The sequence below is a fragment of the Pistacia vera genome, unplaced genomic scaffold, assembly GCF_008641045.1.
Source record: "Pistacia vera cultivar Batoury unplaced genomic scaffold, PisVer_v2 Contig520, whole genome shotgun sequence".
Classification (NCBI taxonomy): Eukaryota; Viridiplantae; Streptophyta; class Magnoliopsida; order Sapindales; family Anacardiaceae; genus Pistacia; species Pistacia vera.
In genome coordinates, this window is record NW_022196358.1 from 1,567 (window position 1) to 73,655 (window position 72,089).

At 35.4% G+C, this 72,089-nt stretch overlaps 3 protein-coding genes, 2 long non-coding RNA genes and 1 pseudogene across 10 annotated transcripts; 2 read left to right on the plus strand and 4 right to left on the minus strand.

The window, feature by feature from the left end:
- Positions 1-6,504: 6,504 nt before the first annotated feature.
- Positions 6,505-13,089, minus strand: LOC116106701 (potassium transporter 6-like). The gene is made up of 9 exons (XM_031393036.1): positions 13,074-13,089; positions 12,845-12,986; positions 12,107-12,596; positions 11,940-11,993; positions 10,222-10,482; positions 10,083-10,135; positions 8,782-8,905; positions 8,439-8,693; positions 6,505-7,787 (listed from the first exon to the last, which is right to left on the minus strand). Exons 2-9 carry the CDS (start codon positions 12,884-12,886, stop codon positions 6,721-6,723), a joined length of 2,346 nt encoding a protein of 781 aa, XP_031248896.1. The 5' UTR covers positions 12,887-12,986; positions 13,074-13,089; the 3' UTR covers positions 6,505-6,720.
- Positions 13,090-17,511: 4,422 nt separating this feature from the next.
- LOC116106702 (putative potassium transporter 12) lies at positions 17,512-23,772 on the minus strand. The gene is made up of 9 exons (XM_031393038.1): positions 23,386-23,772; positions 22,231-22,459; positions 21,885-22,133; positions 20,780-20,830; positions 20,219-20,479; positions 19,778-19,830; positions 19,576-19,690; positions 19,214-19,468; positions 17,512-18,643 (listed from the first exon to the last, which is right to left on the minus strand). Exons 1-9 carry the CDS (start codon positions 23,635-23,637, stop codon positions 17,595-17,597), a joined length of 2,514 nt encoding a protein of 837 aa, XP_031248898.1. The 5' UTR covers positions 23,638-23,772; the 3' UTR covers positions 17,512-17,594.
- A 1,822-nt stretch (positions 23,773-25,594) lies between these two features.
- Positions 25,595-27,900, plus strand: LOC116106690. The gene is made up of 2 exons (XR_004124337.1): positions 25,595-27,013; positions 27,533-27,900. It is a non-coding gene; the product is annotated as an uncharacterized LOC116106690 (long non-coding RNA).
- Positions 27,901-29,506: 1,606 nt separating this feature from the next.
- LOC116106712 lies at positions 29,507-31,818 on the minus strand (annotated as a pseudogene).
- Positions 31,819-32,701: 883 nt separating this feature from the next.
- Positions 32,702-35,497, plus strand: LOC116106706. Of its 5 annotated transcripts, none has more exons than XR_004124340.1 (4): positions 32,702-32,980; positions 33,910-34,046; positions 34,114-34,265; positions 35,004-35,497. XR_004124340.1 is itself a non-coding variant. In XM_031393044.1 (4 exons), exons 2-4 carry the CDS (start codon positions 33,993-33,995, stop codon positions 35,171-35,173), a joined length of 351 nt encoding a protein of 116 aa, XP_031248904.1. In that variant the 5' UTR covers positions 32,702-32,980; positions 33,910-33,992; the 3' UTR covers positions 35,174-35,497. The 5 variants fall into 5 exon arrangements, 2 of the variants coding, with proteins under 2 accessions (XP_031248904.1, XP_031248905.1); XR_004124339.1 differs by having other exon boundaries at positions 33,910-33,995; positions 34,100-34,265; XM_031393044.1 differs by having other exon boundaries at positions 34,139-34,265.
- Positions 35,498-35,724: 227 nt separating this feature from the next.
- On the minus strand, positions 35,725-38,255 carry LOC116106708. 2 transcript variants are annotated; one of them, XR_004124343.1, is made up of 7 exons: positions 38,020-38,255; positions 37,216-37,859; positions 36,905-37,003; positions 36,751-36,810; positions 36,301-36,374; positions 36,116-36,187; positions 35,725-35,971 (listed from the first exon to the last, which is right to left on the minus strand). It is a non-coding gene; the product is annotated as an uncharacterized LOC116106708 (long non-coding RNA). The 2 variants fall into 2 exon arrangements; XR_004124342.1 differs by having other exon boundaries at positions 37,216-38,255.
- Positions 38,256-72,089: the final 33,834 nt, after the last annotated feature.

Genomic DNA, 72,089 nt, shown 5'->3' on the forward strand with positions numbered 1-72,089 from the left:
ACTAGTAGTGTTGTGATGGGAGTTTACTTTTGTTTCTCATCTTCCATTTTCCTCGTCCCGTTCCCCGCGTATGGACAATGATGACAACCCACGTGTAAACAATCAGTTGTCCCCACAACAACCAACGTGGAAAACACTGACCACCAATAAATAAGTCCACCTAAGGTTATCCAATTACAACATACACGTGGTTACCACGTGAGTGGAAGCGAGGTGGGTTTGAAGAAAATGAAGAAGATTTAACGTGGGTGAAGTGGGGCCCGGTTTATCTGGTCGCCGCTGTTCCCGCGATGGCGTGTCGAGATGTATTGGGTGCTTCGTCCCTATCCAAAACTCTTCTCCTGGGACCCACCTGCCTCATGGAATGTTCCAAACGCACCTTTTTCCATTTCTTTTTATTTTTTATAATTATACTTTTAAACCTATTTTCGGAGGGGAACAGATTGTAATATATTATGCTAGCAAAGTGCTCCACCGTGGTGTAGCATTACTCTAAAAATTAATAATACTACACTAATAATCCTCTCTCATAAACTTTCTCTCACAATTTTGACGTTTAACTCACAATTAATCAGTTTACAATAGGTCCCACATGGGTCTTACTAACTAGTTATAAACTGACCAATTACGAGCTACCACGTTAGGGTTGTGAGAGAAAGTTTATAAAAAATGGTTGTTAGTGTAGTATTACTCTTCTAAAGGTGGAAAGATAACTTGCCCGACCAGTGGCGGGTTAAACCAAATTGCGGACCAGGCCTAACCCGACCCAGCAACCTCTTTGGCCAGAAGGGTTGGCCGAGCCTGGCCTCCCAACCCTAGCCCAACGGGTTTTTGTGTGGACTAGCCAGAAATTTTTTAAATTTTTTTTTCTTTTGTGTAATTTCTTTTTAGCTAACTTTTCAAATATCAATATTTCAATTAAAATTTTTTTTTAACATTTCAAATATTAATTCAATTTTAATACAATTAAATTGTAATATAAGAAAAATTAGATTTATCTATTTATAAAAAAATAAAATAAGAAATTACAATAATTATTACTTTGCTAAAAGTCTTACCAAGAAAAAACCAATTGGGGCAAAAACTTGGTAAGGAAAAAAGAGTGCAATAATTGACAACTAATTTACAAATTATAAAATTACAATATACAAAACAACTAATTTGAGGGTTGACTAGGACCTCTCTCATATGTATCATCTAAATTACAAAATCAAAATGATTCTATTAAAGTATCGTCGACGACCTCGTATTGATCCTCATGGCGCAACCGTTCCCAATCTCGAAGATATGTGAGGACTTCAATCAACTTTGGTAAAAGTTTAGTCCTCCTGTCGTTTAAAATTCTTCCACTTGCACTAAATGTTTGTTCGGATGAGACAGTTGAGACAGGAACAGAGAAAATATTCAGAGCAAGTCTTGATAATACTAGAAAAATACATTTTCTAGTTTTTCAATATTCTAAGACATCAAAGTTGGCTCTTTGTTGTGGATTTGCTGGTAGCACGTCGAGCGTTCCCAAATATTGGTGAAGCTCATTACTCTGTACTTGCATGGAGGACAATAGATTTGTTGTTGATGCTTCTTGAGAGGAGGCTATGCTTCAGGTTCGGGTCTTCTTCGGCCTATTAAGTGCACTCTAGGAGTCGAAGTCTTCATTTGTGTCTTCTGATGCTACTTCCTCCGGTATTTCACCTCTTTGCTGGTTCTCATACCTGTTTTCATATTACAAATATACCTCTGCAAGACACAATTTTATCTCTCCTAATTGATTGACATATGCTTCATCTCGTAAATTTTCACTTAACGTGTCTAAACCCATTAATTTAATTATAGGATCAAATATGGCAGCTAAACAAAAAAGAAAAGAAATGGTTTTCCATATTTTTTAAATTTTAATTCCATTGCCTTTATTGGTCCCGCTAAAATTTCATTGTTTCTGTTTTTTCTAAATAAATCTGAATTTTTTATAATTAGATGTATTACTAATAGACTAATAGGATAATACATACCAAAAAGTTTTAAAGTGGATTAATAAAAAAATTTAAGAAAAGAATGAAATTTTTTAGCTATATGTCAATCACTGTCTACAAAATAATGAGAACCCCTATTATTTGCTACAAAATAACTAATTAGATTTACATAAAATAAATATGAATAAAGCATTAAATAAGTATTATTTCATCTAACAGACATGTCTAATGCAAAAGTTGTAAGAGACATATTTGATTTTATACAAGCATCTTGAAATTCAGCATTTCTTCTGTTATTACTAGTAATCTACGCTAAAGAATATCTAATTCTATTAATATTATTTCTAATTTTTTTCATACCAATTTTCATAATTAAATTAATAATGTGACATACACAACGTTGGTAAAAAAACTTCAAATTGTCATAAAAAAAAAAATACTTTTAAAAAATTATATAGCTCTACTATTAACACTTGCATTATCTAATGTTAAACTTATCACTTTATGAACAATATCATAATTTTCTAAAATTTCAACAATTTTATTATAAATTTTTTAACTACTATGATCCACATCCATTAATCTAAATCCCAATAAAGATTTATTTAATTTACATTCGTTATCAAAATAATGACTAGTCACACAAATATAATCTTGTTTAGCTCTACCACTCTAAATATCGACGGCATTAACATGACAACTATGTATTTTATTTCTTAATTCTAATTTCATTTTCTAAAACAATTTTATTAAATCATTTCTAGTTGCAATTTTAGAATAATTTTTAAATCCTGGAAAAAATGAATTTTTAATAAATCTTTCAAAATATTTATCTTCAGCCATATTAATAGATTGATCAGTTGCAGCAATATATAAAACTAATTGTTCCCTATATACATCAGAATTATAATATCAAGTAGTACCCATATTAGTTATTTGAGTTTGATTGGTTTCTCTATTTCCATGTTGACTCATATGTTTACTGTCATACCCTTTTAAAGTATTAGTACTATTACCAACATCAGCTTCATAAATATTTCCACAATACTTGCATCTTGCTTTCTTCACTTGAACCCCATTTTCTGTCTCGTAAAACTTTTTGAAATGCACCCAAACGTCTGATGTGTGTTTGTCGTCGATTCTGACTGCAATTGATGAACCCGCATCTGCTTGAGATGGAGTTGGACGAGGACGACTTTTAGAACCACCAGGAGTTGTAGCAGCATGGGGAGGAGGGGGGGGGGATATTATGAGGTGTATCGGATTCTAAGAATGAGAAAGCGAGACTGTTTGAATTTATAACATTTACGTTAGTAAATTCAGGGGGACTAGGATAATTTTTTTATCATCGAAATTGATGGGATGGAAATATCTATCAATTCTAGTTTTTTTTTTTAAAAAAAAAAAAGGATATAAAAGAAATAAAGAATTGGAATTTGGAAATATGAATTGAAAATTGCAAAAACTAATAAAAATTAAAATGAGAGCAAATTGACAACAAAGAGATTGAAAGATTTCAATAGAGAAAATGACAGAATTTAGGATGTGAGGAAATATGAGAGTTTATACCCTATTTATAGAAAAAAATAGGAAAAAAAAATTACCAAAAAGACTCCTCCAACTACTATAAAACGGCAATATTTCAAGGGTAAAATTGGTTTTTGTAAAAAAAAACATTTAATTAAATTTTTTTTTTTGTCCAACTCGCGGGTCAACCCGACGGGTTGGACGGTTTTTTTTTTTTTTTTTTTTAAATAACCAACTGGGTCATCGGGTTGGCCTATGAAGGCCTAACCCGCTCGATGAGGTATACTCGGCCTGGGTTGAGGCTGGCTAGGTTAGGGATGACCCCCTAACCCGACCCATTTGTTCCACCTCTACATTACTCCTTAGGGTAATACTACACTTACAGCTCAAGCTCACAAATTTTCTCTTACAACCTCAAAGTGGCAGCTCGCAATTGGTTAGCTTGCAATGGGTTCCGCCAACCCACTTGCGATCTAACCAATTGCAAATTGCCAAGTTGAGGTTGTAAGAGAAAGTTTGTAAGATTGGGTTGTGAGCCAATCTTTATTGAATATCTTATCCATCAACTAGCTCTGGGTGATTGAGTAGTTCGATAAGGACTAATTTATTACTGAAGAGGTTTTTAAGTTCATGTATCTTTTCGATTGCTAATTGGGTTTTAAGGTTCTAAAGGATTAGTTAAAGTGCGTATAAGTTAGCTCGAGCACCTCATATATATATATATAAATTTATCAACTACTTTATCTTTTATTCTATACTGTAATAATTGTTGATGCGTGATTTTGACACTAATGAAACGCACATGTGAAATATTGAGTTGGCCCAAAAGACACACCTGAATGGAAAGGAAAATGACAGTAAATGCAATGAAAAATGAGTTTTAAAGTGGTTCGGATGCTAAGGAAGCAAGTCCTACGTCCACTGATGTTTTTATTAATGATAAGGGCCATGTCGTTTTAGACGACTGACTTTACACTGGTAATACAAGGTATCAAATGCTATCTATTCTAGAGAGAGAGAGAGAGAGAGGTTGGTCAACAGTAAATGTGCGAATCCCCTTAATGAGAGAGGAGCTCTCAACTTATAGTGGGATGCATTGAGGTAATGATCACTGAATCTATAAGTTGGTAGGATGATCCGTGCAAATCCTTCTTTATGTCACATTATCCATCTTCTAGAGTAATTAACGTGATTTGCTGCAGGGATTAGACACGCGGGATCATCACAGCTCTTGGCTAGCTTGACGTGCACTCACTATTCTGACGGAAGTAAGCTGTGGGTGTAACCATGATCACACGACACGGCTACGCCAGAGTGCTAGTAAACTCTTCCCGAGGTTTGACCTTTCGCACTTAACTGGATGCCACGTCAGTCCTATTTTCCCAGACATAACAATAATAAAGATGGATTCAAATGTATTTAAAATTCGCTTTTTTGTTATATAAATATGTATAACTTAGAATGTAAGAGCAAAATGCGAAAAAGGAGAAAAAAAACAATATATCAAAAAGTGTGAGAGCAAAATTTTTGTATATCTATAACTCTTATCTTATCTTACCCAGTAAATGAGATAAAAACAGAAGTGGAATATGTCAAATCAAATATCGGTAAGGTTTTGTTCTCTTTTATTTCTTTATTTTACTAAAAAGTCTGAAGGATTTAATATTTTAATTTAAATCTCAATTCCAGTTCCAACCAAATTAGGTTAAAAACTAAAATGAGCCTATAATACAAAGTTGAAATGGCTTGATTGATTCAAAAAAAAGGTAAATCTTTGTCGCGTTGACCTACGTTTTTTTCATGTAGTAATAATAATGGTCGGTGGGTGGAATTGGAAATTAGGGTTTGGATAAGGTAAGCGTGGGAGGTGAATTGTCAAAATATCATTGATACCCACACCCTTTATTTCATTACATCCATACACTTACCTTTCTTTTTACTGTTTCTCAATTTGTTAATGTAATCTAAATTTCAAAAGGATAATTGGATAAGGCTGGCAAAACTGGTGGGGGGGCCGAGTCTTCATGGGTACGGGATCCACGGGTCCGACTCATATACGGGTCTAAAATATTGGACCTGTACCCTATCCTATGTAGGTACGGGTGGACCCGTGGGTACCCGTTTTTTCTCTCTCCAGATTTTAAATTTTACTTTTATCCCTAATAGTTTTAAATTTTACAGTTTCATCCCTAATTATTTTCAATTATGACAGTTACACCCCAAAATTCCTGTAGTTTTAATTTTTTATATTTACACCCCCAAAATCAACTACTCTAAATTCAATTCAATTTAGAATATAAACCAAAATAAACAAATAACACATAAACAAACACAATAAGTCAATAACATATAATACAAAACTATAAATACCAACTAAAATAAACAAATACATAATCACTAATAAGAATACAAATAAACAAACACATAAATCAAGTTAATAACATATAATACAAAACTACAAATACCAGTCAAAATAAACAAATACATAATCATAAATACACATAAACAAACACAATAAGTCAATAACGTAAAATACAAAACTACAAATACCAATTAAAATAAACAATTATTTTTTTTTCTTTTTTTTTCAAATCCTTTTTTCCTTTTTTTTAATGGGTACTCACGGGTTGACCCGTATAACCCGTTGAATATACCGGCCAACTGGGTACGGGTCCAATACATTGGACCTGTACCTTATATTTTTTACCCGAGTATGGTCGACCTGCGAGTCTAGCCCGTTTTGCCATGTCTAGATAAGGCTAAACAATTGAGTAGATTGCATCAAAAATTTTATTAACTTTACAGGAAAGATTTGTGGGAAGTTTTTGATTTTTTTTTTTTTTTAGGGTTTATAAGGAATAAAAAATTACACCTATGCGGAAAAAAAACCCCTAACTCATACAACTCTCATGCCAAAGCACAGAAAACGAGGATTTGTAATCCTTTACAAACAGCTCAAACCCAAAGCAAAACATAAAGCAAGGGGAGCCAAAAAGCAAAGAAAAACCTCGTTGGATTATTTCATCTTCATCTTCATCATACGTGGGTTACGTAGTTATTACATAATTTCAGATGATCACAACTCTACCTTCTTCATATTCTTCAACATTCTAAATATTAATTACCTCTTCATTTTATTAAAATATTGCTAATAATTGATACCCCTGGATTAAGATTATATCATGTACATTATAATTCTGTATAATTTTCTATATACCAAAATTCATACATCATAAATCATCCCCACTTCAAGTGTAGATGCATGTGGTACACTTAGTGCATTTGTTGCTGCCCTGCTATTTCTTCTCAAGAACTCATACCCAATGTTTATTACAAGTTTCTTTATCATGCTGGATCCTTTCTTTGCTCTCACATATGAGTGACCTAATATGTAGGCAATCCCCGCTTCCCTCGCTTCCATAAGTTCCTGAAGCTCTTTCATTGCATCCCTATCGATTTTCGGACTTTCTGGAACGATAAATCTCACTCTTTTCTTTGGTTTCGTAACCGGGGGAGATTGTATCTCCCGTAACTCTGATGTGCCTGCTGATTCTGGGTTGTTCACATCATCCTCGCTCATTTGAATCCCTTCGGTATGGGTTGAACATGTGCCAACGACTGTCATTTTGTCTTCATCCTTCGGCAAGTCGTCCTTTGCACTACTGCCATTGGCTTCAGCAGTTCCTGAACGTATAAACTCTGCTATACTACACACAAGATCCTTCTCGAATTCGATGTCGTCCTTGTGTACATCACGATATCCATATCTTACAATGCACCGATACATTCTATACTCTCTTGGACCAATACGACCGACTAAAAATCGCTCCTCAGGTCTAACATGAGGAACTGGGACAGATTTTATGCAGAGGAAAACCAAAACCTGGTGAAATGCTGGAAGGTTAGTAACAAAGTGGGAGAAGATTGCAGGGATTCCGGATACGAGTTCGGTGTGTATAAGGCCAATGCCACGGACCCGTACAATGCCTAGACTGGGACCTAAGCTAAGTAGCCAGTTGATGGAGACCTTATTTTGCACATCGAACTCGTACTTTTTCAGCGTGCCATAGTGCCACACACACATGACAACAAGAAAGATGAATGCAAGGGCAATTGGGACCCAAGCGCCTTCAAGGAACTTGATAAGAGAAGCTGAGAAGTAAAGAGCTTCAATTGTGCCAAAGAAGACAACAAAAGCTATTGCAAAGAAGACACTCTTCTGCCAGCATAACACGATCACGATGGACATTAGGCAGGTGGTTACAAGCATAACAGTTATGACAGCCAAACCTGTCACACAAAGAGTAAATTTTTAACAAGTTCAGTAAGCAAATTGAAAATTTCCAAGTTTTCTCTTTCACAAAGAGACTAATTAATGAAGATAGTTCTTTAGAAACATTAAAAGCAAGAACATAATTCCTGAACTACAGCAAGGATGATACACAGTTGCACACACCATCATACGGAAGATCAAAACAAGCATAGAAGTTTTCCTTATTAAGGCACAAGAAGGATGATATTATTATCACATGAAAAGATCTCAGGATTCTTGACCGTAAGGCAATCAAATACCTTTCAATTATGAGACAAATTTTATTGAAAATCTGCAGCATATCATCATAGCTTATTATAATATACCTTTTAACATCTTCAATTGTAAGATCCAAAAAGAAGTAGCCTAGGGAGAATTTCAGCATATCCCACACCCAACTATTGCACAAATCTACCATGTGGCCATTACGGTTCTCTTCAAGGAACGGCTGGGTTAAGACTGATTTATAATATTTTTACAGCCACACTCAATTGAACATACAAGTGAACTATATTATCCATGAAAACTAGAAAATCATCGAGTCAAACATTAAGCATATCCACATTGCAGGTATAAACATTCTGAAAGGCAATATGTTAAGAGATTAGATATTTCTGTATATGCCATACCTGATGCATTGCCCAAGCGTTTTGTGTCTCTAAAACCAATTGTAACAGCCAAGCACAACAACATCAGTGTCCAATTAATCTCTGGAATGTAGATCTGACCATGGATTTTGGATGATGTGTGGACTATTTTGACTTGAGGGAAGCAACCCAGAGCAGAACATTGCTTGATGATTGAGAAAGTGCCCGTGATAATGGCTTGGCTTCCAACTACCGCAGCAAGAATGGCTATAACTAGAACCGGCCATCTCAAACTCTCTGCAATTCAAAATGGGGCACTTCCAATAAGCTGAAACTCATTATTGAAACTGTACAATCTTCATTGATAAAAATTCAAAGAAACTACCTGGTACAGACACATAAAATCCGATCCGGTAATCTTTGTCAACAATGTGATGCTGAGATAGATAAGCAGCTTGCCCCATATATGCAAGAATCAAGGATGGATAAACCAAAGAGGTGAAAGCAATCTGCATAGATTTGCACAAATCAATCAATTATTTACAATAAGAAACTGGATCGAATTAAAAAGAGCATGCATGTTTTATCTAGCATGTTAAATGATTCCTTTGTATTTTCTTGCCATTGAGGTCCCCCATTCCATATTTTTTACCACTGACCAGCAAAATCGTAAGGGATAACATTTTCAGCTGGCAAGAAACTTGGAATTTGATGATAAGTTATATCAAGTCAAAGAAATAGATGGCGATATATAATTTGAAAAGGAACAAGAAATGAAGATGACCTATTCAACCAAATAGTTTTCAGGGAGTAATGGGTAGAACATATGAAAGAGAAGTCCTAATCAATCCAAGTGCAGAATAGATAAGCTACACACTCCATGACAGTGGGCAGCAGATAATTCTTTTTCAATTTATCCATCTAGCTAAAGAGCAGTTTAGTTTTATTCAATATTCTGAAACCTGAAAACAATTGACTTTTGCATTAATCATACAATACTGCTATTCAATGTAAAAAACTTTCCATATCAGTCAATAATTGTCAGAATTTCTACAGCTGATTTCGTCATTGTTGACCAACCAGTATCACATTATATAGTCCCCTTTAGCTCAATAGCAAGAAATGGTTAACTTTTTACCAAGTCAAAGTCTTAATGAGGTTATTAAATCACAACAATCAAAACTACCAGGTCCATTAGCTGATCATGAGCAATATTACTGGACAAGGGAAAACTAAGCAAAACTAAGGGAAAACTAAGCAAAACTAAGTTAATAGGTATTGATCCGTACACCTGCACCATTCATAATTACCTTTCTTTGTTTAGTACAAAGAGATGGTTCCATATACCCAGCATGCACGAGGCCAAATACCCACATAGACTAACCAAATGAATCCAAACTTTTATAATATCTATTCTGAACAGACCCTAGCACAACAAGAACGTATTAGGTCTGCAAGTTATAAGTATTTAGCCCATATGTTTAAATAGTTTTGGCGAGCTGCAGGGGAAGAAGGCACAAGATTTGAACTGTCTACTAATTACAAAGTACAAGGATTGAGGCAAGGGCTCACCAATCAGATACTGACCAGAGGCTACTTTAACACTCATTGTTATACAACAAACATGTTGAGTTAATTTAGTTGAACAGATTGCAAAATTAGTTTTGAGATTTTAAGCATATATACCTTGATTGACAATTGTGAAAAGTGTCCAAGATCAGCAAACATAGCTTCTGAGCCTGGAAAAAAAAAAGTACATTTATGAATCAAACGCCACCATGTCTGTAAATAACTTCAAAATAAAGCAACCATCTCATGCAAATACCTGTTATACACAACAAAATGCCACCCAAGGACATCCAACCATCTTTCTGAGTTTTCTTCAGAAATTTATACATGTAATACGGAGAAAGTGCTTGATATACATGAGGATTCCAGTGACAGATGTTGTATAATCCAATAGCACTGATGCATAGAAGCCATGTTAAAACCACAGGTGCGAACAAGAATCCAACTCTGTGTGTGCCATAATGTTGAAGTGCAAACAGGGCTATCAGTATGATGCAAGCAGCTGGAACTTCTACATCTGCAACAATATTGAATTTTCAAGCGGCAGTGCAAGTATGATATATGTAAGTCATATAATCTAAACTGCTGATTTGCAAAGCAAAAAAATCAAGACAAACAAGCACATCTTACAATTCATCGCGTGCCGTTGGTTACTAAAAACAATTCTAATGACCAGGATGCTATTCAAACATTGAAGTTTTTTGCACTATAAAGTATTCTAGTGTAGCTATAAGTTCCACGACTGTATATTTTATTTAATGTTTCCATTTTTAGGAAAGGGTACTTATCATCTAAAACAATGATTAATATACATGAAGACTTCACAACTTATCATGAGTTTGTGTTTCTCCCCATCCTGAAGAAAGGTCATAATGTATAAATAAGCTCAGATTGTGAAGTTTTTTAAAAGTTGGCATGTCTATTGCTGGGTTTCGACTAGTATAATACCTACCATATTATGAAGTCACTTCTACCCCAGCACACACCAACCAAGCCCATTGCAAAGACAACCTACCTCCCAAAATTGTATATCTACCCAACAACTCCATGAAACTAAAGAAAGGTTATCATATGAGACACAGATAATTCTTGTCTTCAATTGTTTAGGATCTTCTCTTCACTACCCTGACTCTCATTAATACATTGCTTAGTTGCTGTCTGGCACTGCAAATCTCTATATTCTAGTTTCTGGTTTCCTCTATAAAATCATCATATACCCTTGAGTGATTTCAGCAGGAGGGAAAATGGGTGAAAGAAGAATATAAAATTTGGCCTGGCTTCTAATAGCATAAATAAATATAGATATAACTGCAAGATAATAAAAGTCAAACCATAATTGACACACTAAGAAGTTGAAACCAGATAGGTGTGACAAATATTTAACCAGTGGACCATCATGTGATTATACAGAAAGCCCTCGGTGGAAGCAATGGAGGCAAGTGGCCCAGCATAAAGATAAATTCAGTTTTATTAGTTTCTGCAGATTTTCAACATATGTCTGCATATGCATGCCAGTATAGCTTGATAATTGACACATGTTTGTGCAACCTAATTTGTGAAGGACCAACCCGGGACTTAATTTTCGGTAATAGCGGTGCAATGGTCTTTGAGAAATAAATATATGAACTTTCAGAAAGATTTCAAGACCGGTAATAAAAAATTAATAAGATGATAAGCCTAAGCCATATTTTGAGGTTGCTGTAGAAGCTACAAAATGCACAAAAACTGGCAAATGGAAAAATTGGACTAGAGTATGAACTTAAAATTGACATGCTTCTGAAATTAAAAATTTCCAACTAAAGGGTAGTCTAGTTAGAAATTAGGCCATCTAGTAAATTTCGAAAAATATTACCCGAAAGAACTATGCCACCCCAAACATTAAACTGTTTATCCATGATTTGTCTATTCGTTCTTAAAAGTCTTAGCAAACAACATAAAATCAAAATAGAACCAGGAAAAGGATAAGCATCTTACATTTGTGATGCTCCTTAGACATGGAAAGCTCAAGCCCTGATACTGCAGAAAAAACTGCACAAATAATCCCGAAAATCAAACAATCAAATTAGCCTTCAAACACTCAAAACACTGAATACGGAACCAATATCAAGAATTAAAAAATAAAAAGAAAATCCTATAATTACCAGAAATAGCTGGGGTGAGCACACCATCACCAATCACCATACAGGTCCCAATCAAAGCCAATACAAGCAAAAACCGCTGCAAAACTCTATACCTTTCAAGAGTGGATTTCAACTTTGTCCCAAAACTACTTTTTGGTGCCAAACCAACATGATCCTTCTTGTACTCACTGAGTTCCTCGTCAGCCAACTGGCCATTAGGAAGTGAGTTGAGTCGGGCGTGTCGGCACAGCAAGGAGTACAAAGCAAAAGTCCCTCCTTCACCGTTATCATCAGCTCTAAGCACTATAAACACATACTTAAGCAATGGAACCAAAGTTAAAGTCCAAAAAATGAAAGATAAAACTCCATAAATCTCTTCGTTGGTCTCTGAGTGTTGAATATCTTCCGCGAAAGTGCTTTTGAACACATATAAGGGTGAAGTACTTAAATCTCCGTACACAACGCCAAGACTTTGATAGGCTAATGTTAACAATGTTCTCCATGATTCTTTCTGCAATAGGAACAGCAATCTGATCACAAAACTAAACTGAACTTATTTATAAAAATAAAAATAAAAAATAAAAGCATAATTTTGCAACAAAGACAACAAATTGATCATACAAATGAAATAGTTTTTGCAAAAAAAAAAAACACTTTTTGATCATAGAATAGAAACAACCCGTATTGAAAATCAACGAATGCAAAAAAGAATGAAATGGGGTTATTTCAAAAATGAAGAATCAGTCCAGAACATCTCACCTTAACAATATTTTGATAGACCCCGATTTCCAGATCCATCATTGGCAATCTCAAAAGCTGAAAAGATTCATTTTTGCTGAGAAATGGAGAGTAGTGATCTGCACAAACACCCTCCCCAGTATGTAGCCCTTGTAGGAAAACACTAAAAAAACAAAACTAAATATTTGAATAAAGATTGTTTATTTTATTAATGAATAAGAAGAGTCAATGTAGACAGCAGTTGAACAACCTTTAATAGAGACACATTTTTTGTTATTATTAATTTTTAATTCCTATAAAAAAGCCACAGGTGATGGGTACTGTTTATTTAAAACGAAACGAGAAGATTAAAATAAGAGAAAAAAATTTTGCGTGAGGCATTTGGAGTGTGAAGAGAGTTGATGAATAGGGGTGTTCGATTTGTTTATTTGTTTTACAATTAGAAATGGTAATAAGAAAAAACAAAAACAAAAAGAAAGAATATTTAAATTGAAAGAGAGAGATGTTGACTTTGTCAACCCCACTGCAAATGATAACTGATTTGAGTTGAGTTGAATTTACAGAGTCAGTGGGATGAGAATGAGATGGTAAGTGAAAGTGTGCATTGATTTTTGGTTTTTTAACCAACTGTTAATCTCAAAAACTAATAGTTGGTTAAATACAGGAAACATATGCTTCGGAATCATGGATTTGTAGATTTTGTTGCCTTTTTAAACTATTATTAATTATATCATATATTGGAAACATACATTTTTGAGCTATATATATATAAATTATAATTGATAAAGCATATACATAATTTGATGATCAATTTAGTGGTTATAAAGGTGAATATGTATATTGTGAATAAAGAGTAAAGAAAAAGGGTTTGATAAGTGCATTGTGGGTTCATAATTAAAACTTTATTAAGTGATGGTAATAGTAGTTTCATTGATGTTGATGAGTTGACTATACCACAGCCGTCCATGCGTCTCTCATTTTACCAAATTATCTTATACTCTTATACTTTGGCCTTGGAGTGTTCTAAAAGAGTCGAGTTGAGTCACTTTGGGTTGTCGAACTCGGCTCGTTTGCTACAACTCAAGGTCATAAAAAAAAAAACTCTTCATTTCTCCATTTTTTTCACTTTTCCAATCAAGCTTTTCAAGCTCCTGATTGTGAACCGAAATCTAACAAGCTCGAGCTCAGCCAAAAAAAAACTCTGAGCTGCGTTGAGCTTTTATCGCGGCTGACAAATATATAATTAGAGTAATTACTTAATCATTGGCATGCAAGGGATATTCTTTTTGATTCTGAGGGCAGTTGTCATGAGTGATGAAAAATGAGAATGTGAGGAAGCACACCGATTATCTAGAGGCTTCTATGAATGAATTTCATCCATTTTAATTGGAAAAAAGAGTTATGGCGGTTGGTTGCTTGTACTTTAATTGTCGTTGATATGTTTTGTGAAGGCAGCTGGTGGTTTCATGCATGGATGTGATTTTAGTCAAACCAAAATCACGAAATTAAATCATAATTAATGTGGATATAAAATGGTTAAAGCAGTTGATTAGGTTAAGCATGAGATAAGATGATTTAATTAATGTGGGAAGTGCAGGAATGATGTAATGTTAGGTATTTAAGTTCCTAAAACAAACACGCTTATCCTTAATCAATTCACTTGAGGAAGCAACTACATCCACATAATAAAGAGTCTAATTGATTAGAAGATTTGATATGGACGTGGAGACCATGCTCCACTCAGCTCAATTAGGCATTTAGGTTAAATGGAAAGCCTACATGTCATACAATAACAATTACGTATACAAGTAGTAGCCTTCACCTCTGATGATGTCAACTCCACGCCCCTCAAATGGACGCATGCCCCAACTTCAACACACTCAATGGCAATGCCACCTGTGCGTTATGTGTCATAATTTCATAACCATATAAAGGGGCGTTTGATTTGGGGTTACCCGAGATTATTTGGATTATCTCATTTTATATTACTTGATTAACATGTTTGGTTATCAAATAATATAAGATTTCAGTAATTTTCTACTACTGATAATATTAGAGATAATCTGATTACTTCTATTTTCTTAGGTATTGTAAGATTATTAAGGTAATCTTTTTTTTTTTTTTTTTTTTTTTACAATTCTATCATTTATTTACAAAATTTTAGGACAATAATACCCTTATTTTAAAATTAATTTACATGAATATGGTTTTACTATTTCACCCCAATTAATTATCTTTTTGGACAAAATAACCCTTGAATTCAAAACAAATTGCAGCCCACCCAAGCCACTACCCCTACCCACCTGCTGTTGTCGGCGACCAACCGTCTCTGTCGATATGATCAGATCGTAGCATATTTGGCCAAAAAATGGTCAAATCTAATTTGGTCATTTCCGGCCAGATCTAGACGTGGCCGTTAATCACCATCGATCTGGCTGTTGATGACTAGATCTAATCCAATTGTTTTCAGTCAGATCCGTCAATCTAGTCGTTGGATGACAGTTAATGGCCACAACCATATCTGTCATTATCTGGCCATTTCCTACCTTCCATGCGCTGTTAGGTTGCCGGCAGTGGCTTGGTTGATGGGGGTGCATTATTGATTTCTCAAACTTTTATTATGAGATTGTTTTTGCTAAGTTTTTAAATGTAAGGGGGTTATAAAGAATCCAAAAAATAATCTAAATAACAATATTAAATAATAATATTTAATTAAATGACAATTCAGTAATTTAAATAACATACCCACCAATTTATTCCAACTAACCAAACACATTTTACTAAAGATTTCAGTAATCTTCAAGGTAATCTAAGTTTCCAGTAATCCAACATTCCTTGAACTAAACACACCCTAAGAGTTAACTACTTTTTCTCACCAAAATAATGGTTTAATGACACTTTTTCCCCACCAACTTTTAAAATACCATTTTATTATTCAAATTTATATTTCAACGACGAATAGAGAGTAAACTTGTTATAGGCTGTTAGGGCTTTTGAAAACGGGAGGCCGATAAGTCTTTTGGTGGTGAGATGTTGGATTTTGATGGTTGAGAATGATTGGAATTTGACTTGGGAGGGACGGCTACACAAACCCGAATCCCTCGATTGTTAAGGATTGACAAGGTCGACGAGAATAGGGTTTGAGGGTTTTGATGAGTGGTGATCGAGGAAGAGAATACTGGTGGTGTGAGGCTGCAATAATGTCAAAATAAAAAATGGAATATAAATTTAGATAATAAAGTGGTATTTTAAAAGTCTATAAGTAAGAAAATGTTATTAAACCATTACTTGGGTGGAAAAAAGTTGTTGAACCCATCTTTGGAGAAGAGCCTTCCATGTTTTAGCTTCTTAATTTTATTAATTAAGTTCAAGACACCTAGTTTTTATTACATTGTTAAATGGGGATGTTCATTCAATTCAAGGGAGGTAAAAGACAAATATATAAACACTTCAGCCGGGCCTAGCCTTGTGTTATTAATTGAATTTATTATATGAGGTTGTTGAATAAATAAGAGAATATTTGAATAATATCCCCTATATTCTTCTGGCCAGTTCACCAATAACACAACAGAATTCATATCTACTTGCCATTAAAAAATATGGTCTACTTCATTGATTTTACAATTCATAATCACCTAACATTTCATACTAAATCTCACATGGGATATAATCCCATAACATTATAACTGTTAAAAACTAAGTGATCTAGCATCAAATGAAGATAGGTACCCAATATTAAGTATATCAAAGTTTTGCCGATTATCCAAAAGACTAATCTATTAGGTGATGTTATTTACCCGTCGTTATAAGTCGAAGATCCAACCTATGTTTATCTTATATAAATATAATAATAAATGTCTATGCATTGTTAAAATCCAACCTATATTTTTAACTGATATAGATATAACAATAAGGAGGGTGACATTAATTGTAGTATTTTTTGTACATATGAAGAAACCGAGGAATTTGATACTATATTATTATTGATGGCATCTAAATGTCCCCATGGCCATGATAACGACATCAAAAAATCTATTACATCTAGTTGAAGTTGCAGATATTTTATGAGAAAAGGCAGCTTTATAAGTCTTTTGATATTATTAAATGAATCCAGTCCCTGTGGGAAAAGTAAAGTAAGCCCAATGTTATTTCTGCTTTGCTTTCTGAATTATAATATTACCGACTTTAAAGCCTCAAAGTGAGAAAGAAATTTTTAGGGGAAAATAACAGTCAAAAGAAATAAATCTTTCAAGGATTTCTTTTTGAATTAAACAAGTAATCACTGCTTTTTCTTCTTGCTTTACAAACCCACACTAAGAAAAAACGCACCCAAAAGCTAACTGCTTCCCCACCACAATTTTCAAACACAGGTTCAGATACGAAAGCTGGAAAAATTAGTCCTTGTATTAAAAATTTATCACCACCATACACTCACATTATGTTCTAGAATGGCCATACCACTACTAGTTCCAGTCTTTGATTCAATAAGCATACCAAACAAAATCTGAAGTAAAAATAATTTCAACGATCATGCATATGATAATTGCAGATTAATGGATGATCCAAGGAGTGAGTGAGTTAATGTTTATATGTACTCGAATAATTTGTGGCAGGAAGCCGGTATTAAGGTGCAAATATTTACTGTTCCTACCTTTTTTCCACCTTTAAAATTGATCAAGAACTCAACGTAGAGCTTCAAATAGGCAGCCAATGTAATGAATATATCAATAAGATGGAGAGATTCCATCAGATGGCAAACAAATCAAGAGTTTTAGACCATATATGTCATCCCAACTTGCAGGATATTCATGTGAGGTACACTCATATTTGCAGCACCTGCTCTGCAGTTCCTTCTTAAAAATGCGTAGAAGTAGTTTATAACTAGTTTCTTGAAGAAAAATGAGTTCTTTTTCGCTCTCACATCACCATGTGCAAGCAAATATGTAAATCCCGAATCCATTGCTTCTCGAAGAGCTGAAAGCTCATATTCTAAACTCGGGTCTTCTTCTGAAGGCATGACACTAGATGGTAATTCTGAGACAATATCTGATGAGGCATAAGTTCCTGCTTCGGATCTCCTATCATGCATCAGTGGAATCCCAAGCTCCTCATTCCCATAACCACCCAGTACTTCATGATCCATCGAGCTCACAGAAGCACTGTCCAAGTCTGGCTCAAATAAATTTCTCTCCAGGGCCAGATCTTGAGCCTCTCTTCTTAGAAACTTCTCGAGACTTTGAACTAAAAGTTGCTCAAATGCATGGTGATCTTCCTTCCGGACATCTTTGTAACCATATCTAGCTACACAGCGGAACATATGGTAGTCTTTTGGGCCAACTCTTCGAAACAGAAACCTTTCCTCAAGAGGCACCACTGGGACTGGGACATATTTGATACAAACAAACACTATAGTAGAGTGGATAGCTGGGAGGCTAAGCAAGAACTGCCCAAAAATTGAGGGAATACCTTGGACAAGCTCGTTATATAGCAGCCCAATACCTGGGACTCTTGCAGTTCCAAGGGTGGAGCCAAGATCAAGCAACAAGTCCATTGATATCTTTTCCCTGACCTCACTCTGGTATTTCAACACACTACCATAGTTCCAAATGTACATCACACAGAGAAAGCAAGAAGCAAAAACAAGGGGAAGCCAACCACCCTCTTTGATTTTTGATAGAACTGCGGACAAATAGATAAGCTCTATTGTACCAAATACAAGTGGGAAACACAACACCAGAATTAAGTTGGTCTGCCAGATTAGAAGCATCACAATTGTCACCAAGGTGGTGGTCACTATCATGACACCAACTTCAGCTATGCCTGCAATAAAAATTTGAATTGCATCAGCAGAAAGTCACCGTAGTATTAGTACTGGTAAGTGGTAGTTCAATTCCCAACTCATTAACATATCAGCATAATTAGTGGTAAAAGATTTGAACATCCCTAGCGTAGCTCACCGTCAGAGCAACAATTTTGGCTCTAGGGAAAGCATTTGCCAGCAGCGACTTTATGAACTTCACTCAGTAATACAAGCAATGGACAGTCTCACAGAAAAAAAGTTAAAACATCTTTTGGAGCTCAAACACAAACAATAAAGGACAGAAGTTCGAATTATCATATAAAACTATTACAAGTCGGTGGAGTAATTTGCATAAACCAATTTGTTTGGTAAGCATAGAAAGCCTCCAGACTTTTTAGATGTTGTATACACCTTGTTTGCCATACTCATAATATTTATAAGTAAATCAGCTCTGTGTGAAAAGATTTGGGTGCATCAAATGTCTGAGCATACAACTTTAAAACCTAAAATATCTTCTGAAAGCACCCAAAAGTAAATATATACAAAGAAATGGATTTTAAAATAGGTATTGCAAGAGAAGGAAGCTTAACCATATGCATTGGCGATATCTGTAGTACTCCGGAAAATAGAAACTACAATGATGCACATGATCATTAAAAACCAATTGATTACGGGGACATAAATTTGACCCATTAGCTTCTTTGAGGTGTGAACTATCTTCATCCTTGGGAAGCATCCAAGAGCCATTGATTGCTTGACACATGAGAATGTAGCAGATATCATTGCTTGGCTGGCAATCATGGCAGCAACTGTGGCTATTATGAAGACTGGCCAGAAAAGACTATCTGTTTACTCCAAAAGGTAGGAACTCAAAAGTGTCAAAATCAGCACTTAATCTATGTGATTTTTATATTATGATCAGAAACAACTGAAGCAGTTTGGCAGAGATCACCTGGTACAGAATCATAGAATATTCTTTCAGCAGAATTAGGGTATTTCATGAGATATGCAGCTTGGCCCATATAAGCTAAGAGGAGACAGGGGAATACAACACAGGTAAAAGCAATCTGCACAAATAATGTAGAATAATTACATAAAGCTCTTAGTAAAGAAAATCCATCGGAAACAGGGTTGAGGCAATGTGGGAACAAAACCTGTATGGATCGTACTGAGAAATGGCCTAGATCAGCAAGCATTGCTTCAGCTCCTGAAATGACATATAAAACAAGTTATAGAATTAAACGGGGGACCTTTTCTAAAATTCTGCAGGCAACCCTCAATTTTTCAGAAAGATGGCTTACTCTTATGTGACTTTCAAACAAAGAATGAAGCTATAATACTTGGGCTACAACAATGGATTTAACAAAACATCTAAATGCTTCCTGCAAATGCAGGTCTGCATAGTCTATTATGAGTAGCTTCGGTATTTTCAGTAATACCCTAGAAACAACGGAAGGGGTAACAAACACTAAAAGAATAAAATGGTCTACCCTACCCAAGTAGCCAGATGATTATCATTGAAAAATCTTTACAAAAGATATCAAGTAATATTGTCAATCCACCAGCAGTACCCAATCTTTAAAAGCAAAACGTACCTGTAATGCACAGCACGCAGCCACCAAGAGCTGACCAAGCATATTTGCTGTTCTTCTTGAAAAAGAGATAGATATAAGCTGGATTGAATGCCCTTACGACGGTAAGATCATACTTCACTATGTTGTAAAAACCAATAGATCCCAATGAGAAGAACCACAAAGCAATTATAGGAGCAAACATGAAACCCACTTTTCCAGTCCCAAACTGCTGTATGCTGAACAATCCCACAAGGAGTATGATTGAAACAAGGACAACAAAATCTGCACATAGATTAATCTCATTAAAGGCCATCTTGTTTAAAATGTTGTTATTGATTTTCCAGAACCCTACATGGTAGCTGATGATGTTGATACAGGATGGCTGTTATCAAATATAACAATCATGTAATACAAGGTGAAAGTAATTAGACTAATTATATCATTTAGCAGGTTTCAGTTCATTTTTATTTTTGATTGAACTATTTTGGCAGTGGGAGTGGTAAAATGCTCCCGGTTGATCTCGACAATCAAAGAAACCATAAATGCCCCTGGATGAGTCGAAAGAAAAGAAAGATTACCCACTTGTATCAATTCCTCGTATTTCACCATGTAGACCACTCACGGCGGACATCACTGCAACAAAAAGAAGAAATCATAATCTTAAGCTAGGGTAATCTCAGTCAATTTATATTAACACACATCTCATACCCAAAAACTAATGCACATTACTCAGGAGAGGTATCACCCTTCACTGGCATTCCACTTTAAAAGGAAAACAATAGAGGACTTAAATTTCCAATAGTTAACTCAATTAAGTAAAAAGTCTTTGTCCAAAATAGAATGAGGTGCTTGGTTAACGCAGCAGGCTCTATCAAGAAGAAGAAAAAGAACAATTAAAAAATGATAATATGCATGAGAAAGTATGTGGTTTTTCCATAAGTATGATTCCCCATCTGCAAAGGTGACTTGCACCCCTATTAAAAGTGTAAGCACTCTTATCATGTGAAGTGAAAGATATTGGTCCAACAAAAAATCAACAGGTGACTCAAAACAAACACTAAAAAGCATTATTAACCTCTATATTCTCAAGACTGAACACTTATTCAAATATACTGATAAGATATAGGAATGAGTGTATATTTGTACCTAAACACACATTACTCAATATGTTGGGAAGCCAGCGAAAACCTCTAGAAAATTACATAAGAACAGAGCAAAGCAGAAAAGAGAAAGGAGGGGAGAGGGAGTACAGAAGGGAGGTTTATATTGCATAAACTGCGTGGGTGGGAAGGTAAAAAAAAAAAAAAAACAAGCTATAGGCCTAAAGTTAATTCCCTCACAATCATCACAAAGACAAGACAAGTAAACAAATTCATTGAGCATGGAATGATAAGGTTAGCAGCCCAGGAGATCTCAGGATTTAATCTAATCCCAGAAATGGATGTCAAACCATAGCCAATGCATAACAGCCCAATTAATAAGCCAAATGTAGGTTAGAAGTTCCTCCGTGACTCATAATTAAACAAGATGATAAAACCAAATATTATTGCAATTGCAACAGATTTAACCTTCCAAGTCATTGTATCAAGTAAAAACTAGTTCTTCCTGACAGTGGCAAGTATAGAACATTAGAAATATTGGCATTATTCCAAAAAATTAATATGACACATTATATGAATCTATGTACCTGAAATTGCAGGAGTAAGAATTCCATCTCCTATAATCATGGAAGTTCCCATCAGAACCAAAAGCAATAGAATGGTTTTCAAGGAAGATCTGCTTTCCAAAGTCTCTTTTATATTTAAAGCCCTTTCCAGTTCCGGGGTGGGCAGTTTAAGCTTAAAACTTGATATCTGTTCATCAGCTGTCTGACGATTTGGCAGCATACTGACCTTGGCATACCTGCAAATCAGTGAGTACAGAGCAAATGTCCCTCCTGAAAATGGAATTACTCATTTGTTAACAAAAATATGTTTAATAAGATAATTAGCAAATAAGGCAAGAACAAAATCACTACAACCAGAAGCTCTTACCTTCTCCATTATCATTGGCTTTGAGCACCACAAAAACGTATTTTGCTAAAGGAATAAGAGTAATTGTGTACATCACTAGAGATAAGGCCCCCAAGATATCGACTTCTGACTCGATGGGCACTTTTCTGAATACATCACTGAAGACATATAAAGGGCTTGTGCCCATGTCACCATACACCACACCAAGTGTTTGAAATGCTAAAGCAATAATGTGCCAATTTGAAGAATCCTGACCCATTCAAGTGCAGAAGTTCAGAAACAAAAAAGATGTATACTTATTTGGCATGTAAACCCTTTCATACCAGGACCAAGCAAAACAACTTCTGGTGACATATCTGAAATGAGTTGTGAGTATGCATATGAACATATGAACATCTAAATACAAGACATCTCTCCATTTCAACTGCCTAAACCAACCAATAACGGAGATTGTAGCCCATTATACATAGTCATAAATTCAACAACCTGTGAATGCTAGGCCAGATTGACTGCTCATTCTTACACTGCCAAGCCCTCTTACATGTCTTCGGAACTCTTAAACACAAAATACGGTCAGCACTGAATATCCATCATAGAGTAACAATTTATGCCATTTAGCTAGATTTTCAGAAATAACTTTTTTCATTGCACACACCCAACAACAGACAAGAAACACCTTCCAGCAGTACTCAAAAAACAAAATATGGAAAACACATTCTTTTCCAAGATTAGTGTTAACTCAAAAACCAGTCAATAGATGTTTTCAAATACAGAATTAAGAATTTAGAAGAATACACAATATTCTTCTTCTCTTTCTCGAAACAATTAGAATTAAATATACTTTTGCAGTTTTATTAAATAACTATCGGATGCTGCTTCTTCTTTTTTTAACTTTTCATTTTACCAAAGAGTATATCAAAAATAAGCTTGCAAGGAGTTAATAATGTCAACAATCAATATTCATCCTCTTTCCAGTAAGATTGGGGTCTATACCAATCCCATATTCAAAATGACCGTCCTATTAAGATAAGACAAGAGGTATAAACTCCATTGTATTCTTCAAAATTTAAGTACTATGAACTTAACAATCACAAGTTTTCTCAATTTCACAAAAAACTTAGGATTGAATATTCAATACGATAAAGAAATTCAGATAAGTGATGGAAAGCTCATTACTTTAGAGTGGTAGCCATGCGCAGAAGCAATCTCCATGGCTTCAACATCCAAAGAATCCAATCTGTTGGGCCTCTTCGCAAGGCGCCTCCTCATGGATCCATACCCATCTCCTGATCCACCGTCTGGTTGCAGCACAGACCACGGTGGTGACTCTGACTCCACTTCACTCCCATCAACCCATCTCGACTCACCACCACTGTTACAACCCAACAATCTCACACTGCCTTCTTCAATCTTATCTTCTTCTTCCATCTTCCTTCCAAAACAAAAAAACCCTTTTGCTTCAACTGCAACTCTTCACTTCTCAGTCAACGGAATACTCAAAAATCTCCAAACTTTTCATATTACCAGATTTGTATCTTTCTTATATGGTAAGAAAGTGATTAACGGTTGAAAAAGTTTTGACGTAATTGAAATCTATTATTGTTTGTACAATGAGATTGCATGTGGAGGTTGGAACTTGGAACTGAGCTCATTACCAAACGGAACAACTTCAATCATACGGACAGGACACGGTTATTGTCAGGAAGATAAAATAAAAATAAATAAAGTATGAAATTCTTATCTTCTTTTTATTATATTTTAATTCTCGATTTTTGATTAAAAAAAAATGGTTTATATTAACATGTACGTAACGTATGGAGTAGATAGATACTAACTAATAAAAATGCATTAAATATTTTTGCTTAATAAATCAAAAATATAAATGGATGGTGAGGAATAGCCAATGGGCAATGGTATGCGTCCATGGATTCAATCAATGCTTATGGTATTTTGATTTTTAGTCTATTAATGTGTGCCATCTGTCCATTTTATGTTTGTCATCTACTGTTGAAAGATTCGACCTTCCATTTTTTGTAAACNTATAATTAATATAACATTACATAATTAAATGATTACTTAATTGATTATGACATTATATTATAAACATTAGTAATTTACTAATTTACACAATACTTAATCAAATTATTATAACATTATATTATAAATTTATGGTATGATTATTTAATTAATTATAACATTCTATTATAAACAATATTATAATACTTAATTAAATGATTAACAATTCAAGTGTTGCTTAGAGATTACAAGTTATGAGTTACATTGGACACAAATGAATGAATAATGAAAATTTGTTAGGGGTGTATTTATAAACTTATAAGGTGTTTTTGTTATTTTTTAAACTAATAGGGGGGTAATTATTTTTTACAGGATACCCTGGAAAAGAACCGGAACCTGTATTTTAGGTTCCAGTTTCTTGAATTGAAGAACCTGTACTATGCAGTTCCAGTTCCGGTTCCTTTTTTTTGAAACCTGCACTGTGCGATTCTGGTTCCGGTTTCTCCAGAAAATACAGGGTATCCGGAACCGCTCACTCCTAAAATTAAGCATATAATTATTAGCATGATGCGGATTCAATTCAGCAAGTGTGTTTTTAAGTCAAAGAGACTTATGGGATTTACCAAATCATAAACTTCGAACGTGCACATCAAGACCAAAGAATCAGAGCATGCGTGACACAACTGGCCACTAATTTATAACATAGATGGTTCAATAATTTTATAGAAAAATTGTCAATATCATGATGAAGTTCACGTCAAATAATGCAGCAGAAAAATAAGGATGGGAATGAGTATTTCAATTCAGGAGATAACGTAATCAGATGTGGACGAATAATATATTAAAAGATTTTATTTCAGAAATACAATTTACGGAAAATGCTACACTTACATTCTCTTCTCACAAATTTAATATGATAGTTCGTAATTGATCAGTTTATAATAAGTTCCACCTAAATCTAATTTAATATATTACGACCGAATAATTACAAACTATTACGTCTAGATTGTAAAATAAAGTTTGTGATTACTTTATAATTTACACACACAAGTCTTCAGAGCTTGAATAGCTTTTTTGACAAATTTAATTTCAACAAAAGAAGAGGTTGAATCGAACTTTAGTGAACGGGATAATCATAATTTAATTTTGAATTGGTAGACTTGACACCAAAACTAATTTAATATTAGTTCATATTCGAGAAGATATATTTTAGAGAAATACTAGTTTTACACCATCATCTCACACCATTCTTTCACATCATGACATGGCAGTCCTCATGACAATGACACCTCATCTGCTACATCATCCATCTGCCAAGTCATTTCCCCAATAATTCTTTTAATATTTTTTTTTTGCAAATTCTGAAATTTGAAACAAAACTTTCCCTAAAACAAACCCTCCGTCAATTTCAAAATCCAAAAAATACAGACGCAAAAATTCTCCCCGAATTTCCTTTCATTATTGTAAACCCTAGCCACCACATCCCTCAATCACAACTCGTCCAAGTCGCCGCCGTCCATCCCAAACGGGTTTCACTTAAGCCTTCCACCACCGCCGCCAATCTCAGTCGCGTCCCTATCGATCTCGACCTTAAACGGTCGTGTGTCAGCTGTTCCTTCGCCCCATGACGACGACGAGTGTCAGTGGAGCCGCTCCAGGTCACCGAACTTGGAGAACCAGAGATTACCGAACTTGTATCACTCCCTTACAGATGACGAGTCTCCCTCATTCTTATCTTCTTGTCTGACAAGTACACTTTCTTATTTTATTTTATGAAGTTCCTTTAATGTTACATCAATCTTATGGATTGGGTGATTGGTTCTACTTTGGTTCTTGATTATCTTTTCTACATTAGTATTTCATAATGTTTGTTTCAGTTTTAATGTTCTGAGTGACTGGCATTTGAAAACTAATTTTTCCTTCTCCTGTGAAGTCAAACACTATTTCCATATTTTCTACTTATATATAATGCCTCCTATTGCCACTTGGTACTTGGAGATGTGTTTGTGATTTATATTTGGCACTGCTGAAGGCTGCTCTAACAATTTGACTTTGTAATATATGATGATTTTAGTTAAATTTCTGTACGTTGATTCCCTATTTGATTTGTTCATATTTTTGCTGCTTGGTTAAATTTGTGTCTTCTGTTAGTTTTTACAGCCCCGAAGGAAAAATATCTCCACGTCGCTGCCCTAAAATGTATTTGGAGTAATGTAATGTCTTGTTTTTGAGTGTTTACTCCTTAATCAAGCTGTAGTTAGTATCTGAACAGCATTGTAGTAGTCTGTAGATTTTCTTAAATTGCCTTTTTTTGAGGAAAAAAAAAATTGATGTTGATGTTTTGAGAGAAATGGGAAGACGTGATGTGAAGTGAGGTGGGAGAAGTTTTAGATTCTATTTGGATGGTTAAATGAGCAGAGAAGAGGAGAGTAAAAGAAGATAAATAAATATTGGTAATTGAGACACAAATTCGTAACCTTTGATGTATATATTACACACATCTGTGCTGATTGTTTTCGCTTTTTTCGAGGACAAGCATTGTGTACCACTGCTGCTGTCCTTGGAGGAAAGAGCTTGGCATCTCAGAAATCAGAGAAAATAGTAATCTTGGACAATTTTTGCTACTTGGTTATTGCTATTATGGTGTATCCATGCTATCTATTTTATTGAGCAATTGTAACGGTTTAACTATCTTGGTGCAAGTTGCAGTCTCAGGTGGAGTTCTTTATTGTTTCTGGACTCCAATCCTTCCTTTCATCAGTGGAGTTATAAAATCACATTATTAATGGTTAGTCTCTACATATATAGCATGTCCTAGAATTGAAGTTTTTGTTTTTGGCCTATCTCGGTTATATATATAGTAATCTGTCATAGAACATGTTATTTTCTCGAAAAGTAAGTCAGTGGATTATAGGAAAATATCTCGACTCAAATTTCAAACAAAATATTTCCGAATTGATTGACTGATCTTGCAGGCACTGAATATGTGCCACATGCACCATTCTATAATGAATATTTCAACATTTTTGTTTCATGCAATATGTCAATAATTAATGTTTGTCGTCCAACTCCGATGGATTACAATAAATCAAAGGCTAAGAATTTGTCTCAAATTTGTATTAAAAATGAAAGAGTTGGGTAGTGGATTATTTTTGTTCTAGAATGGGAATTTGTGCTATAGAGGGAAAAAAAATGGTGAATATCTACATACATCTGCGGTTTGTCTTGCTGCTATCTATGGGCCTAGTGAAGAGAGGTAGTTTCAAAGGATAGTGTCTGTGGTGAAGTTACTTTTACTGCCTTTCAGAATTGATGAATCGAATTTGAAACAAGACTGGATTTATGTGGATAACCTCGTACTCGCACTGGTATTGGCGAGGATGGCACTTTTGGATGACATTCTAAATATATCTACAAGTATAGAACATCCACTTGCATGCGTGTTATTGATAATTTTCAAAATATATGTCTCTAGCAAGATACTGACATGATGAGAAGGAAAAAGCATTCGGCTTTCATTGCCTCCATATTATGGTATATGCAAAAGTGTAAGATGTGGGGCAAACTGTATAGCAGTAGCTTGTAATTTGGAAGCATTCAAATTTAATACTGAGCTTGTAGTATTGACTATGTATTTGTATTTTAAGTTTATATGAAGATGAAAGATTTTTTTGACTTCCAGTTGCTATTGAAATGGTGGAATCGTATCCCAATTTGTATGTTATTGATACCTTCCAATTCTTACTTTTTGTACTATTGAATTTTTGGAATCTTCTCCCAGTCTGTATTCCTGTTTTCAATACCATTTTCATCCAAATTGCCTTTCTAGGTTTAAGTTATAGTATCTTGAATCCTACATATGATCCTGGTTTAAATTATGCAACTGAATCAAAATAATCCTTTTATAACCCTAATTTCAAAATCTGCTTGCGTAAACTCAATTTGGAAAGTTGGACAAGACGTACCTTGTTATCACCTATATAAAGTCTTGAGTTGTGGATTCAATTATTCAATTTGTTAAAAGTATAATCAGGATTATGGGTATTGATTCTTGTATTACTTAAAGCACAAACCTCATCAATCAACCTGTAAAAAACTGTTTTAATGCTTATTTTATCTCCCATTTATTTATTTATCTATTTATACAACAATGACATTATTTGACATAGATATCCGACAAATCAAGTTGTCAAGAATGAATTTCGTTTGGACAAAATAATGCGTAAATATCTACAAGTCCTTCCTTTGACACCAAATTTTTCTTCCTGGTTACATTGTACAACAAACACTTAATACAAAACCTACTAAACAATAAGGTATACGGAAATTTCCAGCTTTCTCATCCCAGCTGTGTTGGGCTTTTTTAATCATTTGCGTTATGGACAAAAGGATGCTCAAGTAGCATCATAGCTAATGGCCGCTCTGCAGGATTTCTTCGAAAGTAGTGTTGGAGAAAATCCTTTCCCTCCAAAGATAATGTTTGTGGTATAAGCATGGTTTTATGCAAGACCTTGAACATAGCTTAAGGCTGACAAATAGAAGATGAGACAACTAAAGCGATTGGTAGAGAAAAGATCATGTGCAAACCGTTACAGAAAGTATAAAGACAAGAAATGAGCATTCTTTCTCTTTGATTTTGTAAGTAAATCACCATACTAGAAATCAAGTTATAAGCCCATTAAGTAACATGCAAAAGAAAATCATTAACAAGCAGAATATGCTATCAGGAAAGCAAGATACGGAAAAATGTTTAAAATCCTTAAAGCAGAATCTCCCATGTCATTTAAAAGTTTGTAACTAATTAAATCTGGATGCATTTTGAGCAATTAACTATAGAACGCAATACGTAGACTGGAAAATTGTAAAAGAGTTGATGACATGAAAAATTGAGAAACTGTCCAAATTTTAAATATCTAAACAATAAAAATAGGAGTCTAAAATTCTTCGATGAAAAGAGAATGATGAAAAGAGAATCCGGATTGCGGAAAGAAAGGAGAAGCAATCAACAGCAGTTGCACCTGCTTATTCACAGGTATTCAGAGATCCAGTGACCTTGTGCATGCTAATGAATTTATGTTACAATGCATAATTCAATCTTTCTAGAAAACATCTCGAAATAATAGTGCAGAGAATCAAATATACATAAATAAACATTAACTACAATTAATTTACTAATACAAACATTAACCCTTGAACACAATCTATGAAAAGATAATGTTAGAGAAGCATACGCTCAAATTACAATAGATCAAACAAGACTAATATTCATTACTACATAGTGTTAAAGAATCTCAAACCTCACATGTTTTGCCATCCTAAAGTCTGCAAGCTTTACAACACCAGAAGCATCAACAAGCAAATGTGAGCCTTTAATATCCCGATAAATCATAATAATGTAGATAAGTATACTCATACGCCAAAGCAATAAGTTTATAACAAACAAATGTGCCACTTCTCCAACAAAATCCAAATTCAACAAGCATGTAAAAACAGTAAAGACAATAAAGTAAGCAGTCATATAATTCTTCCAAAACATCATTGATAATTTTACTGTTGCCTTTTTACAAGATTAAGAATATATATGGACTTTAGCAATCTGCAAAGTGTAATCATAAACTATTAACAAAGAAGTTAACTCTAATGCTCTGCTCCCTATCAAGCGCAATTGTTACCTATCGATTGTCTTTGTGCTATGCAGGTAAGCCAGCCCAAAGAGAATATGTCAGGTGAAATTGTGAACTATCTGTTATAGCTCCAAAATGGTCACAATAATATTTATTAATATATCTGGGATAAACATACTCCAGATATATGTGAAAATGATCATAAACCTGCAGTGGAAACAATGTTTTCTGAACAAATTATATCTGCACTAATACAAACACAGTCAAATCTAGCGTATTCTATAGGAAGAACCACACACCACATCACTTCCATAATACTATACTATATTTGGATGCTTTAAGTGTTGGAGAATTCTAATTTCTTGCAACAATTACCACAAATAGGAATGGTTAGTTTCCAAGCAAAATGGACAAAAAAAAAAAAAAAAAAAAAACATATGTCCAACTAATCTGACTGAAGTGTAGTGCTTTATGTATCCACTTTGCACACAGTTGAAGTGGTGATGAACAAGAACTGGAACTTCTAAACAGCATTTCAGATTGGTATCATCTCTGGGGATTTAGCAAACGGAGTGGTAGATTGGTGCTGGTCTTAGATGCTGAGCCAAAATGAGGACAAGGGTGACTGAGTTTATGCATGCCGCTTATTTTACCGTGAACACCATGTTCAGGCTTGATTTCAATTGACAATCAACTATTGTGGCCAGAATTCATGTAAGACAAATACAAATTCCAATACCATATTCTTGGAATAGAATACTATTGGCAACAAATATTCTACGATAAGACAAATAATTCAAATTTGCATATTCCTCAGTAAGTGATTTAAAGAGCAATTATTTTGTAATCAACTAAATTGTTTGAGAAAGGACCCGAGATAGTGACCTGCTCCAGCCTCCAATTGCTTTATACATTCAGCAGACTTAGGGTCATCATGGATGATATCAACCTCCTTCATTGCACAAAAAGCTCTAGTTTCTCTGGCAACCCATAAAATAGAAAGAAAAATAAAGATTAGTGTTCACTTAAAGAAAGTCAAGAACCAACTAGAAGAATAAACTTTTGCATACTTGCACACCTGTTGGTTGCAATATAAACACTTCTAAAATTACCACGTCCAATAAGTTTTCCTTTTTGCCTGCCTCTAACACTCTTCGTCTGTAAGGGAGTGATGCAAGGTAGTGGACGGCGGCGACTTGGACGGACTGTGATTGAAGGATGTGGTGGCTAGGGTTTACAATATTGAAAGGAAATTCGGGGAGAATTTTTTTGTTTGTATTTTTTGGATTTTGAAATTAATGGAGGGTTTGTTTTCGGGAAAGTTTTGTTTCAAATTCCAGAATTCGCACAAAAAATTAAAAAGAAAAATGGGGGAATTGACTTGGCAGATCGATGATGTGGCAGATGAGGTGTCATTAGATGAGGTGTCATTGCAATGTGGGTTGCCATGCCATGATGTGAGAGAATGGTGTAAGAGGATGATGTACAACTAGCATTAGTGTTTATTTAAACCAGTAATGCTAGGGTTACACCATATTCTTACTTCATTCTCTTACATCATGACGTGGCAGATGACGTAATAGTGCCACCTCATCTGCCACGTCACTTACCCTTACGTTTTTAAAAAAAAAAAAAAATTGCAAACTCCTAAATTTCAAATTTCCCATTTGCGCTAAAACGGTAAAACCCACATCCCAAATCAATTTCAGTTTATTCTAAATCAGAAACCCTACAATTCTTCCACAATTTCCTTTCAATTTTTGAAACCCTAGCACCACAATCTCCAACCTCAGCCCGTCCCCACGGCGACCACCACAGCAGCACCAGTNGTGCATTTAATTCCTTGGAGCTCTCACCATCTTTAAGTCAAATACAATAACTCCTTGCTCTTTACGTTTTCAATACCCCACCGTCTCTCAGTTTCTCTCCTCCCTTCACTGCTTCTTCTCCTACAACTACAAACAGCCATTTTTTTCCTAAATCTAACTTTCCACCCCAGTCGTAGCTGCTTGATCAATGTTTTTTCCCAATCACACTCGACTTTATTCTTTTTCCAAGTCTTCTCTCCCATCTCAATCGACAACAGCCTCCACACTCAATAGCATTCGTTTGATACGGTTAAATTCTTTGATTTATCCCTTTTAACTTTCTAAGTTTTGCAAGTTTTTTCATTCACCAATCTTCTTATTTTTCTCTTTTTAGAAAGGTCACTCTATCCAACAAAGTTTAGATATCATGATTGTATATGAGTTGATGGGGTGGAAGGTGGAATGTGGATGGTTTGACGTTGCGAGAAAGTTGGTGACGGTAGTTCGACATCGTGAGAATGGGGATTGTTTTATAAAACCGGTTAACTGGTAATCAAACTAAATTATCGGTTCGGTTAATAATCGGTTTAAGAGATAATTCGGTTCGGTTCAAAATATCAGTATTTCGGTCCGGTTAACCGGATTTTTGCACCCCTACAGTTTCGTGAACCAATCTCCACCATACACATGGGAGATCTTTTTACCAATTTTCTTGGACAACTCTAAGAATAGAGTGACACCTCTAAAGTGACTTATTACACAAATCTCATAAAAAAAAAATTAAAATATAAAATATCTCAAAGAATGACACAGGTATAGAGTGAGAAAGGTTAATAAAATGTTTACAGATACACTGGAAATATCCCCACATGCGTAAATATAACAGTAATGTTAGGGTTACACCATATTTTTATTTCATTCTCTTACACCATGACGTGGTAGATAACACGTCACTGAACAGCCACGTCGCTTACCCCTACGTTTTTCAAAAAAAAAAAAAAAATTGCAAACTCTTAAATTTCAAATTTCCCATTTGCGCTAAAATGGTAAAACCCACATCCCAAATCAATTTCAGTTTATTCTAAATCAGAAACCCTAAAATTCTTCCACAATTTCCTTTCAATTTTTGCAACCCTAGCCACCACAATCTCCAACCTTAGCCTGTCCCCATGGTGACCACCACAGCCGCACCAATTTGCCACCATCTAACTCTATTATCTGGTGGTTAAGAGATACTAGTAGGTTATTGTAACCATAACTCGTCCCTCCTGCGCGATCCCAGTGGCATCCGCCGGCTTATCCAAATTCCCTTCATTTTCACAGGTTATTACTTTTTAAAGCTGAAGTTATTTATCTTTTTGTTTTGCTCTTCGGAAACAGTGATTACACTAAAAATAATTGTTAATGATTTATTGTGATGAGTGCCAGATTGCTGCTATGCATCGGTGAGTTGCATTGTTAATGATTTATATATGTTTATACATCATATGCCATTAGAAATTCCAGTTCTGGTACCTGAATGCTACGTGGTCATTTGATAGGGTTTGGGATATGATCTGTTTATATGAGGAACAGAGACCTCCAAGAACAAGAGAGAGAAAAATTAGTTGACAAAATTCTTTATTGATTCCCACAATCTAGATTTGGGCTATTATATAGCCTTACACTTGACTCTACTGACTCTCAAAAGGACTCTAATTATAAGGGGATAATAAGTCCCAAAAGGACTCTAATTATAAAGAGATAATAAGATAATCCTAATTCTATCATAATAAGATAATAATATATTTATAGAAGATAATTATAAAAGATAATAATAAAAGACTTAACAAACTTATCCTAATTCTAAAATAATCCTAACATCATTTTTTGGGCATTTTATATATTTTAGCACCAAAAGAATGAAATTTCCATTTAATAGAGCAGTTTCGGAGAAGTGTACAAAATTAAAAGGATTGAAGTTGCATCATTGTTTGAATCCCCTATATTTTGTTCTTTATGCATGGATGCATTTGTTTTTAACATTTTATAGGCAATCTGTTTACTTTGAAATTTAAAAAAAAAAATGTCATACATTTTGTTTAGTTTGAAATTTTATAAAAAAATGTCATACATTTTGTCATGTTGGATGAAGATTCTCCCCTTCGCTGTAGTACTATGCTGCTGGTCAAGCTTTGATGTTTTATTTTTTTTTTTTCCTTTTTGGTAATATTTATTTGTTATGAATCTGCTTCTTTTTCCCTTATTTTCAGCTATTGCATACCTCAATTGCTGGTAACTTTTGAAGGAGGATGTGATTTGGTATTGTAGATGAGATGGACTGTATAAAAACGGAATGGTGAACTTCAAGGAATTTCTGTTTGCATTCACTACAGAGCTGCATATATCTGTGTGTATTACATTATCTCTAATTGTTGTGTCGTTACCATGTTTCTCTGACAGAACTGCCAATTTAGCAAGGTACAATTGGTTTGGCTACGGATGAATATCTGTTTGGTGTTGTTCTTGGAGGAGTTGTGTAAGTGGCCTCGTGATTGTGTTCCTTATTTTGAGGTGATGTGCATATTACACACAGCTGTGGCTTCATCACCACTGTCAAGGCCGGTTGGTAAGATATTCTTTGGTGATACAATGGCGAATTAAGATGCAATGATGGAATAGTAGTATATACGCATTTTTGGAAGGTTTTTGGCCTGAATATCTGACTGGAAATGTTAACAAACTCAGTTTGCATGTTTTTTTTTTTGTTTTTTTTTTACCCTATATTATCTAATGATTATGGATTCAGTAGCTTGGATGATAATGTGGTATTTCCTGCATCTGGTTTTATTTTTCGTTGAGAGATTTCCATACATTTGGTTTAGTAGTAATGTATATAGCCTCTCCCTCTGTCTATGAATTATGTGCATTTACTTGATGGGGCGTAAAACTTTAAACTTGTTACAAGCATCATGATTTTGCAGTATGTTTAACAAGATGCACTTATAGTTTGGTCTTGCTTTTTTATGTAAAGATATACAGATAACTTGTTCTGTTGATTCATTGTTGGAGCGTCAGTAATCAACATCTTCTTCTTGTTGTATAGTTCCTTTTTTTTTTTTGTTCTTTTTTTTTGGTTTTTCGATCTGAAAATTGAGTTGTTAAAGAATACGATGTCATAATTCGTAAATTTGTGGGGTCATTTGCTAGCATTGCTGATAATTTTAGTTGTAGTTCTGTTACTGAAATTGAAATGCCCATTAAGTGATTGGTTTTTGTAAACGAAGTTTAGGGTTTAGGGTTTGGATGTAGGCTGGTTTCTGCGTAAGGCTTGTCAATGTGTTATTTAATTGCATATGTTCTGCAGGTTGGACGGGGAACATGTTGTATTGGGTAAGGTCATTCAAGGCATGGACACTGTGTTTGCATTATGCAACTGAAGGCGGAGCTGGAACATACAGCGGAAAACCAAGAAGAAAGGTCACAATTGCTAACTCGGGAGAGAAATCCAAGAGCAAGTGGGATGAGGAAAGATAAGCCTCCTTCGGACAGTTTTAGATAATTGATTCACCTTTTTTTTCTCATTGTATTATGTTCTTGAAATTTACTAAAATCTTGACTAAGATCCAACAGTCATAGGTGCCTCTCGGAAATACTTTATTTGGCCTTTTGCATCCAATAATTGTTCTTATTCTATGCAATGAGCTTGACTAAGCTTAGTTATTGCTTTTCTTCTCTGGTTGCACTTGTTTTTGGTGGTGATGTTGAGGGGAGTTTGCTGGAAGTTTGGTGGTGTGCTGCTGGGGCTTTTTCTGTAGATTTTTGTTGCTGCAGTGTTGCATTTGTGCTGGAAAATTATGGAACTCCATGAAAAATGCAGTTTATGCAGTTTTTTTTCCCTTCTCTGATGTTTCATCAAGATTAGAAAACTGCATGAAAAATGCAGTTCATGTAGTTTAGTGGAACAAAAGATATGATGTTCATCCAATTATGTCCTGGACAATTACAAATGGTTAACTTTTTTGTCATTACAATGAAAATGAAAAATACATCCAATAGGGCATTTCCATTAAATATTAGAAGGAGAATGTTGCATATAAAGAAAATATATTTAATTAAATTATACAGAACGTGTGTCTTAACTATGTTTTTGAATGAGTTGGGTTATGAAAACTTGTACACAAGCGACATTACAACATGAAGAGTGTGAAGTGAATTGGCTGTTTTTGATCAGTTTATTTTTTCTGCCCCTTTTTTCCAAATTGCAATTGCTCTTGCTTGCATTGTCCTACCAAGTACCGACAGCGACCTCCAATGGTTTCGCATGCTGAATATCTACAACATGGGGAGAACATGATAATTAATGAACCAATTTAATTATGTTATATGGTTTGCTGGTGGACCTTACCATTCAGGTTAATCATGAAAATAAAATATAAAAGAAATTTGAAAGAGGCAATGAAGGAAAGGGAAAGTCACCTTGTTGCTGCAATGGTGCCATGACTAAGTTCTTTAGTTTGTTCTCTTCTGATCAGATTCAACACTCAGAACCTGCAGCCACGCCCCAAATATCAACCAAAAAATGTGAAAGACAGACATATTAACACCATTAACAAAGTTCCCAGTTCAAGATAAAAATATCAAGCCAAATATAGAGACGATACCTTGTTCTTAGTGGTTATCCAGCAATCAGTTCCCTTATTATGCAAAGACTTTAGTCTTACTATATTTTGGATGCCTAAGAACACAAAAGAACATTTAAATTTTAACATATAATCAACAGTTAACTAGCACATATTTACAATGACATATGCAACTAAGCACAAAAGAAATATCATTAGAAATACTCTCCAAATACTACATTTTTATACAAAGATGGGATTATTTTGGGCACTAAAGTTTGATGAAGCTTAATTTTCATATTCCATACCCAAAACCATTGAATCATACATTACTTTTCTTCTGATCAGAAAAACAGTCAAACTTTCTTATGTTCTAAAAGTTCCCCAGCATCAAAATAAAGTTATGCAAGTAAAATACTACAGAATCAGCTTCAAAATCAAATATATAACAGTTCAAACAATACTTTTTAAAGTTCCCAAGATAAAAAATACCTTATATTTAGTGTCAATTATTTTTAGAGTTAACAATTGAGTGATCCGTTTTCGAATAATCTGCATCAAACAAACAAACACAAATTTAACATGGAACGTATACACAATCAAACACTTGCATCAGTGAAAATGAAGGGAGAAATCTAAAGATTACCATATTCACGGTCTCATGGGATCAAAATAAATACTCCCAAAATGACAGCTAAAATAAGTGCACCTCAACTGAAACCAAATCTCAAATCCGCTATTTCCTCTGTTTCAACATATTCAAAATATGAAAAAAAATTAAAAAAAAAAAATTTAAATGGAGCTGATTTCAGTTATTTGTACATCACTTTTACTTTACTTTCTTTGCCCTTTCCTTTATGTCAACATTTTAAATAAAAGAATTGAAAAACATTTAAATCACTGTTTCCGAAGAGCAAAACAAAAGGATAAACAACTTCAGCTTTAAAATGTAATAACCTGTGAAAATGAAGGGAATTTGGATAAGCCGAGAGATGCCACTGGGATACCGCAGGAGAGATGAGTTATGGTTACAGTAACTTACCAGTGACTCTTAACCGCCAGATAATAGAGTTAGATGGCGGCAAACTGGTGCGGCTGTGGTGGTTGCCGTGGGGACGGGCTGAGGTTGGAGATTGTGGTGGCTAGGGTTTCAAAAATTGAAAGGAAATTGTGGAAGAATTTTAGGGTTTATGATTTAGAATAAACTGAAATTGATTTGGGATGTGGGTTTTACCGTTTTAGCGCAAATGGGAAATTTGAAATTTAGGAGTTTGCAATTTTTTTTTTTTTTAAACGTAGGGGTAAGTGACATGGCTGTTGGGTGACATGGTAGATGTCATCTGTCACGTCATGATGTAAGAGAATGAAGTAAAAATATGGTGTAACCCTAGCATTACAAATCCCCAAATAAAACAGCGGCTGCTTCATCTTCTTCTTGTTCCTCACAACCCAACTCCTCACAATAAAACAAAAGCAGTCGCAGCCTCTTCTAAAAAAACCCAGCAACCTTCTCCATTCAAATCCCAAAATCAAATCATCATCTTCTTCTTCCTCATTACCTTACTCCCTCACAATAAAACAATAAGCAGCTACAAACTCCTCTAAAAAACCAAGCAACCTTCTGTTAGTAAACTGATGAACAAAGGCAGCGGAAAACAAAAATTTTTGCCCATCGATTACTCTGATTTTGCCAAGATCTGGGTCTGATATATATATGCTTAAATTGAAACAATATAGATCCATACAAAGATTAGATTATACCAGTGATTGGAGACTCCGTCAGTGTCTCTGAATGTGATGAATGTGATTCGTTATCAATTCGAGAACGGAATCAAACTCACATCGTCCACACGAAGACAGTACGTCAATGACCAAGAATTAATTTTGCTAGAATTAATTTTGCTAGAATTAATTCTTGGCTTTAAGGATGGTGTTTAGGAAGATTGAGTGTAGAGAAGAAGAGAGAAATTTTTCTCTTAAAACCTATCACCCACGATAGCAAATGATATATTGTGTAAAAACCTATTTTTGCTTTCTTTAAATAATGAAGCAAATATCTATTCCACCCCCAAAGTTTAGCAACAAGCCAAACTTAGGTGGAATTACATGTTAGTCCATATTTAATTATTTAGTTAAATATTAATATTAACTCTAATAGTTAAATTTATAATTTTGCTAAATTACTCCAGTAACAAAATTGGACATAGGCTAAAACCTCAGTTAATTTAATTACACAGCAAAATTACCAAATGCCCATTTATCTAAAAGATGAATATACCCTTCCAAAATTTACCATCCTTAAATTGTCTTCTAAGTGTGTGACCCGTAGGCTCTTTATCATATCGGTAGTGAGTAGTATCGTCATTGACACCAATCAATCGTCTCACTACACACAGACTAAGATTGACCCCTAGCAAGACATCATGACCACCGATAGATTCGGATTCAGCGAAACAATTACCTATCAACAATATGGTTAGTGTGCAATCAAATCCTTTCATCATCTGTTATCTCATCAAGGCTGAGGTACATAAATAGTGTCAACCTTAGTTATCCTCGATATTTCTGTATTCAGTTACTGAACCAATAATCGGAATAATAATTGGATTGAGCAACAACCCAATCCCACTGTGGCCACAACTTTAATGTCATTGTCCTTCACTGAATTACGCCGTGAGATAACTTCTCCCATAACCGAGAGTAATGAATCTTTGTCGATCCACCATAGTCTTGATACACTTCTCAATGTAGCCAATCATTATCGTATTAATAGCTCTAAATAGAACTACATTAGGCTAGTGTCAAACTACGCCAATTGGTGCACAAGACGCTCTAGTGATCTCAAGTCTAAGGATCACATGCACCACCATTCGTTAGAGGATTTATTCCATAGACACTAGGGTTACCATCTATATGGAATCCTCTAGTGGGTTAGTCTAGTGAACTTGCCTATAGCAAGCACCAATGTGTTGCACTATATTGTTGGCAAACAACATTGACAAGTGAGATCAGTCATTGCCTTTCGACAGGGTTGTTCAACACTATGATAGCCTTACCGTATTATCAGTGTCCTTGGTCAAAATAATACTGGGGCTATGGACATTTTTAGAATGGCCACCATACGTGATCATAAGGTTCTCACTATCAAGATTTGAAACACTTGATACCTTCGTCACGGTTTTACAACCCTAAGGACATATATCAATACATACCATTATGATTTGCACGATATAGAATAAAATGTCTTTTATTGATTAATGAATATTATTACAAAGAGTCAATTTTACAATATTTGATTGGCTCTAGGGTACCAACTCTAACACCTTCTCCATTCAAATCCCCAAATCAACCCAAATCACAAAAACCCAACAACCTACTCCATTCAAATCGAAAAAACCAGCCAAATTGCAAAAATCAACAGCCTCCTCATAAAAACCCAATCGCCTGAAGTGAATCACCACCTCCCTTCCCTTCCCCCATTAAACCATGTCGTTAACCACCACCCCACAGCCCTATCACGGGTCTTACTTAGCCATCGTCGACGACCTTACCCCACCATAGACAATAGCGGTGGCAACCCTCCATCTAAGAGACGGCAACCCCCACTTCCATCTAAGTGACGACACCCCTACCTCTATCTAAGCGACGATAGCCTTGTCAAACTGGTCGTCACGGCCACAAAATTAAACATAAATACCGTAATTAGAATCCACAGGGAGCAAAGACTAACAACCTAATGTGTATTTGAGTTATCAGAAATGAAATTGGCAAATTGATTGATTAAATTGTAGGAATTAAAAGAATAAAATGAATTGTTAACTAAAACTCAATATTAAAAGTGTTGCCACTGCGGATTCAGTTTGACTCAAGACCAACTCTAACAATTCCTCTCCTCGCTCTTCGATTTCCTAAACCTACAAGGCTAGGGAAATCAATAAAAACAACTCCCGACAATCTAGTATAATCTATCATGTCTTTTCGTTGTCTTAGTTACATATCGATTAATTAAAGACTATCATCGACTAACCAAAAAACGCTAAACCATTAACCACCACTAGTTGGTACAACTCTAACAAGTACAACCTATCAACTTGTATCATCCAATCAACCAATTACACAACGAATGCATTCCTAGTAAATATGATATTAAATGCTAATACAACTTGATTGTAATCAGTATCAAAACAATTTAAAGCCATAATCAACATTCAATAATCTCAAACCGACATTCAATTATGCAAAAAGTTGTATATCAACAAACGTTCTCAATGGACATTATCAATTCAACACGTCAAGCAATGAAATAATATTAAAGCATCGCAAACAAACTGAAATGAAAGAAAATATGATTTGAATACAAGAAACTTAACCAAATGTCCAACATTCAGGCTCATCCAACTGGTCCAGAACTGCCGAGAAGATCCATGAGTGTTGATCCTAATCTCACCTACACCATAACAAGCAACTAGGAGCTCAGTTGCTCATGGTGGTGTCAACGACAGTTGGAAAGTAAAAAATGGGGCTGGTCGCGGTGAAGAGGACATAACCGGCAATGAGATGGCATGCTTCATGGCTAGAGAAGACAATGAAAACACCCGAAAGATGAAGGGACACAACTTGCTGGAAAACGTTAGTTTTCAATAGTGGTTCTCAGTGACTAGTGGCAGAATAGAGATCTTAGGATATAGGGAGAAAGCTCTGGAGTTGGGGAGTCCATCTATGTGGCTGGGGAGTCAAGACGACGCCAAAAAAGGAGTGAAAACATGTCGAGAAGTCAAAGAGTCATGTTCTGGGAAGTATTGGTTCATGCCAGAAAACAGCTAAATCGGCAACAAGGAAGCTCGGGGAAGGTGAGATGGCACTAGGGAAAGATAGCCCAATACTTGGGCAGCCAAACCATCATCGAAAAATGACAAAAACAGCTCGAGAAGTTGAAGAGTCGCATGACTTGAGGAGGTGAAGTGTCATCTGACCTTGGAGAAGATGATTTTGGATGATGGACGGTCACTGAAGATACTCGTCAAAGCTTGATCAGAGAAGTTGAAGGGTTTTGGTGGGTGGTAGCCACCATTCTATGACCTTTCGCTTTCATTTTATAGTAGACATGGCAAATATCAGTTTAGTCCCTACACATTGACAAGTGACAAATCAATCCCTATCATATATTGATAACAATTTGACCCATAAACAACATAAATGAGACAAAATCAACCCTAGATAATAAATCACACCTAATATCAACTTACTGAATCTCAAATTTCAATACAAGCATGCCAAATTAGTAAGAAAAAACTCAAAATATAATTTTCATACATAAATTCATAATTTCTCTTAATTGCCTCAATATAAATTGATCTTTAAGCACAAAAGGGTACTTTAATCACCCTAATAGAGTCATTTTCATAACTCTAACACACTCCCCAACTTGCTCTTTGCTCGTCCTCGAGTAAAGTCAAAGGAACTCTTTCAACATTCTTACAAAACCATGCGCACCATATTCATCAACAACCTTGGCATTCATCAAAAGGTAAAGTGAAGAACTTGAACATAACAAATAAGCAACACAATCCTAAATAAAGAACTAAAGTTTCTATCAAGATTTTTCTATCTCCATTCATGCTTCTCAAACACACGTTCCATGTTCATATCATAATGCCAAAATGCCATGCAAAACTCCCCAACTTACGTACATGCAACATAATGGTCATTTTCCACACAAGATTTTGACATATAATTTCTTTTTCATTCATCACTTGTTTTCTTTTCTTTTTCTTGTCTTAACTTCTTAAGCTTTTTGGAAGGTCCGTGTAGTGGGCTTTAGGTCAATGACTCTCAAACCAAACAGCTTTAGGGCACTAAGCATAGAACACCCCTCAGACTTACTCACCTGAACCAATTAGGCTACAAGTCAAGATTTATATTTTTTTTTATAAAACTCATGATCTATGTAATGACTTATTAAGCTTTCTAGAGGACTCGTGTAGCGAGCTATAGGCCAATCGCTCCCAAGCTAGATAGCTTTAGGAGATTAGGTGCAAAACACCCCTCGGGCTTATTTACTTGAGTCAACTATGCTACAAATAAAAAATAAATCATCAAACAACATTTAAGCACTTCCAAAGACAAAGAATAACATTTTTAACACATGTAAGATAATAAATGAAAATTTGCTTCATGGGCATGTAAAGTATGTGGGAGACTTGTATAAACATTAAAACAGATGAGATTCACACAAAACGATGTCTAACCACAATTATGGACAAACTTAGCACATAACAGAAACAATAATTCAATGTTTAAAACCATGTTGCAACAAACCATTTTCAAAAACTCACAGAACCTTTCAACTAACACCTGAATTGTTTCCAAAATGGTGATTATGCATGAATTCATGAAAATTTTAAAAATCACTCACTTAAGTTCACTTTTTCCACTTTTGGACTTACAAGAGTAAGATTCAACATATTTTCAAAAAAAACATAATCATGCCACAAAAAATTAAGCACAATCCATTCAACACACAATCTCCACAAAAGCATCATTAACACCATCTCCACAAAAATATCATCAACAACACTCCACAATAACATACATACTCCACAAAAACAAAATCAATCAGCACTCCCTAACTTAAAATGTCATTGTCCTCAATGACTCACAAAACACATCATCCTCCCCAACTTAGCATCAATTGATCTCAAATGGCAACAAAATAAATAACAAGTAAAATAGTCCAACACATTTGAGAACATATCCAATAATACATAAGGTGGAGAGATACAACCTGGGGGACAATGATGGAGTTGTCACCAACGGGGGTTGCAGAGCATGTTTACGAGCAGTCTTCAACTACTTAATACGAGCTTCCAACCATGACAATTCCTGCAAAGACAAAAACATCAAAACAATAAAAACATATTTACAAAGGTGGGTTGTCTCCCACAGGCACTAAGTTTAAATTCTTCAGTTAGACTTGGTGTGAATAGGAAAGCTTAAGGTGGTTGAAACGTTGGTAGTTCCTTACATGACCTTTGCAATTCAACAACAGATAGGGTCTCATGAGGTCCCAAGAAGGCATATTTGAACTTAATATGCCCTTTCCGTGTCCACAAGTTTTTTAAGAACTTAGCATAGAGAGGTATGTGCTTAATGGAATCTAGAAGCTATCCTAGAGTTTTTCTTAAATTTGGATGCATTACGTGACTCTAGGTATTAAGGAAAAAGTGTCATTGGCAAGTAAGATGTAGGAGATGGTTCTTTCTCCCCAACTTTCTCGTTTCCATGTCTAGGCACACTAGACTTTATAGTTGATTCTCTCTCACCCTCTCGGCTTGGTTTCCCTCTAAGCTTTATTTCTCTCCAACCTCAGCATATAATTCCCTCTCAAGTCTTACTTGTCCATGACACCCCATTTGGTGAGGTGCACCATGAGGATTACCTACAACTTGACTTGGCAAATGGTTGTCCTCTCTCCTATTAACCGCTTTAGCTATTTGACCGATTTGGGTTTCAGCTTACTAATAGATTAGGAATGGGAATGTATCAGCTGGGTACTTTGCTTTAATTCTCAGAACCTAGCATTCATGTTTACTATTTGTTCTTGCATGGTTTGGAGCATTTAAGCCATCATTGATTCCAGTGAACTGGGCACTGGAGTAGGCTGCTGAACGAAGGGTGGGATCCTAGGTTGGGCTGGTGGTTGGACTGAATACATATCCCAATAATTGCCCTGTTGATCAAAACAACTATATGGCATATTATGGGAGATATTCTGAGATCGTTCTTGCTTTCATGCAAAATTAGGATGGTTATGCCACTCACTATCAAATGTGTTTGAGTACGTATCATTCTGTCTTTGGAAACCTGGTGATATTTGCCCTTGCTCCTCCAAAGTGTTAGGAGCTGGTTCCTCAAATGCGTACTCAAAAGTTAAAGGGTCTGAAGGCATAGAAAAGATATCCTAACTTGTCTTACCAAGTGGTGGTTGCCTAGAAGGTTACCCTTGCATGAATATGAACGTGTCAAATTGATAAGCTAAAGACTCCAACTTAGAGTCGATATCATCCAAGGGAGATACCTTATAAATGCCAAAATTCCTAGGTAGCTACCCTATAATAGGAATCCTAAAAGCTAGATGGTTGTGCATAGAATAAAGGTTATCATCCATCCTATGTGCTTGCTATTTTAGATCCAAGGGTACTAAAATTGATTGATACGACTATCTACCAAGCATTCATCAACAAGTGCACCAAAGGTTCCCCCAACAACCACAACACAAAATTCAAAGAAAAGGAAAAAGAAGAAAGAACTAAAAGCAAATCCTAAAAAGCACAAATAAAGAAAAATAAAACTGAATATGATATCACCCTAAAAAAAATCCACACAATCAACATACTAAAACTAACAATCAAGCAAAAAGAAATTATTACTAAATCAAAAACTAAATCCTATGAATAAAAACAAAATATGCAAAACTAACACAAACATGCAAACTAAACAAACACAAAAATATGCAAACATCACAATGATTGACAAGAACTAAAAAGAACTAAAGCAAAAAAGATGAAAGAATTTTACAATCAGTTCACACTTAAACTTTGATGCACATGATACGCTACAACATTTCCCCAATTGCGATCTTCCTGCAAAATAAAGATAAACACGAATGAAACTGTCCTAATGAAAATTAAAGAAAGCAAAAAAAATTAAAAGTACGTTGCTCCTCGACAACGGTTCCAAAATTTGTCCAACCGGTCGTCACGGCCACAAAATTAAACCTAAGTATCGTAGTTAGCGGTAAGTAGGGTTGAATCCACAGGGAGCAAAGACTAACAACTTAATGTGTATTCTAGTTATCGGAAATGAAATTGGCAAATTGATTGATTAAAACTAAGGAAACTAATTAATTACATAAAATAAATTGTTAACTAAAACACAATATTAATAGCACTATCGCTACAAATTCAGTTCGATTCAAGACCAACTCTCACAATTCCTCTCCTCACTCTTCGATTTCCTAAACCTACAAGGCTAGGCAAATCAATAAAAATATCTCCTGACAATCTAGGTATAATCTATCCTATCTCTCCGTTGTCTTAGTTATAGAACGATTAGTTAAAGACTATCATTGACTAACCAAAAATCGCTAAACCATTAAACACCACTAGTTGGTACAATGCTAACAAGTACAACCTATCAACTTGTATCATCCAATCAACCAATTACACAATGAATGCATTCCTAGTTGAAATGATATTAAACGCTAATACAACTTGATTGCAATCAGTATCGAATCAATTTAAAGCCATAATCAACATTCAATAATCTCAAACTGACATTCAATTATGCAAAAAGTTGTATATCAACAAAATGTTCTCAATGAACATTATCAATTCAGCACGTCAAACATCAGAATAATATTAAAACATTGCAAACAAACTGAAACGAAAGCAAATATAATATGAATATAAGAAACTTAACCAAATGTCCAACATTCGGGCTCATCCCACTAGTCAAGAATTGCTAAGAAGATCCATGAGTGTCAATCCTGATCTTGCCTACACCGTAATAGGCAACCGGGAGCTCAGTCACTCATGGTGGTGTCGACGATGGCTGGAAAGTCAAAAATGGGGCTAGTCATGGCGAAGAGGACATAACCGACAATGAGATGGCATGCTTCATGGCTGGAGAAAGCGATGAAAACACCCGAAAGATGAAAAACGTTAGTGTTCAACGGTGGTTCCCAGCGATCGGTGGCGGAATGGAGATCTAAGGGTATGGGGAGAAAGCTCTCAAGCTAGAGAGTCCATCTATGTGGGAAAACACGCTGAGAAGTCGACGAGTCACGTTTTAGGAAGTGTTGATTCATGTTAGAAAATGGCCAATTGGTAGTATGGAAGCTCGGGGAAAGTGAGATGGCACTAGAAAAAGATGACTCAACACTTGGGAAGCCGAACCGTCACCGAAAAATGATGAAAACAACTCGGGAAGACAAAGAGTCGCGTGACTTGGGGAGGTGAAGCGTAATCCAACCTTATCTCATGGAAGTGGTGATTTTGGATGGTGGAAAGTCACTGGAGATGCTCTCTGTAGTTTGACCGGAGAAGGTGAAGGGTCTTGGTGGGCGACAACCACTATTCTATGACCTTTGGCTTTCTTTTTATAGTAGATATGGCAACTATTAGTTTAGTCCCTACACATTGAAAAGTGACAAATCAACCCTTATCATTTATAGCAATTTGACCCCTAACAATATAAATGAGACAAAATTAACCCTAGATAATAAATCACACCCTAATATCAACTTACTCAATCTCAAATTTCAATCCAAACATGCCAAATTAGTAAGAAAAACTTAGAATATAATTTTCATATATAAATTCATAATTTCTCTTAATTGTCTTTAAGCACAAAAGGGTACTTTAATCACCTTAATAGAGTCATTTTCAAGACTGTAACAAGCCCCCACCTGCATCTTGTCGTTGCATGCCCTCACCACCACGCTATGGCACCCCATACCTCGCCCAACCTATGTCTCTACCCACCCTATTGCCCATACCTCGCCCAACCTATGTCTCTACCCACCCCATTGCCCATACCTCTCACCGCCTCATAACCGCCCATCCCATTTTCTTCACATTTTTTTCCTTAAAAAATTTCATGTTTTTGAAATGCTTTTATTGTTTGGTTTTGTTGTTTGAAATATTTCATAAATGAATTTGAGGTGGGGAAAAACAAATTTCGGTGTTGATTATGTGGCCGTGCAAGTTAGGAATATGGTGTTGCCTTGGTGGTGTGAGTGGGGATTGTATTGATGGTTTGTTAGGGAAGGTTACTGGTCGCTTGCATTAATTGGTTAAGGGACTTTTTTAATAATTGAAGTGAAATGAAAGTGCTGCGAAGAATTGAAGAGATAAGTGAAGAACTGAAAAGATGAGATGAAGAAATTGATAACGAAAGAGTGAAAAATGGGTTAGGACTTGACAAAGACTTAAAAAATAGGAAAAATCGTAAAAGAAATGCATTTTTATGTCTTGAAGTTCACCCGATTTTCCTCTAAAATCGGTTGGACTGATAGGTTGCTACAATGCCCCTAGTCTAACCCTGGGTGAATTTGGGTGAGATGACTCCCTCGATTTTGAGACTCTTTTGGCCCAACTCACCGACTGGGTCTTGGTCCAACTGGTCGGGCTGGGCCAGGTTTTAAAACAATGTTGGAAACATTTCTCCATCTTGAAAAGTTTAACATAAAGAAGAAATTCGGCCCACATGATTTAACAATCAAAGAATTAATTACTTTAAACTTTCAAGATAAAAGAAATTGATAAACTCATCATAAATGTGTGAAGTGTCCTCAAGCGGGGTAAAATGACACATTGGCCATTCATTTCAAGCAAACCCCCTCTTCCCTCATGCCCTTTTTCATTTTTTTCTTTCTTTTTGAACTTCAAACACAATTTTGAATTCTTTTTCAATAAAATGTTTGACATGAATGATACTTGATTTGCACGCTGATAATTTGGAATCTAATACAAGTTCCAGGACATATTTTCGTTGACTGAGAGATATCCTTACTAGAGATCTTGCAATTTCAATGTCTAAAAAATATTTTGGTTCTCCTAGATCTTTTTTGCGGAAATATCTGATAAGATGCTCTTTTAGGGTTTTGATTGCCACATTATTATTTCTTGTGATTAGTATATCGTCAACATAAATGATGAGGGCAGTGAAGGTTTTACTTCTTCTTCAAGAAAACAGTGCATAGTCATGTTTGGATTGAATAAATCCTAGGCCTGTGAGTGCTTTTGTGATTTTTTCATTCCATTGTCGAAATGCCAGTTTTAAACCATAAAGGGACTTTCGCAGTCGACATACTATGTTCTCCCTTTAGCTACGAGTCCGAGAAGAAGCTCCATAAAGATCTCTTCATGAAGGTCACCATGGAGAAAAGCATTGTTAGACATCCAATTGATGCAAAGACCAGTCACGAACAGAGGCAACTAAAAGAATTGCTTAGATAGTAACATGTTTGATAACCAAAGAAAAATTATCTTGATAGTCAAATCCTTCACACTGAGTAAAACCCTTGGCAACCAAGCGTGCTTTATACCTCTCAATTGAACCATCGGCTTGGTGTTTGATCTTGTATATCCATTTGCAACCGATGGGTTTTCGGTGAGGAGGCTGAGGTACTAACTCCCATGTGTGGTTCTCAGCAAGAGCATTAAGTTTGACAAACATCACTTGGTACCAATGATCATGTTTAACAACATCAGAGTAGCATGAAGGTTCTCATTCAATTGATATTTGAGTGACACAAATCCTGTGTGTAGTAGAAAGACGATCATAACTAACATAATCTGAAGTAGGATAAGTCATACAAGATGTAGTCAGAATAGTAGGACAATCATAATCAGTTGTCCAAATAGGAGGTCGAGTAGCACAGGTAGACCGTCATTGTAGAGGGGCTATAGCAAGTATAATAGGTTCTAGAGAATTTGATGGTAAGGTATGGCCAGATGTAGGTGATTCTGCTATTGGGAAATCATAAACAGTTGATGGAGTGGCTACATCTGTCTTAGGGGAACTGGTGATTGTGACTGACTGCATTGTAAAAAGAGGTCATGTGGATGGGTCGTCTTCTAGGAATTTTGGTGACGTTTGAGAAGTTGGGGATGAGTCGCTAGTGTTGAATGGAAAATTTCCTCATAAAACATAACATCTTGATAGACCAAGAATTTATTAGTAGTTGGATCAAAAAGACTGTATCATTTCTGAAGCATAAGATACCCGATGAAAACACATTGAGTGGCTCGAGGCCCAATTTTTTCATGAGAGCCAAGATCAACTAAATAACAAAGACAACCAAATACTCGGAGATGACTGTTGTTTAGTGGTTTGCCAAAAAGTATCTCATAGGGAGATTTACCATGAAGAACACAAGTCGGTATATGAGTGATCAGGTAAGTGGTCGTGATCACACATTCACCCCAAAAGTTTATAGGGATATTGGCTTAGTGTTTTAGGGCACGTGCTACTTCTAAAAGGTGTTGGTATTTTCTTTCAACTACTCCATTTTGTTGGGGAGTATAGGTGTAGGAACTTTCATGAAGAATACACAAAGACATAAAAAGAGAGGAACATTAGAGGTTGAAGAAATGAGCATTATCGGTTGACTAATGTATTGAATTAGGTATTGACCATTGTCAAAAAAAAAAAAAAAAAAAATCAATGTGGGCTGTATAAGAAATACCCATGTTGCCCAGGAGGAATCATCAACAATGGTAAGGAAAAACCTAGATCCATCATGATTAGGGGTATGATATGGGCACTAAATATCAAGGTGGATCAGGTTAAATGGTCGGGTGGTGGTTGATGTACTGTTTGGGAAAGTGATACGAGATTGTTTGAAAAGAGGATAGATGGGACATTTGGGTTGAGGAATAGATACATTGTGACCTAATTTTTGATGGAGAATAAGAAAATTTTTATTAACTGTTGTATTACAATGAGAATTTTTATTTATAATAAAAGAGGAGGAATTGCTAAAATGACTAGAAAATGTATCAACAGTCCAATAGTAAAGACAATTATTAACTTTACCCAAGCCCATCAGTTTCCCAATCGAAGGATCCTGAAATTCATATGTGTTAAGCAGGATTTTCATGAGCAACTATTATCTGCGCAAATCATGGATACGAAAATAAGATTAAATTGGAATGCCGGAATGAAGAAAACATTTTTAAGGACCAATTTGTCAGTGAGATGGACGGTTTCTATGTGTGTGGTGGGTGCAATGTTTTTGTTAGGCATACAAATGGAAACGGATGATGTTGTGGATATGTGTGAAAAGAATTTAGGGTTACAAATGATGTGATCACTGGCCCTTGAATCAATTATCCAGATATCATTAGTAAAGGGATTTAAACAGAATGATGTACCTGCATAGGAAGTCGTGGATGCTGGTGGAGTATTATTAAACATTTGGAGCAATTGGTTGTAGTGTTCCATGCTGAGCATAGGTGTGGAAGGTGGATTTCTTAGAGGAAGAGTGGAAACTTGATGAACAATAGAATTTCCTGTTTGCCCTTGGTGTTTGGACGCCCATGTAATTTCCAGCAATTTTTCCAGTTGTGGTTTCGTCTCTTGCAATAATCACAATTAAATTTACCTTTGCCATTTTTGGTTGATCTAGACCTATTTGATCAAGCTTACTCATTTGACCAGTTGGACTCGGTTGACCCATTATACCCATTGAACCTGGTTGACCGCTTTGACTCATTAAATGAGGTGGCAGCATAGGAGCTGTTAGATGATTGCAAGAAATGGATCAATTTCTGGCCGTCAGATGGAAAGGCTTGATCCGATTCGTTGATTCCTATAAATAAAAAAACCCTTTTCAGCATTTGGAAACCCTAGCCCCTTACTTTTTTTTGTTTTCATTAGCTAAAAAAGATGTTGCCGCTCGAGAACTAGCGAAGGCAACAGCTTCCTCATGCCAAGATCCTGCTGTAAGGATCTGTTTCTGACTCTCATCATGGACAACTAGCTAAAAGGTGGGACAAAGTGAAGGCAATGGAGAAGAAGCAAGATCGGTGTGCGAAAAGAGAGGAAGCCATCGTTGAGGCCAAGGAGGAATCTGCTGTTACGCTCACGGCCACGAATCTATTGATATTGTTTGAGGGTTTTCGGCGACCCATTGAGTGGTTCATCGGTGGCATCAAGTTTGTTCCATACAACCAATAAAGCGTTGAAATAGAATGTTACAAACATGTTTCCTTACTAGAGCCGTTGCCGAAGTGTGAATAAAATCCAACTTTTCATGCATGTCTTTGATTGTGGCCCATATTTTTGCGGCCAATTCTATTGGAGGAAGTTTGGCTGCGACTTTTGATGATAGACAGTTACCGATCCATGAACACACTAGTGTATTACATCGTTTCCAGTGGCGTTGGAGTTGAGGATTGGTTGGTATGGAAACGGTGCCGTCAATGAAGTTTTCCTTGTCTTTTGTGACAAGTGCTTGCCGAAAGTCTCTAGCCCAAGTGGCGTAGTTGTTGGATTTGGTCAAAACTTGTTTGATGAGCACAAGTTCCGGTCTGTCTAAGGTTGGTGAATAGAGAACATTGCCTGGTTTAAGGCGGTGGCTGGCAGCCGAAACCATCTGGAATGTGAAAGGGTGATTCGGGTAGGGATTTGGACCCGTTTTGGTTGGATTGTAACTCTGTATCCCAAACAAGTAGGCAGATGAGTTGGGTTGTGGGTCGGTGTGTGAGTTGCTTTCTGGGTTGCTCAAGGTTGGGCCTAGTGAAGTGGGTGTTCGGCCTATTGTAGGATTGGGCTCATCTTGGACCTGTATGATGGGGTTGGGGGATTGGACTTGTGGTATTGGGTTTGTGGATTGGGCATGTGGTGTTGGGGTTGGGCCTGTGATGTTGGGTTTGTGATATTTTGGTGTTGTGACATTGAGATAAAAAAAATTGAAATGTTGTACTAACCAGTTTTTTGTTTTGAGTTTGCAAGAACAACAAAAAGAGGATGTTAGTCCAAGTATCTGTTTTGCATTCGTAGAGAGAGAAAAGAAGAGGCTAGACAAGCTTTAGAGTAGCGGAAGCTGAATTACAATGAAGGCTCTGATACCATGTTAGAGTTTGAGGAATAAGGAGAAGGCAAGAGAAGCAGGAAGATACTGCTACAGAATGCCAAGAAGACAAAGAGTTGCAAAAGTATTTCTATATATTGTATTGAATTGATTTACACTTTGTACATGGCCCTATTTATACAAATTTGTAAATACAAGAAAGGTAATATAATCATGTGATTGAAGGATTCTAGGAGTAAATTATGTAACATAAATTTGATGAGATTGAGCCTTGATTGTAGCATTCCATCTTGGCCTGATTCCAGCATTCCATATTTCATCAAACAGTCATCAGTTAACCTAAATCTCATTCAAGTTCGTAATGTGAGAAGTGTGAATTTGTTGTCTGACCCCACTCTTGTTTCCCCTAGAATGATAAATTTCGCTACAAGTTCCAATGTTTTGTCAGGTCAAAGAGATGCAATGCTTTAGCAAGAATTAGGTGCAGCTCAACCCAACAATAGGCTTATAATGGCAGTTAGGGATGATTTATTCCACAGTTTGCCTCTCACAACCTCATCCCAATTAAATGCTTCATCAAGAGCCCTAGTGATGGTGGTGATTTTCAAGGTTGTAGTAGTAGCAATTGGAAAATTCTTATTTCACAGACAAACTCAGATTGGATGATGAATTATGCAAGCGGATCGGCAGGTAGGGAAATCAATCAAAATGAAATGCTTGTTGGGGAAGTCTTGTCACATAATGTGAAAGTGAGTGAAGTTCCTGCATCTAGAAAATATTTGAAGCCTAATAGTTTCAATGAGTATCAAAATGTTCACTCTACCGTAACCAATCTAGCAAGTGAAATTTCCTGTCAAGATAGGTGATGAGTGCTTGGAAGCGCACTTTACTTAGTGATTTTAAGGGTATTTTGTGAGAGAATTAGGTTTAAGTGGTTAATTTGACTTAATTTTTGTATCTCTTTTGTTTTCTAGAATCACATGTATGTTTTGTGAATATTCAGGTATTTAGGTGCTGAAAATGAGGATTTCAAGCATGTACATTAAAGAGGAAAGAATCAGAATCGTGTAGGAACAAACGGTTTGAGAATCGGAGCTCAAACGAAGAAGTTATGGATTTTTGAAGAGTGTTCGCGATGGAGGATTTTTGTGCCGTGGCGTGAGTGAACACGCTGCACTAAAATGGCTGTAACACTAGCTACACGACTTCGATTGACCTGATTCTGATGGCGTTTGAAATATAAGAGATAGATCTATAACTTTTATGTTTCGGTCGTGATCCAGTTCAATTTCTAAGATGGTTAAAAATTGATCCAAAAGTTACTTCAGTGCATAGAAGACAAGCAGACGCGGGTTCTGGAACATGCCTCAGTGTTGCTATGATAACTTGAGCTAATGACCTCAGATTTGGACGATTCTTGGACAATTGGAAACAAGATTCAAATATATACAATTATTATGGTTATGTATTTGTCAAATTCAGAAGTTTTCATGCTAAAAAATGGAAGTCTTTTGGTGCACAATTTTCCAGCAACAGCTGTTAAGGAGAAACGGACAGAAAACAGAAACTTCGCCAAGCTACCATAAATTCCTCAGCACGAACTGGAGCTGTTCCATGTATTTTTGTAAATATTTGGTAGTCTAGTTTACCTAGAATTTTACGGTTCATTATTCCGGGATTTCTAGAGGAAGATATTCCTATTTTAGTACCTAAGGGTCAGCACAGGAATCATAATTCTATAAGGATTCTACTTAAGATTAATCCGAATTTTATTCTCCTATTTTGTATAGGATTTTTCCCATTACTTTCCCACAACCCTAGCATTATAAAAGGATGTCTTTCGGTATTTTTGAGGAGACTAAAACTTTGAGAGAGGCAAGGAGAAGGGATCTACCTAGGGCTTCATCTTTTTCTCTTGTACTTCATGTTTTTGAAGGGTTTGAGGTTTGATTTCCTTATGATCATGTGTAACTAATTTCTTTTCTTTGGATCTGATGTAACCTAAAATGAAGGTTTTATGCTTTGATTAATTTTATTGTTCTATTGATTCAATATATTTCTAGTTTCATTCATTACACTTAATTCGATCTTGATGTTTTGTATGAAATAAGTATGGTAAACATCATATGCTAACTTTAAAATACAAAACAATTGATTGTTTAAGACAAGGTAAGGTAAACATCATATGCAAACCTTGAATAGCTCTTTTGAATGATTGGATTGTGTTGAGGCAAACATCAGGCTAGATACAATTTTGTTCATACTTTTAGCATTTCTTGTTCTTAATGGGTTCTTGATTGTTAGGCTTTACTAAACATCCTAGTGAGTTCAATGGTTAAGAATACTTGGTTAAACCCGAACATCGAATGGTAATACCATAATGATGGAAGACTGAACCCTAGGAATTGGATTGAGACGGCAATAAATTAGTTATTAATAGAGAATTAGATTGTTATGGTGAAATTAGATACCTAGGTTTTTATTGAATTGGTTTTCAGTTAATTTTTTATTGTGTTATTTAATTCAGTTGGATAAGAATTTATTTTGCTTTCTTAGTAATTAGTTTAATTTCTTATGTTTAATTAAGGCATAATATATTAGGATTAATTGAGTGCCTACAAATCTCTATGGGATCGACCCTTGCTTTTGCACACTAGACTATGATAGCAATGCGTGCACTTGCGAGGAATTAAAATTGTTCATCAATAGTGAAAAACAACAATGTGCCTCCATTAGTAGAATCCTACCTACAAAATTTCTCGATTGAATGTTTATATTTGTCTTCAATGAAAGCGGAGCAAATAAAAGGGAGAGGAATTGTTGCCTCCATTTTATGCCATTACGTCTCATGTATTGGCAAGAAAATATTGAAGGGATAATTAATTAGTAGAATCTTGCCTACAAAATCTTTATATCTATATAATCTTGAAGCACTTGCTATTTGAGCGCCACGTAGGACTCTATAATTGCTGAAAATGTTAGCATGTTATTGCTTTAGGCTATAATTGTTGCAAGTGTCGACATGTTATTGGTTTAGGCTATTTTGTATTATTAATAACAGATACATTCAATGTTTTGTAGATTTTAAATGTTTTATCTATATCTATATAATTCTTAAGCACGCCCTTGTTGTATGATCGCCATGTAGGATTCCATAAACTCTCTACAAGATTGCCATGTAGGATTCCAGAAAATCTATATAATTGCTACACATGTCTGCATGTTATTAGTGTAGGCTATTTGGTATAACTACATGCATTCAATGTTTTGTAGAAACCCTTCACATTCACCTTCACATTAAATGTTTTGATGATTATAGGTTTATTTAGTGTTTAATCTATATATCTATATAATTATGAAGCACTTGCAATTTGACTCCATAATTGCTACAGGTGTCTGCATGTGATTAGTTGGTTGACATGTGCTAGGATGTGATTGGTTGATGGTTGGTGGATGTACTTAATCTCTTCGCATTCTACGAACCCTCGAACCCTTCACCTTCAAATTAATCTCTAAACGTTTCCATTTCATTTTCATCCTCTTCATCTTCTTCATTACACGACCCATCTCTCTAATTTCATTCAACATTTCCATCCTCTTCATCTTCTTCTCTCTTCATCTTCTTCATTACACGACCCATCTCTCTAATTTCATTCAACATCACTCAGTACCACCATCACTCACCAACGAACAGCCGCCTTTTCATTAATACTAACACTTCACCTCCCACTCTCTCCATCTACATTCTCTTCACCTTCTTCATTACACGACTACTTTCTCTCCATTTTCATTCTCATCATCTCCTTTTGTGACTATAGAGTTAGATGCTTCACTCATGCGAACTGAGATAGTGGAAAAGAATGATTACTTTCATTTTGGTATGAGAGATTCTCTTGCGTCCATTGCCTCCACCTTCCACTCCCCGTCGCGGCCACACTCCACACCCTATAGATTCGGACCCATCATAACCGCAATAACAGACAGCTAAGGAGCCCACCTAATCGGGTAAATATGATAAATTTTGGGTTTTTTTTTTTAATATTTTCCTTCTTTCTTTAATTGATTTTTAATGGTGGCGGAGTTGCAATGGAATTTGTCAATAATAGTTGTTTGTTGATATTGGGTTTTTGTTCTAATGATGAAATTCTTTGTGGCTACACTTTTGTGGAGTTTGCATTGCTTTAATTGAAGGGTTTCGTTTTTCAGTTTAGTACTACTATAGTTTTTTTTCTTTTTGTTTATTTTAATTTTTGTGCTACAATTGCTACAATCTATAGGTTTACTTTTCTATCTGTTGTTTATATCCGCATTGTGACATAGGAAGTTAATAAAAAGATATGTCTTCTGATACTGCGAAAGAAAATGCTTATGTGGTTGATTCATCAGTGACTGAAAAACATGAGATTGGAAATTTGGATGATCGAGGTAATTATGATGCAAGTTTAATTTGTTTGTTTTTCTCCATATAGTTTCCCTTTTTTAATGCTTCAAATTATGCATGCAAAAATCTTAAAGTTTTTCATCTTTTCAATTTGTATGAATGCATTGTCAGGTTCACTGTGATGTAATAATTATACCTGAAACCTCAATAGAGATTATTTGAGTTTTTAAGAATTTCGAATTGACAAACCAATTATGGGCACGGATTTGAGAAGGCACATAACATCCAGGAAATGCAAAGGCGATTATTGGGGGCATTGATAGATTACACACAACCTTTTCCTAGCAATTAAGGTCAAGCATTGGAAGATCCAAAAAATTCATTGGATGAGTACCCTGTAGTTGAAGAAAATTTATTGGCTTTGAAACAAAAAAAAATTGTATTTTGTTCAGGTTGCTGGTCTTCCTCTTGCTATTGAGACAGTGATGAGTGCTTGAAAGTCACTCATACATTGTGATTTTAAGGGTATGTTGTGTGGGAATTAGGTTTAATTTGCTAATTTTACTTGAAAGGTTTTACTAGAAAGCCAAAAAAAAAAAAAACCAGAGAGCTTAGGCGAGAAGATAGTGTAACGGAATTTCATTTCTTGATTGATTAGCTAACAACCTTACCGGTCTTTTTATACTAATTACAAACTGGCAATATTGCGTGTTGCAACTTGTGCAACTTGACCCAATATTTTTACAAAACTAACCTTGCGGTACATTTAACCAATTACAAAGAGCACCTCATTATTGGATCGACTTACACCTAATATCCCCTCTTAAGTTTAATCTACTGTTTTTGAAAACTTTATCTTCAATATCTTCTTGTAAATTGGACCAGCTTTTATCTTCAACCTTTTATCCTCATTGTTTTGCTTGTAAGCTTCAGTTGTCCTTCTTTTATCTTCCATATCGGCTCATAAACTGGACCATCTTATCTTTAATCACTTGGCTAAAAAATCTCCCTTATCATCAACAACGTATCTTTGCAACAACCTTCCATAAATGTGAAGCACTCAACTGATGAGATGTAGGAAATGATACAGCACTTACTTATACACTTCAGGTGACATATCTTCAGGTAACTCAGAAACAACATTTAGTTTCTCCTGTAGCATACTAAATCGAGCACCAGATAGAGACTTAGTTAAAATATCAGCTTTCTGATATTTAGAAGCAACATAGTGAACAAGAAGTTTCTTTTCAGCAACAAGTTCTTGCACATAATGGACGTCAATCTCTATGTGTTTAGTACAGGCATGAAACACAGGATTCGATGACAATCCTCCTACACTCATATTATCACACCACACTACAGGAGTATGTTTTATTTCAATGCCCAATTCTTTGAACAAATGTTGAATCCAGACCACTTCAGTGGCAGCCTGACTTAAAGCTCTATACTCGGCCTCAGTGGATGACAACAATATGACCTTCTGCTTCTTTGAGCTCCATTGAACCAGATTATCACCAAGAAAGATGGCGTATCCACTCGTAGAGCATCGATCATTAATGTCGTTGGCCCAATCGACATCAGCATAAGCCTCAAGCTGAAAAAGAGATTGGTTCTTGAAGACAATACCATGATGCAAGGTGCCTTGAATATATCGTAGGACTCTCTTACATGTTGTCCAATGAAGCAAGATGGGATTTTGTAAGAACTGACTTAGCTTGTTGACAGTGAAAGCTAAGTCAAGTCCTGATAACGTAAGGTATTGAAGTCCACCAATAATGCTCCTATAGAGAGTAGGTTGTTCAAATAGCTCACCATCATCTTTACTCAGCTTGGTACCAATTGGCATGGGTGTAACACACGGCTTGCAACCCTCCATATTATCTTTGGCAAGAAGCTCTTGTGCATACTTGGTCTGAGTAAGTAGCAAACTAGTAGAATTCCTCTTCACTTCAAAGCCTAAAAAGTAATGCACTAGTCCCAACATTTTAAGTGCAAACTAATTATTGAGATCATGAACTACTTTTGCAATAAGAGTTGGATCATTGCTGGTAACCAAGATGTCGTCTACATACACCAATAAAAATATCACAGTAGATTCTTTGCAATAATAAAAGAGACTTACATCAGAGGTGCTGTTATGAAATCCTCAATCAAGAAGTGAATGGTATAGCTTGTCAAACTAGGCCCTAAGAGCCTGTTTGAGACCACACAGAGCTTTTCGGAGCTTGCAAATCTGTTGAGGTTGATCTATGGATGAGTACCCTTCTGGAGGCAGCATAAAAACTTGTATGGTGAGGTCTCCATTGAGAAATGCGTTGTTGATATCAAGTTGCTAAATGTCCCAAGCATTGTGGATTGCTAAAGAGAACAAGATACGAATTGTGGCTACCTTTACCACTGAAGAGAAAGTATCAAAATAATCCAGGCCAGGGGTTTCAACCACCAACCTAGCTTTATATTTTTGCAAAGAACCATCAAAGTTAATCTTGGTCTTGAACACCCACTTACTACCTACAACATGCATACCATCTTCATATGAGACTAATTCCCAAGTTCTATTGTTCAGTACTGCTTAATACTCACTATCCATAGTTGTTTTCCATTCGAGAATAGCTAATGCTTCTTTGGCAATTCTTGGCTATTTAAGAATTTCATGAGTAGACAAAAGAGCCTGAGCTATGGACTGAGACTGAGACTGATTTTTCTTTAATCAAGTGAGCATAGGATGAACATTTGATTGAAAAGCATATTGTTATGGCTGTATAGATTTTTGTGGTTGTGCAGACTGTGGTAGCTATGTTGAGTTTTGTGACCGAGACAGTGGTAGAACAACTTCAAGTTAAAGCCTAGGGAAGGAGGAATGGACAGATTGTTATGGTTGTGCGGGTTGTTGTGGCTGTGCAGACTGTTGTGGATGTGCAGAGGTGGTGGCTGAGACATAGGGAGAACAACCTCAAGTTGGAGACCAGAAGAGGAGGAATGATCTAAAAAAAGGTTATCTGAAGATTGAACAATCAAGTCAGAAAAGGTAACACAAGAAGAATCATGATCTGCATAAGACATAAAGCAATTAAGTGATGGCTTTGGAGAACTAGAAGTAATGGCTGGATGGCAAATAGGAGACTGATTTTCTTCAGCTAAACCAGTAGGAGAGAAATTCATATGAGAGTCTGTAGGAGAAGCTCAAAGAATGGCGATCTTGCAGCAGAGGTAGAGTTAGGTGGTGTCAGATGTTGAGGTATAGTATTAGTATGAGTATATGAGGTAGCAAGTCCATGGTTCCATTGGGAGCCAAGATCAGAAGAAAGAATAACCCAAGAGGACAATTCTGGAGGGGGAACCATACACAAATCTGAACTTAAAACAAATGGAGTTTCAGCAAAACCAGTCTTGAATGGAAATTCATGTTCATTAAACCTGATCTGCTTAGCCACATATAATCTGCCAGATTTATTCATACATAGATATCCTTTATGTGCCAAACTGTAACCCACAAAGACACATTTTTCTGTGTGAAAAGAAAGTTTGTGTTTTTGGTAGGGCTTGAGATAGGTAAAGCAACTACAACCAAACACTTTGAGTTCATGGTAGGAGGGTTCTTAATGCAATAACACCTGGTAAGGAGAATTAAAGTCAAGAACAGAGGATGGTAGTCTATTTAGGAGGTAAACTCCTATTAAAAATGTCATCCACCAGAATTTTAAAGGCATGAAGGCATAAGCTAGAAGAGAGAGACCAAACTCAATGATGGACCAATGTTTTCTCTCTATTCTACCATTTTGCTGATGTAGATGAGGACAGGGGTGGCAAAACATGATCCCATGCTGCTGTAAATACTTGACAAAGGGGCGAAACTCACCTTCCCACTTAGTTTGTAAACATTTGATCTTAGTGTTCAATTGTTCTCTATAAACTTGCGGAATTGAGTAAAAACTTCATAGGCTTCAGATTTAAGCTTGAGAGGATAAATCCACACATAACGACTGTAGTAATCCATAAAGATAATATAATATCGAAAACCTTCCTTAGATAAAACAGGAGCAGGTCCCCATAAATCAGAATGCACCAACTCTAAAAGAGTATGCGCCCAAGAGGTAGAAGAGGGAAAATTGCATTGAGTTAGTTTACCAAATACACAAACTTCACACAAGGGATTCTTATTGATATCCATAGAAAATTTAACATTCAACTTATTAAGTACAATATGTAGAGAGTTCAAACTTGGATGTCCAAGTCTGGTATGCCAAAGGTAGGACACATCCGATGGTGAACCACTATATGTAGTTTCTTTATTCGAAATATTAGAAGTAAAACAAGGAAAATTAACTATGGTTGGATGTGTTAATGAAGAGGGATCTGCAAGTACTGAAGTGGATGAAACGGAAGCTTTGGAGTCTGTAACAGGTGCGCAAGCTAATGCTGGAAAGTCCAACTGATAGAGTCCATTTTTGACAATACCCTTGTTGCTCTTAACCTTCACCAAGCAATGGTTAGAGTAGAATTCAACGATCACATTATTATCTCCTGTGATTTGAGAGATGCTTAGTAAATTTTTAGCAATCTTCGGGACACACAATATATTTCTAAGCTGGACTATTTTATGTGAATCAAAGGAGAGTAAAAGCATCATACTTGTGTGGTAATTGGTAAGGAATCTCCATTACCAACTTGAACTTTAGCACTTCCAGGATATGTCATACAAGCACCATGTTGGAGGAATCAGCAACCATGTGATTAGAAGCCCCGAAGTCTATGTACCAAGATTGGTCTTTCACTGTCTAAGGTGTTGCAAGATTAGAACCAGAGAACATCCAAGACCAATACAACATTTGTTGTAGAAGACAATTGTGCAGTATTAGGCTAGACATGATTAAACGAGGCATGAGGAGAGAATTGCTGATCGTGAGAAGATCTTTGAGGAATATAGCTAGCACTAGATGCAAATTGAGGAAAAGTAGGTCATCTATGCAACGAATGATCATGAAAATGAGCAACATTGTTGGTGAAAGGTCGAGCAAAAGGATTGACATTAGCAACTAAGGCTTGAGCTGATTCAGGCATCACGGTTGAGAATCCAGATTGACTAGGTTGAGATTGATCAGGAGGATACAGAAAAGATTGACCTGAATTGTTATAAGGACCTGCCATAAATCCTTGGTAGTCATGGTCGAACCTATGGTAGTAGTGAAGAGCAAAGAGTCCAAGCTTCCCACAAACCTGGCACATTAGTTGTGGCTTACCATACCCCCTACCTTGGTTTCGACCTTTGGGTGCAAAGCCACCAATAGCGAAGCCTTGAGGCTAAGAATTATAGAATCCTCTATTAAAATCAAATCTGAAAGCATTAGGATGGCCTAAAGCTGAAGTTTCATCAACATACTGATGATATCCAAAATTTTCAGACTGATATTTAGAGCTTGTTGTCTTGCCTACGATAACACTCTGATTTTGGATAATTATTCACAACTGGATTTAACATGTTTGAGGAATGATTTAAAGGTAATCCTAAAGTGTTCTGAATAGATCCAGTAAGTGAAGTAGACTTGTCAGGAAGAGTATTTTTAGAGGCTAAGAGAGTAGAAGACATTTGTGTAAGATGGAATACATGGAGAATGATGCATGTGATACTATAACATGTATATTCATATTTTGCAAAAAAAAAAAAAAAAATCAATCAAACTGAAAACAAGTAAGATATAACTTGTTACCTCAAGTCCTTAGCAACCTTGGAGACTTTCAATTTCAGGAGAAATTAAACAAAAGAGTATCCACAATAAGGTGAAAGAAGAATTAGGCCAAGAGAGATATTTAGGGTTCTTAGAAATTTTTGATCTCTACCCTAAAATTGATATATCATTTTCTTTATATATGTAGCCTTGTAAACAATTCAATAATTGTTTTGGACTTCCTTAAACAATTCCATAATTGTTTTTGGAGTTGTAAATAATTCTATTATTATTTTTAAGTTGTTATATTTCTTTTAATAATAACATTTGATTAACATTTAATCACAATTAACAATTTAACTCTTAAATTATTTACATAACAATTTAACCCTTAAATTGTTCATATGTTTACAATTACAACCCATTATTAAATCCAATTTAATATAAAGAAAATGATTAATTATGAATTGGAATTCCATTTAATTCCAATTAGTAATTTAACTCTTAAATTATTCATAATAACTAATATAACCTTCCATTGAATCTAATTCAATGATAATAATATAAATAACTTTATTACCCTTGGTAGGTGCTAGCCAACCTTAGATAATCAACTCTCTTTGGCTATTTCTCAATTCTCCTTAGTTTTTATGTGTGACCTCTTTGGTATACTGTGGCCTAGCCATGGGCCCAATATCATAGTCTACTTCGATCTGTTTTGTCATAAATCTTTATGAACCAAACTCCCATCGATTATGGTAGGCATCTAGCAATGCTTCATAACCCCTAAGTCACAATGAAGATATACTCCAACGAACCCTTTTATAATCATACGTGTTGTATAATCAAATCCTTCCGTTGTCTAATCCCAATTAAGAATAGATTCATGGTATATCAAAATCCTTATCTTAATTTTATATCAAATTGACAATCAATACATATGGAATGTGTCACCATGAAACAACCTTTCAAGTAACATTTTATATACCCTAGCTGGAGATTTCCCTTTTCCAATGTATCTTGACATTTGTCTAGGAACTTGATATCAATCTATACCAAGTCAACGGATCCCATCTTGACTATCACTGGTCCTCACACATAAACAACACATGGCCAAATCGGCTTATTAACACATGACATGATTAGTCTCGTGTTTATACACCATATGAACCATATGCGTTTATGCAGAATCCAACCATGATATCTCAGGTCTAAGGATTAATAATACACTAGTACGATTTTATGATAAATCATTGCCTACATTTTAAATGTCCATGTGATTCATCATAAATGGTCATATTCGATAAATAGTTCACTAACTGTGTATTCATGCTAATACCCTAGTGATATAACTTTTATAATCACCCGCACTAATATCATCACATGATATTCTACAGAGGCATTCAGCATGCTGACTATGTAAATTATTGCCCAATTAAGATTACCTATGTAGGGAATACTTTGATGATTTTGATATTCTAAAGATTTGTATCATCTGGACATTTCACATGTAATACATATATATCAATGAAGCAATAAACCACATGTGAAATAGGAACACTTTCTTCTACTGATAAGAAAAAATGTATATACAAAATATATACATTAACATATATATACAAAACATAATGTCTTGGAACCGACGACACGATTGGTTCCTAGGGCATACACTAACAATTTGTTCATGAAAATGCATCAAGGCACTGTGTTGTTTCTCCAGTCTCATTTCATGTTTGTGTAGTAAAAAATGTGCTTCTTGAAATGTGACATGACTAATAATAGAGGTGAGATTAGCTACTACAGTGCCATACTTAGCACCTAGACCATCTAAAATATACATCAACAATTCTTCATCTCTAACATGTACAGCGGTTGCATTAAGCTCATCTCCTATTTCTTTCATCCTCAAGACATAGTCATTCACACTTAAAGATTCCTTTTTCATAGTTTGCAACATGTTCCTTAAGTATAATATTCTTGCTTTGGAAAATGATTGAAAATGAAGTTCAAGTGTGTTCCAAATTTCATAGGCACTATTGCATTTTGACACATGCCGAAACATTGACTCTGATATTGAAGAGATCAGCCAACTTACAAGAAATTGGTCAGTCTTTTTCTAGCTTAAATACTTAGGGTTTGGTTGTTTGCACAATTGATCACTTCCTTCCAATTTTTTCATCATGAACATGGGAGGACAAGCATTCATACATGTAATGAATCCATCTAGATCATGAGAAGCTAATGCTGGCAGGATCTGTGACCTCCAGTAGTTGTAGTTCTTCTCCCCCAATTTCACTATAAGAGTGGGAAGTGAGGAGTGAACTAATGCGTTTTGAGTGCAACGAATTCTAAGCTGCTCTGTATCAAACTTTGAAGCAAAAACAGAAGACTTGGGACTTGAATTAGCCATGGCCATGGGTCTTAGGCTCTGATACCATGAAAGGTTATACTAGAAAGCCAAAAAAAAAAAAAAAAAAAAGCTAAAAACTGAAATAAAAAAAATTAGAGAGCTTAGGCGAGAAGATAGTGTGACTAAATTTCATTTCTTGATTGATTAGCTAACAACCTTACCAGTCTTTTTATACTAATTACAAAATGGTAATATTGCATGTTACAACTTGAGTTGCAACCTGTGCAACTTGACCCAAGACTTTTACAAAACTAACCTTACGGTACATTTAACCAATTACAAAGTGCACCTCACTATTGGATCGACTTACACCTAATATTACTTAATTTTGGTACTTCTTTTGTTTTCTAGAATCATGGGTATGTTTTATGAATTTTTTAGGTATTTAGGTGCTAAAAAATGAGGATTTCAAGCATGAAGTTGAAGAGTAAAGAATCAGAATCATATAGGAATGAACGGTTCAAGAATCAGAGATCAAACGAAGAAGTTATAAATATTTGAAGATTGTTCGCGGTGGAGGATTTTTGTGTCATAGCGTGAGTGAACATGCTACACTAAAATGGGTGTAACTTTAGCTAAACAACTCTGATTGACCTGATTCTAGTGGCGTTTGAAAGCTAAGAGATAGTCTATAACTTTTGTGTTTTGGTCATGATCCAGTTCAACATTGAACATGGTTAAAAAATGATCCTAAAGTTACATCAGTGCATAAAAGACAAGCAGATGCGAGTTCTGGAACATGCCTCAATGTTGCTATGATGACTTGAGCTAAAGACCTTAGATTTGGATGATTCTTAGACCATTGGAAATATGATTCAAATATATACAATTAATATGTTTATAGCTTCATCAGATTCAGAATTTACATGCTAAAACGTGGAAGTCTTTTAGCACACAATTTTCTAGCAGCAGCTGTTAAGGAGAAACAGACAGAAAATGGAAAATTCATGACATAAATTCCTTAGAATGAACTGGGAGCTGTTCCATATATTGTTGTAAATATTTGAAAGTCTAGTTTACCTATAATTTTACAGTTCGTCATTCTGAGATTTCTAGAGGAAGATATGCTTGTTTTAGTACCAAAGGGTCAGCACAGGAATCTTAATTATACAAGGACTCAAGTTAAGATTAATCCGAATTTTATTCTCCTACTTTGTATAGGATTTTTCCCATTACTTTACCACAACCCTAGTACTATAAAAGGATCTCTTTCGGTATTTTTTGGAGAAGACTTCAACTTTGACAGATGCAAGGAGAAGGGACTTCAACTTGGAGAGAATTAGAGGCAAGGAGAAGAGATCTACCTAAGGTTTCATCTTTTTCTCCTGTACTTCATGTTTTTGAAGGGTTTGAGGTTTCATTTCCTTATGATCATGTGTAACTAAATACTTTTCTAGGGTCCGATGTATCCTAACATGTAAGTTTTATGCTTTGATTAATTTTATTGTTCTATTGATTCAATATATTCTGGTTTCATTCATTGCACATAATTCGATCTTGATGTTTTGTATGAAATAAGTATGGTAAGCATCATATGCTAACTTTAAAATACAAAACAATTTACTGTTTGAGACAAGATAAGGTAAACATCATATACAAACCATGAATAGCTCTTTTGAATGATTGGATTGTGCTGAGGCAAACATCAAGCTAGATACAATTTGGTTCATATTTTGAGTACTTCTTGTTCTTAATGGGTTCTTGATTGTTAGGCTTTACTAAACATCCTAGTGAGTTTAATGGTTAAGAATACTTTGTTAAACCCAAACATCAAACGGTAGGTAATATCATAATGATGGAAAATTGAACCCTAGGAATTGGATTGAGATGACAATAAATTTGTTATTAGTAGAGAATCAGATTGTTATGGTGAAATCGGATACCTAGATTTTTCTTGCATTGGTTTTTAGTTAATTTTTTATTGTGTTATTTAATTCAGTTGGTTAAGAATTTATTTTGCTTCCTTAGTAATTAGTTTAATTTCTTTTGTTTATTTTATTTATTTAATTAATGCATAGTATATTAGGACTAATTGAGTGCTTACAAATCTTTGTGGGATCGACCCTTGCTTTTGTATACTAGACTACGATAGCGATTCGTGCACTTGTGAGGAATTAAAAATATTCATCAAAAAACCTATGAGGTCTAGAAAGAACTGGGTTCTCTACTAGTGATTTTTAAAGGAGAGTCATTTTCTTACCTTTATCTAAGAGTTAAAGCAAATTCACAAGTTGCTCCTGCATCTACTGAGGCCATAAATGTGCATAGTGTACCCAGTGAAACTAAAGCGTGGGTGTATGGAGAATATGGAGGAGTCGATGTACTGAAATTTGATGAGAAAGTTTTAGTGGTTCAAGTGAAGGAAGATTAGGTGTTGATCAAGGTTGTTATTGCTACTCTTAATCCTGTTGATGCCAAGCGAAGACAAGGCAAGTTCAAGGTAACCGATTCTCCTCTCCCGGTATGTTAATATTTCTTTTGCAATATATATATATATAATTAGAAACAAGCATACCAATATAGAGCTTGGGACTTCGGTCTTTTTCTTTGGTTTGTATTGTAGTTGTATACGGAGTGGACGGTTGTTCATTATATTTGAGTTGTTAAGTAATGTTAAATGTTTATTAGATCCCATTGCTATAACATTGTGTTGTTATTGATGTTGGTTGTAATAAATTGATATTTTGTTAATGTGAATTGTAAGTTATTTGTCAACTTATGAATCTAGAGTGGTAACTCTCAAACATGGTATGGACACCTTACTATGTCTTAGAATAATCTTTTTGTTTGATCTCCAGTATGACCACCTTGTGCTAAAGTGACCACCTTCATTTATATTGTTTGTCTGCTATATCGGGTGATCACCTCTAAGTTAGAGTGATCAGAATGCATCTAGTAGATATTTTTTGGTAAAACATGTTGTATTTCTAAAATCCAATGGGCTGTTAATATTCTCTTATGAGATATTTGTGTAGTCCATAACACTTGTCAAATTCATATTCTATGTGCTGGAAAGTTTTATTCTCTTTTATAGGTGGCATCTTGATAAAGGAATATAACTTTAATAAAGTTGAAATGCGTAAAGTTATTGTTAGCTACCTATCCCTTACATTGGCTGGTTTTTACTTAAATAAACTCTTCTCCAATGCACATGTTTTTTTAAGCTTGATATTATCCCTGAAAAGTACACTGAAATTCTCTAAATTTTTCCTTTGTTTTTGTCAGGTTTCTATGCTTAGGTAAAGCTTAAAAATACCTTCACTCAAGTACCTAGAATGCATCCTTGATCTCTATATTTTGTTCATAGCTAATGAGTGAAGCTTGTTGAGCTTCTTCAACCGAAGTGCATCTTGTTTTCTGTACCTTGAGAGGAGCTTAAGGCTAACCAGTTGGTTTGGTGTTTTTGTAGCTAGCTATGGTTGTACATTGTTTAACAAAAGGGTAGAGATTGAAGCGTTGCAAAACAAGGGTGTTTTTAAAACTGAGGCTTAATCTCTAACTTTGTGATTAAACTGTAAAGTAAACCTAGTGGATTAGCTTCCTTCTGGACTTGGTCCCATAGATGTAGGCATTTTTTCGAACCATTAAAAATCTGGTGTTGTTTTACTTTGGTTTATTTTTATTGCTTCATGTTTATGTTCAAAGAACACTTAAAATCAACATAGCAACCATTTCCACTTAAGATTAATTCACTTGGTAAATGAGTTAAATCTTTTAATTGGTATCAGAGCTTGTTCTGGAAAGTTATTTTAGTTGATCCTTGCCTGTTGATTGTCTTTTTACTACTTTTTTTATCTGTTTTTGTTCTGGTTTATTTTTCACGTTTTTCTACAGTTTTCTCGTTGCAAACCTTGTGTGATCACCCCGTGCTGGATTTTTTTATTGTGACCACCTCTATGTGTGTACTGTCACCTTTGTCTTTTGATTTTGTACGTGACCACCGAAGTCTTGTGTGATCACACTGATTGTTTATTCATCATGAGTTCTTTTAGTGAAGGAGGGTCTACCACTAGACCACCCTTGTTGGAGGGAATCAACTATACCTTTTGAAGGCTTAGGATGCATGCCTTTTTAAAATCTATTGATGAGAGGGCTTGACATGCTTGTATGGTTGGTTGGCAAGAACCTAAAACTGATAAAGCTAGCGAGAATCAAGGAAAGTCACTTGATAAATGGACCAAGGAAGAGTTAGAAGCATCCAATTTTAACTCTAAAGCTCTTCATGCAATTTTTAATGTTGATAGTATAGGACAAATGAAAAACATGGGATAGACTCCAAATTAAAAATCATGGAACTGGTATTGTGAAAAAGACCAGACTAAGAAGATTAATCATGGATTATGAAAATCTTGTTATGCATGATAATGAAACCATTACAAATTTTCATGGCAAATTATGTGATATCACTAATGAGTGTTTTGCTTTAGGTAAAATCTTTTCTGATGCTGAACTTGTTAGGAAAGTAATATGCTCCTTGCCTCAAAGATTTATGTCCAAAGCGACCTCTATTGAAGAATGTCACAACCTTGATGAAATGCAACTTGATGAACTGATTGGATCTCTGCGGACCTTTGAGCTTAGCCTGCATCGATTGGAAAAGAAATCAGGTAAAGGGCTTACATTAAAGCATGAGGTAACTTCTGATTCTCTGGTTATTTGTGATACTAGTGATAATGAAGATGATGAACTTGCTTTAATCACAAAAAACTGTTCGAAATTCCTGGAAAAAAAAACATGAGAAAGCCAAATATGGCTAAAAAGGGAAAACAACCCTTTGTCAAAAGATTTTCTAACCAATCTAGTCAAGGAGGATTCTCAAAAAGATTTCTGAGAGAAAATGAAATAAAAAATAAAGGAATCAAATGTTTTGAGTGTGAAGGCTATGGCCATATTCAGTCTGAGTGTGTGGACACTCTAAAGAGAAAGGGAAAAGCCATGGTTGCCACCTTGAGTGAGAGTGACGACTCTGAGAGTGAGGGTAATGACACACATGAGAATGAACAATTCCTAGCCTTTGTGGCTGACCAAGAGGATAGTGATAGTGTGTCATCAGATGACTCTAGTGATGTCTACAAAGTGCAACAGGAGGCTTATGACAAGATGTATGAGGCTTGGCTAAAAGGCATCAAGATAATTAAATCTCTTGAATCTGAAAAATTTACTTATTAGAAGATAAGAAAATTTTGAATGACAAAATGAAAGTCTTGTTATCTAATTTGTCCAATAAGGAAATTTTATTGAATCAAACTTTAAATGAACCAACTGAGGCTTAGGCCATTGTTGAAAGGTTAAATGCAGGTTCATACAAGCTTGATGAAGTTCTTGGACAAAGGAAGATCTTTGGTGATAAAACATGTTTGGGATTCTCTCCTGGTGCTAGCATCTCCAAACCTGGAGTGATCACCTTTGTGAAAGCCACTAAATTAGTTCAGAAAATTGTTACTGCCCCCACATGATCAGACCTTGATGGTAAAAAGATTCATTCCTATCTACCATTTTTGCCAAAAGAAAGGTCATATCAGACCAAACTGTTTTAAACCCATTTCGTATTTTGAAAAGATGTATTGGAAATAATGATTTTAATTCAATAAGGTCACCATTTCACTCTCTCAGGTCACCACATCAGCGCAATTTTTTCAAAAACCGCAAAATGTGGAAACCTAAGCTCAGTGTTAATTGTCTTGTTGCTTATACTTCATTGCTTGCTTTTCAAAATGACTTGTGGTACTTTGACAATGGATGTTCAAGACACATGATAGGTAACAAAGCCTTGTTAATTAATCTTGAACTTGTGGAAGAAGGCCATGTTACCTATGGTGATGGAAAAAAAGGGTAAGATTCCTTGAAAAGGTTCCATTGTTTTTCCTAGTTTCCCGATGCTAAATGATGTGTTTTATGTTAAAGGTCTAAAGGCAAATCTTCTTAGTGTTAGTCAAATTTGTGACAAAGATTGTGTTGTTCAATTCTCAAAGGATATGTGTCAAGTTTTGAATGCTAATGGTTCCTCTTTGCTTGAGGGAAAGAGATCAAATGATAATTGCTATCTTTTGTCTAGCAATGTTTCTTGTTTGAGCACTAAATAGATTATGCTGACCTGTGGCACAAGAAACTTAGACTTATGAACTTCAAAGATCTTGTGAAGCTCTCCAAGAAAGATGTTGTTAAAGGATTGCCAAAGCTTGTGTTTCCCAAAGGTAAGGTTTGTGGGCCTTGTCAATGAGGTAAGCAAACTAAGAGCTTTCACAAACTTATATCTCATTTGACTACCTCATGTGTTTTAGAACTTCTTCATATGGATCTCATGGGTCTAGGTGGAAAGAGATATGTCTATGTTTGTGTTGATTATTTTTCTAGATTTTCATGGATTGATTTTTTAAGAGAAAAAGCTGATGCATTTGAAGCTTTTAAGTGTCTTGTGAAAAGGTTGTAGGTAGAGCAAAACTGCTGTGTTAAAAAGGTAATGAGGATAAGAAGTGATCATGGGAGGGAGATTGAAAAATTCTGATTTTTCTATCTTCTGTGATATGCAGGGCATTTGGCATGAATTTTCTACCCCTAAGACACCGCAACAAAATGGTGTTGTAGAAAGAAAGAATAGCTTCATTCAAGAGATGGCAAGAGTAATGTTAAATGAAAAGAAGTTGCCTCCAAGACTTTGGGCTGTGGCAATTAACACTGCATGCCACTTCTCCAACATAATTTTCTTAAGGAGGTATATCTCAAACTCCATATGAGTTATGGAAAGGTAAGCAGCCAAATGTCTCGTATTTTCATGTTTTTGGTTGCAAGTGTTATGTCTTGAATGATAGAGATCATCTAGGGAAGTTTGATGCTAAGAGGGATAAGGGAATCTTCCTCGGCATTCATCAAATAGTAGGGCACATAGAGTTTTCAATATAAGAACAAATCGTATCATTGAATCTTTTAATGTGGTTTTCTCTGATTCAGAAGATCACTCATATTCTTCACAGGATGATGAAAATGATGATACGATTGCTCCTATTGAAGTGACCACTGATCATGATAAAGTGCTCACTATGACTCCTTCTAGAACAAATTCCAAAGATGAAGTGACCACCCCAAACCTGAAGTGACCACCACTGCTGCTCAACATGGGTTTACTTCTCAAAGACAAGGAATTGACTTGGTTGTTGATCTATCAGATGAAATCACTCAGAGAAGGACTCCCAAGACTAAAGATCCTACTTGGATCAAGAAGGTTCATCCACCATCTTCTGTCATCAGAAATCTTGAACAGGTAATGGTTACAAGGAGAAAAAGGTTTAATGAAATTAATCATCTATGTTATGTTTCCCTTTCAAAATCGAAGAATGCAAAACAAGCTCTGGAAGATGAACACTGGATTGCCGCCATGCATGAGAGCTTGACCAATTCGAGAGAAATGATGTGTGGAGCTTGGTTCCTTGGCCTGAAGGGATTAATGTTATAGGAACCAAGTGGATCTTTAAGAACAAGTCTGACGAATTTGGAAACATTGTCAAAAACAAGGTTAAGCTTTTTGCTCAAGGTTATACAGAAGTTGAGGGGATTGATTTTGATGAGACCTTTGCCCCCAATGGCTAGATTAGAGTCAATCCGATTGCTTTTGGGAGTTACTTGTTGCTTAAAGTTGAAGCTCTATCAAATGGATGTGAAGAGTGCATTCTTGAATGGATTACTCATGGAAGAAGTCTATGTGGAGCAACTTGCTGGATTTCAGGATCCTTACAAACCAGATTATGTGTTCAAACTAAAGAAAGTACTGTATGGACT

What these genes read in the sequence shown, in the direction of transcription:
- LOC116106701 (XM_031393036.1), bottom strand. Translation starts at nt 12,886, where the DNA reads ATGATGGATCTGGAAATCGGGGTCTATCAAAATATTGTTAAG. An exon ending in GTCTAAGGAGCATCACAAAT is followed by an intron (nt 10,483 to 11,939) that starts GTAAGATGCTTA and finishes ATATTGTTGCAG; the next exon opens with ATGTAGAAGTTCCAGCTGCT. An exon ending in CATTTTGTTGTGTATAACAG is followed by an intron (nt 10,136 to 10,221) that starts GTATTTGCATGA and finishes TTTTTTTTCCAG; the next exon opens with GCTCAGAAGCTATGTTTGCT.
- LOC116106702 (XM_031393038.1), bottom strand. Translation starts at nt 23,637, where the DNA reads ATGGAAGAAGAAGATAAGATTGAAGAAGGCAGTGTGAGATTGTTGGGT. An exon ending in AGCCAATGATAATGGAGAAG is followed by an intron (nt 22,134 to 22,230) that starts GTAAGAGCTTCT and finishes TTCCATTTTCAG; the next exon opens with GAGGGACATTTGCTCTGTAC. An exon ending in TCTCAGTACGATCCATACAG is followed by an intron (nt 19,691 to 19,777) that starts GTTTTGTTCCCA and finishes TTATTTGTGCAG; the next exon opens with ATTGCTTTTACCTGTGTTGT.
- LOC116106706 (XM_031393044.1), top strand. Translation starts at nt 33,993, where the DNA reads ATGGTGAACTTCAAGGAATTTCTGTTTGCATTCACTACAGAGCTGCAT. An exon ending in CTACAGAGCTGCATATATCT is followed by an intron (nt 34,047 to 34,138) that starts GTGTGTATTACA and finishes GTTTGGCTACGG; the next exon opens with ATGAATATCTGTTTGGTGTT. An exon ending in ACCACTGTCAAGGCCGGTTG is followed by an intron (nt 34,266 to 35,003) that starts GTAAGATATTCT and finishes TATGTTCTGCAG; the next exon opens with GTTGGACGGGGAACATGTTG.